This window comes from Lepus europaeus, chromosome 7 (genome assembly GCF_033115175.1).
Source record: "Lepus europaeus isolate LE1 chromosome 7, mLepTim1.pri, whole genome shotgun sequence".
Lineage (NCBI taxonomy): Eukaryota > Metazoa > Chordata > Mammalia > Lagomorpha > Leporidae > Lepus > Lepus europaeus.
Window position 1 is genome coordinate 126448708 of NC_084833.1, and position 72089 is coordinate 126520796.

A 72089-nucleotide genomic window follows, 5' to 3' on the forward strand; every position below is an offset into this window, starting at 1 on the left:
GTTGCCAGGGCTCTTCACAAGCTGACTTCTGCTGAAGCCCAGGCTTACCACATTGAAAGCCACTGCAGTGGACTGGCCTGTTGGGTCTCCTTGAGGGCAGATCACTGCACAGATCAGCCATTAATAGGCCTGCCACCTATTGCTTCTGATGCCTAGCTTTCCTTTCCTCCTGGTTTGTGTTAAAGCAGACCAGAGGATGCAAGTCAAGGGAGTGCCCAAGTCCCATCTGTAATCTTCGGTGGCCTGAACTACAAGTCTATAGTCACAGGCATGTTCTGCAGTAGTTTTTCTAAGGTAGACAATGCCGATGAGGAAAACTATATTCTCACTTTAAAACTTTCTTTCCCTTTGGTTGTATGTGTCCAAGAATCTGTCCATTTCTGATAGATTTCCCTGTTTGCCGGCATACAAGTCCTTGTCGTAATTTCTGATGATTCTTTTTATTTCTGTGGTTTCTGTTGTTATGTTTCCATTTTTGTCTATGATCCTATTGATTTGGGTCTTTTCACTTCTCTTTTTAGTTAGTTGGGCCAATGGGGTGTCAATTTTGTTTATTTTTTTAAAAAACCAGTTCCTCGTTTGGCTGATTTTTTGTAATGTTTTTTTTTTCAATCCTGTTGATTTCTTCTTTGATTTTAATTATTTCTCTTCTCCTACTGGGTTTGGGTTTGGTTTGCTGCAGATTTTCTAGATCCTTGAGATGACTTGAAAGCTCATCGATTTGGTGCCTCTCCAATTTCTTGATGTAGGCACCTATTGATATAAACTTTCCTATTAACACTGCTTTTGTTGTATCCCATAAGTTTTGGTATGTTGTGCTTTTATCCTCATTGACTTCCAGAAAATTTTTGATTTCTCTTTTGATTTCTTCTATGACCCATTGTTCATTCAGGAGCATGTTGGTCAATCTCCATGTGTTTGCACAGGCTCTAGGGATTCACGAGTTGCTAATTTCCAACTTCATTCCTTTATGGTCTGAGAAGCTGCATGGTATGATTCTAATTCTTTTGAATTTGCTGAGACTTGCTTTATGGCCTAGTATGTGGTCAATCCTAGAGAAGGTTCCATGTACTGCTGAGAAGAATGTAAATGCTTTCTGGGTAGGATGAAAATTTCTGTAGATATCTGTTAGATCCATTTGAGCTATAGTGTCATTTAAATCTACTGTCTCCTTGTTGATCTTCTGTCTTGTTGATCTGTCTATCTCTGAGAGTGGAGTATTGAAGTCCCCCAGTACTATTATATTGGGGTCTAAGTCTCCCTTTAAGTCCCTTAACAAGTCTTTTAAATAAGCTGGTGCCCTGTGATTAGGTGCATATACATTGATAATCGTTATATCTTTCTGTTGAATGGATCCCTTAATCATTAAATAGTGCCCCTCTTTGTCTCTCCTAACAGTTTTTGTGGTAAAGTTTATGTTGTCCAATATTAAGATGGCTACGCCCGCTCTGTTTTCATTTCTGTTGGCATGGTATATATTTTTCCAGCCTTTCACTTTCTGTATGCATCATTGTTGGAAAGATGAGTTTCTTGTAAGCAGCAAAAAGATGGGTTTTGTTCCTTAACCCAATCAGCCAATCAGTGTCTTTTAACTGGACAGTTCAAGCCATTAACTTTCAACATGACTATTGAGAAGGAGTAACTTTGCCCTGTCATTTACCAAAGATTTTTTCTAATATATGGTTTGAGACTCCTGTGATCTTTTGCTGTGAGGTTTCCTTCCTTTACCTTCTTTCATATTGGTTACTGTGTTTCTCTGTTTCTGTATGTAACACATCTTTAAGCATCTTTTGCAGGACTGGATGAGTGGCAACAAATTCTTTCAATGTCTGTTTGCTGTGAAAAGTCTTTATTTCACCTTCATTCACAAATGAGAGCTTTGCAGGATATAATATTCTGGGTTGGCAGTTTTTCTCTCTTAGTACCTGGGCTATGTCTCGCCATTCTCTCCTAGCTTGTAGGGTTTCTGATGAGAAGTCAGCTGTGAGTCTAATTGGAGATCCTCTGAGAGTAATCTGGCATTTCTCTCTTCCACATTTTAGGATCTTTTCTTTGTGTTTCACTGTGGTGAGTTTGATTACAACGTGTCGTGGTGAAGATCTCTTTTGGTCATGCTTATTAGGGGTTCTATGAGCTTCCTGTACTAGGATGCCTCTGTCCTTCTCCAAACCTGGGAAATTTTCTGCTAGTATCTCACTGAAAAGGCCTTCTAATCCTTTCTCCTTCTCCATGCCTTCAGGAACTCCTAGGACCTGAATGTTGGGTTTTTTAATAGTATCCTGTAGATTCCCAACAATATTTTTTGTAGATTTCTAATTTCTTCTTCTTTTCTTTGGTTTGCCTCTTTCCTTTTCTGTTCTCTGTCTTCTAAGTCTGATATTTTCTCTTCTGCTTCACCCATTCTGTTTTTAAGGCTCTCTAATGTGTTTGTTATTTGATCTATTGAGTTCTTCATTTCATTGTGGTTTTTTGCACTATCACAGTTTCATGTTCTACTAGTTGTTTCATTTCATTTTGATTTCTCCTTAATATTTCATTTTCACGAGAGAGATTTTCTATCATGTCCATTAAGGATTTCTGTAGTTCAAGAATTTGTTTTTGAGAACTTCTTAATGTTCTTATCAATTTTTGAAATCTGCTTCCTGCATTTTCTCTATCTCTTCATCTTCATAATCTTGAATTGGGGTGTCTTGTTCATTTGGGGGCATCATAGTGTCTTCCTTGCTCTTGTTACCTTGGTTTTTATGTTTGTTGTTTGGCATGTTGGAGATAATTTATTTTTTTATTTTTTTGGCTGTTGGTTTTTTTTTTTTCGTTATACTCTGCCTCTAAGTGGGCTGTCTGCTTTGATGGATCCTTAGAGGCTGTGATTGGTATGGCCAGAGAGCTCTGCTTGATTCTTAAGGTTTAAGACTGTGCAAAAAGCGACTCACCCAGATTGTTCTCTCCCTTGCTCCTTGCTGGATCGCTCTCTCTCTCTCTCTCTTTTTTTTTGACTCCGTTGGGAAGGAATTTGGCACAGGTTATTGGAATTGAGGGTAGTTGAAATCTGGCCTCTGTGAGTATTCCTTTGATCTACCCCTAGGACCATACAAAGAGTTTATGCAGCCCTCAATGTGTTCTCAAGTTTCACCAAAGTTCCATAGTTACTGAGTTTGTGTACTAGTTGGTGGTGCTTTACATATGTAAAATGCCACCTGCTCTTTGTTTTGCTCCATGAGTGAAGAGAGAGGTTTCTGCTTCCCCCCCCCCCAATGTCTCGGGTTTCTCATGTCTTTGTCTTACCTTCTGTTCATTCCCGCACTGGCGAGATTCTGCAGCTCGTGTCCCGCGGTTGGGTTTCCATGCTGTGGGCTCCCTGTATGTCCTCTGTGTCACATCCACTAGATCTGGAAGCGTTTCCTCTGCAGTTTTTTTCTTGAGTCTTTTCCTGAGGTTACAGTAATTCCACTTTTATGAAACTTTATTTTCCCCAACTACGGTGCACGTCCTCACTATCCGCCATCTTGGCTCCGCCCCGATCTATTTTTTATTTTTAATTATTTTTATCTTTTATTTAATGAATATAAATTTCCAAAGTACAGCTTATGGATTACAATGGCTTCCCCCCCATAACTTCCCTCCCACCCGCAACCTTCCCCTTTCCCGCTCATTCTCCCCTTCCATTCACATCAAGATTCATTTTAAATTCTCTTTATATACAGAAAATCAGTTTAGTATATATAAAGTAAAGATTTCAACAGTTTCCCCTTAATAGCAACACAAAGTGAAAAATACTGTTGGAGTACTAGTTATAGCATTAAATAACAGTGTATAGCACATTAAGGACAGAAATTCTACATGATATTCTTATTAAAAAGTGATTAATTTTCTAAGTAATTTCCACTTTAACCCCAAGTTTTTTTTTTTATTTTCAGTTATCTTTATATACAGAATATTGATTCAGTACATACTAAGTAAAGATTTTATCAGTTTGCACCCAACAGAAACACAAAGTGTAATAATACTGTTTCAGTACTAGCCAAAGCATTACTTCACATTGGACAACCCATTAAAGACAGATCCCACATGGGACGTAAGTACACAGTGACTCTTGATGTTCATTTAACAATTTAGCACTCTTGTTTATGGTGTCAGTAAACTCCCTAGGCTCTAGTCATGAGTTACCAAGGCTATGGAAGCCTTTAGAGTTCGCCAACTTTGATCTTATTCCGACAGGGTCATAGTCAAAGTGGAAGTTCTCTCTTCCCTTCAGAGAAAGGTACCTCCTACCTTGATGGCCCTGTTCTTTCCACTGGGATCACACTCGCTGAGATCTTCCATTTAGGTCTTCTTCTTTTTTTTTTTGTTTCAGAGTGCCTTGGCTTTCCATGCCTACAATACTCTCATAGGCTCTTCAGCCATATCCAAATGCCTTAATGACTGATTCTGAGGCCAGAGTGCTATTTAAGACATCTGCCATTCTATGAGTCTGCTGAGTCTCCCACTTCCCATGTTGGATATTTCTCTCCTTTTTTGATTCTATCAGTTAGTATTAGCAGACACTTGTCTTGTTTGTGTGATCCCTTTGACTCTTAGACCTATCAGAGTCATCAATTGTGAACTGAAATTGATCACTTGGATTAGTGAGATGGCATTGGTACATGCCACCTTGATGGGATTGTATTGTAATCCCCTGGCACATTTCTAACTGCATCATTTGGGGCAAGTCTGATTGAGCATGTCCTCAATTGTACATCTCCTCCCTCTCTTTTTCTCATTCTTATATTTAACCAGGATCACTTTTCAGTTAAAATTTAAACACCTAAGAATAAGGGTGTGTTAATTACTGAGTTCAACCACTAGTAATAGAACAAAAAAATACTAAAATGGATAAAGTATTACATTGTACAACAACAGTCAGCACAAGAGCTGATCAAGTTACTGTTTCTCATAGTGTCCATTTCACTTCCACAGGTTTCCCCTTTGGTGCTCAGTTAGTTGTCACTGATCAGGGAAAACAAATGATATTTTTCTCTTTGGGACTGGCTTAATTCACTCAGCATGATGTTTTCCAGATTCCTCCATCTTGTTGCAAATGACCGGGTTTCATTGTTTCTTACTGCTGTATAGTATTCTATGGAGTACATGTCCCATAATTTCTTCATCCAGTCTACTGTGGATGGGCCTTTGGGTTGGTTCCAGGTCTTAGCTATTGTGAATTGAGCTGCAATATACATTAATGTGCAGGCGGCTTTTTGTTTGCCAATTTAATTTCGTTTGGGTAAATTCCAAGGAGTGGGATGGCCTGGTTGAATGTAGGGTTATATTCAGGTTTCTGAGGAATCTCCAGACTGACTTCCATAGTGGCTTAACCAGTTTGCATTCCCGCCAACAGTGGGTTAGTGTCCCTTTTTCCCCACATCCTCTCCAGCATCTATTGTTGGTAGATTTCTGAATGTGAGCCATTCTCACCGTGGTGAGGTGAAACCTCATTGTGGTTTTGATTTGCATTTCCCTGATTGCTAGTGATCTTGAACATTTTTTCATGTGTCTGTTGGCCATTTGGATTTCCTCTTTCAAAAATGTCTTTTGAGGTCCTTGGCCCATCTCTTCAGTGGGTTGTTTGCTCTGTTGTTGTGGAGTTTCTTGATTTCTTTGTAGATTCTGGTTATCAATCCTTAATCTGTTGCGTAGTTTGCAAATATTTTTTCCCATTCTGTCGGTTGCCTCTTCACTTTCCTGACTGTTTCTTTTGAAGTACAGAAACTTCTCAATTTGAAGAAATCCCAATAGTTAATTTTGTCTTTGACTGCCTGTGCTCCTGGGGTCTTTTTCAAGAAGTCTTTGCCTGTGGCTATATCTTGCAGGATTTCTCCAATGCTCTCTAATAATTTCATGGTGTTGGGTCTTAGATTTAAGTCTTTAATCCATGTTGAGTGAATTTTTGTGTAAGGTGAAAGGTAGGGATCTTGCTTCATGATTCTGCACGTGGAAATCCAATTTTCCCAGCACAATTTATTGAAAAGACTGTCCTTCCTCCAGGGATTGGTTTTGGATCCTTGATCAAATATGCATTGGCTGTAGATGCTTGGATTGATTTCTGGTGTTTCTATTCTGTTCCATTGGTCTATCCATCTATTTCTGCACCAGTACCATGCTGTTTTGATAACTACTGCCCTGTAGTATGTCCTGAAATCTGGTATTGTGATGCATCCGGCTTTGTTTTTGTTGTACAAGATTGTTTTAGCTATTCAAGGTCTTCTGTGTCTCCATATGAATTTCAGTATCATTTTTTCCAGATCTGAGAAGAATGCCTTTGGTATCTTGATTAGTATTGCATTGAATGTATAAATTGCTTTTGGGAGAATGGACATTTTAATGATGTAGATTCTTCCAATCCATGAGCATGGAAGATTCCTCCATTTTTTGGTATCCTCTTCCAGAACTATATTGAATAGCAGTGGTAAGAGTGGGCATCCCTGTCTGCTACCAGATCTCAGCGGAAATGCTTCCAACTTTTCCCCATTCAATAGGATGTTGGCCGTGGGTTTTTCATATATTGCTTTGATTGTATTGAGGAATGTGCCTTCTATGCCCTCCCTGTTTGCTTAGAATTTTCATCATGAAAGGGTGTTGAATTTTATCAAATGCTGTCTCTGCATCTGTTGAGAGATCATATGGTTTTTCTTCTGAAGTCTGTTAATGTGGTGTATCATGTTGATTGTTTTGCGAACATTGAACCATCCCTGCATACCAGGGATAAATCCCACTTGGTCTGGGAGGATGATCTTTCTGATGTGATGTTGCATTCTATTGGCCAGAATTTTATTGACTATTTTTGCATCTATGTTCATCAGCGATATTTTTCTGTAATTCTCTTTCAATGCTGCATCTTTTCCGGCTGAGGAATTAAGGTGATGCTGGCTTCATTGAAAGAATTTGGGAGGATTCCCTCTTTTTCGTTTGCTCTGAATAGTTTGAGGAGAATTGGAGTTTTCTTCTCTAAATGTCTGGTAGAACTCAGCAGTGAATCCATCTGGTCCTGGGCTTTTCTTTGTTGGGAGGGCCTTTATCACTGTTTCAATTTCTCTCAGTTATGGGTCTGTTTAGGTTTTCTATGTCTTCCTGGCTCAATTTAGGTAGGTTGTATATGTCCAGGAATCTATCCATTTCTGATAGATTTCCCTGTTTGTTGGCAAACAATTCCCTGTAGTAATTTCTGATGATTCTTTTTATTTCTGTGGTGTCTGTTGTTATGTTTCCTTTTTCATCTCTGATTGTATTCATTTGGGTCTTTCTCTTCTTTTTTTAATTAGTTGGGCCAATGGGGTGTCAATTTTGTTTATTTTTTCAAAAAACCAGCTCCTCGTTTGGCTGATTTTTTGTAATTTTTTTTTCAATCATGTTGATTTCTTCTCTAATTTTAATTATTTCTCTTCCGCTACTAGCTTTCGGTCTGATTTACTGCTGATTTTTTAGATCCTTGAGATGAACTGAGAGCTCATCTATTTGGTGCCTTTCAAATTTCTTGATGTAGGCACCTATTGATATAAAGTTTCCTCTTAACACTGTTTTTGCTGTATCCCATAGGTTTTGGTATATTGTGCTTTTATCCTCATTGACTTCCAGAAAAATTTTGATTTCTCTTTTAATTTCTTCTATGACCCATTGTTCATTCAGGAGCATGTTGTTCAATCTCCATGTGTTTGCACGTGCTCTAGGGATTCCTAAGTTGCTAATTTCCAACTTCATTCCTTTATGGTCTGAGAAGCTGCATGGTTTGATTCTAATTCTTTTGAATTTCCTGAGACTTGCTTTATGGCCTAGTATGTGGTCAATCCTAGAGAAGGTTCCATGTACTGCTGAGAAGAATGTAAATGCTTTCTGGGTAGGATGAAAATTTCTGTAGATATCTGTTAGGTCCATTTGAGCTATAGTGTCATTTAAATCTACTGTCTCCTTGTTGATCTTCTGTCTTGTTGATCTGTCTATCTCTGAGGGTGGATGATTTAAATCCCCTAGTACTATTGTATTGGAGACTATGTCTCCCTTTAAATCCCTTGACAAGTCTTTTAAATAAACTGGTGCCCTGTAATTAGGTGCATACACATTGATAATCGTTATATCTTCCTGTTGAATGGGTCCTTTAATCATTAAATAGTGCCCCTCTTTGTCTCTCTCCTAACAGTTTTTTGGTAAAGTTTATGTTGTCCGATATTAAGATGGCTATACCCGCTCTTTTTTCATTTCTGTTGGCATGGTATATATTTTTCCAGCCTTTCACTTTCAGTCTGTATGCATCATTGTTGGAAAGATGAGTTTCTTGTAAGCCGCAAAAGGATTGGTTTTGTTCTTTAACCCAAACAGCCACTAGGTGTCTTTTAACTGGATTGTTCAGGCCTTTAACGTTTAATGTGACTATCAATAAGGAGTAACTTTACCCTACCATTTTTGGGTTTCCTGTGATCTTTTGCTGTGAGGTTTCCTTCCTTTACCTTCTTTCATATTGATGACTGTGTTTCTGTGTTTCTTTGTGCAACACATCTTTAAGCATCTTTTGCAGGGCTGGACGAGTGGCGGCAAATTCTTTCAATTTCTGTTTGCTGTGAAAGGTCTTTATTTCACCTTCATTCACAAATGGGAGCTTTGCAGGATATAATATTCTGGGCTGGCTGTTTTTCTCTTTAGTACCTGGGCTATATCTCGCCATTCCCTCCTCGCTTGTAGGGTTTCTGATGAGAAGTAAGCTGCAAGTCTAATTGGGCATCCTTTGAGAGTAATCTGGCGTTTCTCTTTTGCACATTTTAAGATCTGTTCTTTATGTTTCACTGTTGTGAGTTTAATTACAATGTGTTGTGGTGAGGATCTCTTTTGGTCATGTTTATTAGGGGTTCTATGAGCTTCCTGTACTAAGATGTCCCTGTCCTTCTCCAAACCTGGGAAATTTTCTGCTAGTATCTCACTGAAAAGGCCTTCTAATCCTTTCTCCTTCTCCATGCCTTCAGGAACTCCTAGGACCCGAATGTTGGTTTTTTTAATAGTATCCTGTAGATTCCCAACATTTTTTTTTTAGATTTCTAATTTCGTCTTCTTTTCTTTGGTTTGCCTCTTTCCTTTCCTGTTCTCGGTCTTCTAAGTCTGATATTTTCTCTTCTGCTTCACCATTCTGTTTTTAAAGCTCTCTAATGTGTTTGTCATTTGATCTATTGAGTTCTTCATTTCATTATGGTTTCTCATCACTATCACAGTTTCTTGTTCTACTAGTTGTTTCATTTCATTTTGATTCCTCCTTAATATTTCTTTTTCACGAGAGAGATTTTCTATCTTGTCCATTAAGGATTTCTGTAGTTCAAGAATTTGTTTTTGAGAGCTTCTTAATGATCATACCAATTTCTTGAGATCCACTTCTTGCATTTCTTCTATGTCATCATCTTCATAATTTTGAATTGGGGTGTCTTTTTCATTTGGGGGCATCATAGTGTCTTCCTTGCTCTTGTTACCTTGGTTTCTATGTTTTTTTGGCATCATGGAGGCGTTCTTTGTTTCCTTCGCTGTGGTGTTTGTTCTCGTTATAGTATGACTCTAGATTATGTGGACTGTCTGCTTTGATGGATCCTTAGCGGCTGTGATGGGAGTGGCCAGATAGCTCTGTTTGGTTCTTCAGGGTTAAGGGTGTGCCCAAGGTCGCTCACCCAGATTGTTCTCTGGCTTGCTCTCTTGATCTCTCTCTTTTTCTTTTTTTTCTAGACTCAGTTGGGAAGAAATTCCACAGAGCTCACCGGGTTGCCTAGGTTACGGAGGTTTTTTTTACACATGTAAAATGGTGCCTGCTCTTTGTCTTTTTTGGCTTTGTATGGTGTGTGGAGAGAGAGGCTAGTGACCCTGCTGGTTCCCCCTATTTATTCGCTTTTTTTTCCTCTGCTCCAGTCAGCCTGGTGCACTTTCCCCAGTGGGATCTCAGACCACGTTCTGACCTTCCCTGCCAATGTCTCGGGTTAACTCTCCTTCCAGCGCTGGGGCTCAAATTCTGCAGCTGGGCTTCTGTGGCTGGCCTCCCTCGGTTCCCCACTCTCGCGGCTCTGCTCTCAAGGCTCCTCTCTCTGGCTCCACTCCCATGGCGTGGCTAGGTGCGGCAATGGGCAACCTTGCTCTCCCCGTAGGTCTTCTGTGTCACATCCACTAGATCCGGAAGAGTTTCCTGTGCAGTTTTCTTTTTCTGGGTCTCTTCCTGAGGGTACGGTAACTCCACTTCTGTTAAACTATCTTTTCCCGGACTGTTGGTGCACGCCCTCACACTTCCGCCATCTTAAAGATTATTTATTTTAAATGCAGAGTTATAAAGAGGGAGAGAGAGAGAGAGAGAGAGAGAGAGAGAGAGAGAGAGTTCTTCCATCTTCTGCTTCACTCCCCAAATGGCCACAAGGGCTGGAGCTGGGTTGATCCAAAACCGGGAGCCTGGAGTTTCTTCTGGGTCTCCTGCATGGGTGCAGGGGCCCAAGGACTAAAACCACCTTCTACTGCTTTCTCAGGCCATTATCAGAGAGCTGGATTTGAAGTGGAGTTGTCGGGACTCAAAGCAGCACACATATTGGATGCTGGCACTGCAGGTGATGGCCCTACCCACTATACTACTACATGGGCCCCTACAACTACCTTTAAATTTAAGAAGTTTAGCTAAAGAAATACAGAAAGATCCCAATATTTTATCTATTGCACAAAAATAACTAAATCACAAGTTGAAAATAAAATGAAGGATTCTTAATTCCTCTCTTGTCTCTGGCTGTTCCTCCTCTGTTTTTTTCATCATTCCATATGTTTCTTTTTGATTATATTACCTGTTATCATATATTCTATTGTAATATACATGAAAGAGTGTCTTAAACATATATCCTCTATCCTCCTGAATCTCTAACCTGAGCTACAGACTCATCATAATCCTTTGAAATAACATAGAGGCAACCATATCCAAAATTGAAGTGAAAATAATTTGGTGGAACAGAGCTAGTCTGTTCAGCAATTTGTATTTACACAAGTTGATATCCATATGCAAGGGAGGAAGGAAGAAAGTAATAAAGGGGAATGGAGGCAAGGAAGCAGGGAAAGCAAAGTGTTTCTTTTATGTTATGAAAAATTAACTTAAATGGATCATGAACTTTAAATGTATCTAAAATAGTATCCAAAATTGTAAGGCTTGTAGAAAAGAAGATAAGTGAGTATCTGTGTGACCTTGGGTGAAGCAAAGATTCCTAGGGTATAACATGAAGAATAAAAAAAACATAATTTTGTGTTCATCAAAATTGAAATCATCTACTGTGTAAAACACAATAAGAGAATGAAAGGACATGTCACAGACTGGGAGAACAACCTTTTGAATCGTAAATATGTTAAATAACTTATATCTATAATATACATAGATCATTCAAAATTTAGTCACAAAAAATCAAACAACCCAATAAAACTGAATGAAATATTTGAACAGACACTATCAAATCAAGAAGATATATGAATGGAAAGCACTAGAAAAAACATTCAGCATTATTACTCCTTAGGAAAATGAAAACTAAAAGCAAAATGAGATGCTATTATGACCTTACTAGAAAGACATACAATTGAAAACATGACCACAACATGTGATGGCAAAACTGCTGAGAAATTAGAACTCTTAAATATTGCTGATAGGGGTATAAGTGGTAAAATAGTATTGGAAAATAATTGGTAGTTTCTTATAAGTTATACATATACTACTATTTAGTATAGTCACTCTACTCCTGGGTATTTGCCCAAGGGAAAGAAATATATATCCACATAAAAGCTCATATAAGAATATTTATAGCAACACTAATGAGTCTTCTGCTAAGAGAAAGAAGTTGCCTAAGAAGAGTTCCTATTGTATGCTACATTTACATAAAAGTCAAGAAACAGCAAACAAATCTAAAAATGCACAGCACAACAAGAGTTATCTGGGTACATGAATATGGAAAAGGTAAAAGGGACAGAATTCAAGGAAATATTACAAAGGGGATGAAGGGACCCTTGATGGTGATAAATACTTTTCATAGTTTGTAATATCACAATGTGCTCTTTAAATGTGTGGCTTAATATGTGTCAAACATAATAAAAAGAGAATGATAATGAGAAAAGTATGAAATATGTGTGGAAATAGAATACATTTGTATATAAATAAGAAACAGGACAAATTTTGTTTTCAGCATCACTGTATCTTTTGTATCCCAGGAAGAAAATAGAATATACTGGTGAATGCAAGTGCAGGCAATTCTGTGGGTTTTATGATGGCTAGCTAATAGAATTTCTTCTCTTATATGTTATATTTTTTTCTGTAAGGCATTACGTGAGGTTGCCTACTAAGGAGAATAATGTAAAATAAGGGAAGAAGTTTGAGATGGCCATAATGAATAAAGGAAAACTCTAGTGGTGATTCTCCATGGTAGTCTCCCTGACCTCAATGCTTATGATGATTCCTCTCATGGCAAGTTCTCACATAACCTTGACCACCATTCATAATTTGTGTCCCTCTCATTTTTCATGTATATCCCTATGGTTACATGTTTATATGTTTATCACCTATTAGACCAGCTGCAATTCTTTTTGAAAGTAAATTCTATTTTTGCTAACTTCTGTGTCCCCAATAGCATTACAGTGGAGTGAATGAAGTACTTGAGTCCCTGCCACCAACATGGCAGAACCAGATTGGGCTCAGGTTCCTGGCTTTGGCCTCGGCCAGCACACAGCATTTCAGGATTTATCACATGAATGATATATCTCTCTGTTACTGTTTCTCTGTGTATGTCTGTGTGTCTTTCAAATAAATACATAACTAATAGAAATCTTTAAAATATATTCTATCAGTAATTCAAATATGCTATATGAACCCTGAAATTAAGTTCTATTTTTAATTAGAAAAGCAAAAATTTGGGATGTATTTCTGAACTACATTTGTGCCATGAAGCAACACAAACTAGAAAATCATAATCATTGTTTCAACTGTGTAAAATATAGCATAATACAAATGGTCCAGATGGTAATAGAATAATTAAGAGTTTGTCACCTGTTACAAAGCACAACTGAAGCCTCTATGAGTATGTGTATGCTAGATGGGATTCCTGGTTCTTGGCTTTGGAGTGGCCCAACCCTTGTCATTGTGGTCATCTCAGGAGTGAAACAAATGGATGATCTCTTTCTTTGTCTCTTCCTCTGCTTTTCTCTGTTACTCTGCCTTTCAGATAATTAAACAAATCTTTAAAAATAAATCTACAAGCATATTAATATATTTTCAAATGTACATCATTACAAATTTCACTTAATAAATATTTCTCAGGCTAAATGATACAAAAAAAAAATCTACCTAAAATATTCTGTAATCCAACTGGAAAAGGTTGTTGTATCATTTATGGTACTGGGAATGAGCTAAGGTGCAGATATTTTAAGTGCTGGTAATTCCCTACAGTTTTATATCTGTTTTATATCACTAGCATATACAGAAGATATGTTAGCAACATGTGGTTTAACTTTCCCCTGTAGGAAGGGGGGATATTGAAATAATTTGTAATAACAGGCCCACTTTTTATAGTTAACAGATAATTGGTACATACTAATTAGTAGTTATATCATAGCTAAGAATAAAATCTTCTAACATGAAATCATTGAGCATTCTCAATCCACATTCTTCTATAGTTTTGTGTCTTGATCAGTTCTCAAGCCCGAATCCTTCACTGTAACTTGATCATGGTGAGCTTCAAAATATTTTTTAAAAGTTTGTATTTTACATTTCTGTTTACCCAAATAGTAAACAAAGATATCATGAATAAAAGTTGTATAACTAAGATATGAAGTGATAATTTAAAAACCAATGTCCATGACTTTAGTATAAAATAAAATGGAACCGCTGTATAAGTCATTTAATTTACTGTGTATATAATTAAAGTATTCTGGGTAAAATTAAATAATACTAGTACATCAACAGAGAACTTAAGACTAAAGCTATTATAATAGATAAAGGAAGTTATTAGAATTGTATTTTCAAGGTCAGGACAGTTCCTTTCACTATTGCAAGATACTCTCCAAATGCCTCCAATTTCCCTTTAAATCTCAATTGTTTCCTATAATAAGAATTATCCTAAACTTCTACCTGATTGTTTAAAAAAATAAACTTGAAGTTTAGAAGATTATAAGAAGAAAAAGTATATTTCTATTGTTTCATGAATTTCCAATAGTTTTAATATGTCAAAAAGACATGCTGGGACAGAGAAGAAATGCATTATTAGCCTGTCTCTTAAGTTAGACATTTTCTATCCTTTATAGGTGAACAATTATGGAGTAAAATGTTAAGGGATATCTACAAAATGCAATGCAAGAGCTGACAAGATTAAAAACTTTGCAGTTTAATGTTAGTTTTGCTAGAGAAAGAAAAAAAAATTAGTCATTCCAGGCTATCTTACTCCAACTAAAAGTACTATGGAGGAAAGAGACTATGTAGATTTTAAAATTCTTTATGAGCAAAATCATTTTTAGATTACCAATTTTTATCTAGTGTACAACTTAAATTTCATAAAACATATTTCCATAATTTCTCGATAACTAAATTTTATTTAATATTTTTCTATCGTGAGGTTGACATTGTGCCATAATGGCTTAAAGTGCCACCTGACATGTTGGCATCCCATATAGCTGTCTGTTTGTGTTCTGTCTGTTCCAATTCCAATCCAGCTCCCTGCGAATGTGCCTGGAAATGATGCCCCAAATGTTTCAGCCCCTGCCACCTATAGGAAGACCCAGGACAAACTCATGGCTCCAGGCTTCAGTCTGTCAGAACCAGGGCTATTGTAGTAATTTGGGGATTGAACCACTGAATGGGAGATCTGTCTGTGTCTCTGTCTTTGTCTCTCTCTGCAAGTCTGCTTTTCAAATCAATCTTTTTTTAAAAAAAAGTGTGTATAGTGTCACAATATTTTACACCATTTATTCTTGTATAGCTTCTTTCACAGTCAGATGCCAATAGTTCCATAAGAGATTCCACATAAATGACTAACAAAAAATATGCCAACAAACTGGAAAATCTAGAAGAAATGGATAGCTGTCTGGAAACATACCATCTACCCAAACTGAGTCTTAAAGACATAGAAAATTTAAACAGACCAATAATTAAGATGAAGATTAAATCAGTAATAAAAACCCTCCCAACAAGAAAAGCCCAACACCAAATGACTTCACTGTTCAATTCTACCAGATTTCTTTCTTTTTTTTATTAAACTTTTATTTAATGAATATAAATTTCCAAAGTATAGCTTATGGGTTACAATGGCTTCCCCCCTCCCATAACTTCCCTCCCGCCCGCAACCCTCCCCTTTCCCGCTCCCTCTCCCCTTCCATTCATGTAAAGATCCATTTTCAATTCTCTTTATATACAGAAGATCAGTTTAGTATATATTAGGTAAAGATTTCAACATTTTGCCCACATAGCAACGTAAAGTGAATAAACTACCATTGGATTACTAATTATAGCATTAAATAGCAATGTACAGCACATTAAAGACAGAGATCCTACATAATTTTTTTTCAAATTAATTAATTTTCTATGCCATTTCCATTTTAACACCAGGTTGTTTTTTTTTTTTCATTTCCAATTCTCTTTATGTACAGAAGAACAATTCAGTATATAATTAGTAAAGACCTCATCAGTTTGTGCCCACACAGAAACACATAGTATAAAAATACTGTTTCAGTACTAGTTATAGCATCACTTCGCTTTAGACGACACATTAGGGACAGATCCCACATGGGGTGTAAGTACACAGTGACTCCTGTTGCTGATTTAACAATTTGACACTCCTGTTCATGGCGTCAGTAATCTCCCTAGGCTCTAGTCATGAGTTGCCAGGGCTATGGAAGCCTTTAGGGTTCGCTGACTTTGATCTTATTCCGATAGGGTCATAGTCAAAGTGGAGGTTCTCTCCTCCCTTCGGAGAAGGGTACCTCCTTCTTTGATGGCCCCGTTCTTTCCACTGGGATCTCACTCACAGAGATCTTTCATTTAGGTCTTTTTTTTTTCCATGATATCTTGGTTTCCATGCCTGCTATACTCTCATGGGCTCTTCCGCCAGATCCAAATGCCTTGAGGGCTGATTCTGAGGCCAGAGTGTTGTTTAGGACATCTGCCATTCTATGAGTCTGCTGTGTATCCCGGTTCCCATGTTGGATCTTTCTCTCCCTTTTGGATTCTATCAGTTAGTATTAGCAGTTACTTGTCTTGTTTGTGTGATCTCTTTGACTCTTAGACCTATCAGAGCTATCAATTGTGAGCTGATATTGATCACTTGGACTAGTGCGATGGCATTGGTACATGCCACCTGGGTGGGATGGTGTTGGAATCCCCTGGCACATTTCTGACTACACCATTTGAGGCCAGTCCGATTGAGCATGTTCCAAATTATTCATCTCCTCCCTCTCTTTTCCACTCTTAGATTTAACAGGGATCACTTTTCTGTTAAAATTTAAACACCTAAGGATAATTGTGTGTTAATTACTGAGTTCAATCAATAGTACTAGAACAACAACAACAACAACAAATACTAAAAAGGATAAAGTATTACATTGTACATCTAAAGTCAGGACAGGAGCTGATCAGTTCATTGTTGCTTCTAGTGTCCATTTCACTTAACAGGTTTCCCCTTTGGCGCTCAGTTGTCACCGATCAGGGAAAACAAATGATATTTGTCTCTTTGGGACTGGCTTAATTCACTCAGCATGATGTCTTCCAGATTGCTCCATCTTGTTGCAAATGACTGGGTTTCGTTGTTTCTTACTGCTGTATAGTATTCTATGGAGTACATGTCCCATAATTTCTTTATCCAGTCTACTGTCGATGGACATTTAGGTTGATTCCAGGTCTTTGCTATTGTGAATTGAGCTGCAATAAACATTATTGTGCAGATGGCTTTTTTATTTGCCAAATTAATTTCCTTTGGGTAAATTGCAAGGAGTGGGATGGCTGGGTTGTATGGTAGGGTTATGTTCAGGTTTCTGAGGAATCTCCAGACAGACTTCCATAGTGGCTTAACCAGTTTGCATTCCCACCAACAATGGGTTACTGTCCCTTTTTCCCCACATCCTCTCCAGCATCTGGTGTTGGTAGATTTCTGAATGTGAGCCATTCTTGCCAGGGTGAGATGGAACCTCATTGTGGTTTTGATTTGCATTTCTCTGATTGCTAGTGATCTTGAACATTTTTTCATGTGTCTGTTGGCCATTTGGATTTCCTCTTTTGAAAAATGTCTATTGAGGTCCTTGGCCCATCTCTTAAGTGGGTTGTTTGTTTTGTTGTTGTGGATTTTCTTGATTTCTTTGTAGATTCTGGTTATGAACCCTTTATCTGTGGTATAGTTTGCGAACATTTTTTCCCATTCTGTCGGTTGCCTCTTCACTTTCCTGACGGTTTCTTTTGAAGTGCAGAAACTTCTCAATTTGATGCAATCCCAAATGTTAATTTTGGTTTTGACTGCCTGTGCTGTTGGAGTATTTTCCAGGAAGTCTTTGCCTGTGCCTATATCTTGCAGGGTTTCTCCTATGCTCTCTAATAATTTGATGGTTTCGGGTCGTAGATTTAAGTCTTTAATCCATGTTGAGTGAATTTTTGTGTAAGGTGAAAGGTAGGGGTTTTGCTTCAAGCTTCTTCACATGGAAATCCAATTTTCCCAGCACCATTTATTGAATAGACTGTCCTTATTCCAGGCATTAGATTTGGATCTTTGGTCAAATATAAGTTGGCTGTAGATGTTTGGATTGATTTCTGGTGTTTCTATTCTGTTCCATTGGTCTATCCATCTGTTTCTGTACCAGTACCATGCTGTTTTGATAACAACTGCCCTGTAGTATGTCCTGAAATCAGGTATTGTGATGCCTCCGGCTTTGTTTTTGTTCTACAGGATTGCTTTGGCTATTCGAGGTCTTTTTTGTCTCAATATGAATTTCAGCATCATTTTTCCAGATCTGAGAAGAAGGTCTTCGGGATCTTGTTGGGTATTGCATTGAATGTATAAATTGCTTTTAGGAGAATAGACATTTTGATGATATTGATTCTTCCAATCCATGAGCATTGAAGATTTCTCCATTTTTTGGTATCCTCTTCTATTTCTTTCTGTAAGGTTTTGTAGTTTTCATCGTAGAGATCTTTAACGTCTTTGGTTAAGTTTATTCCAAGGTATTTGATTGTTTTTGTAGCTATTGTGAATGGGATTGATTTCAGAAGTTCTTCTTCAGCTGTGGCATTGCCTGTGTATACAAAGGCTGTTGATTTTTGTGCATTGATTTTATATCCTGCTACTTTTCCAAACTCTTCGATGAGTTCCAGCAGTCTCTTAGTAGACTTCTTTGGGTCCCCTAAATAAAGAATCATATCATCTGCAAAGAGGGATAGTTTGAGTTCGTCCTTCCCGATTTGTATCCCTTTAATTTCTTTTTCTTGCCTAATAGCTCTGGCCAAAACTTCCAGAACTATATTGAATAGCAGTGGTGAGAGAGGGCATCCCTGTCTGGTACCAGATTTCAGTGGAAATGCTTCCAACTTTTCCCCATTCACTAGGATGTTGGCCGTGGGTTTTTCATATATTGCTTTGATTGTATTGAGGAATGTTCCTTCCATACCCAGTTTGCTTAGAGATTTCATCATGCAAGGGTGTTGTATTTTATCAAATGCTTTCTCTGCGTCTATTGAGAGAATCATATGGTTTTTCTTCTGCAGTCTGTTAATGTAGTGTATTACGTTGATTGTTTTGCGAATGTTGAACCATCCCTGCATACCGGGGATGAATCCCACTTGGTCTGGGTGGATGATCTTTCTGATGTGTTGTTGCATTCTATTGGCCAGAATTTTATTGAGTATTTTTGCATTTATGTTCATCAGAGATATTGGTCTGTAATTCTCTTTCAATGTTGCGTTTCTTTCTGCCTTAGGAATTAAGGCGATGGTGGCTTCATAGAAAGAATTTGGGAGGACTCCCTCTTTTTCGATTTCTCCGAATAGTTTGAGAAGAATTGGAGTTAGTTCTTCTCTAAATGTCTGGTAGAACTCAGCAGTGAATCCATCTGTCCCTGGGCTTTTCGTTGTTGGGAGGGTCTTTATTACTGTTTCAATTTCTGTGTCAGTTATTGGTCTGTTTAGGTTTTCTATGTCTTCCTGGCTCAATTTAGGGAGGTTGTATGTGTCCAAGAATCTGTCCATTTCTGATAGATTTCCCTCTTTGCTGGCATACAATTCCTTGTAGTAATTTCTGATGATTCTTTTTATTTCTGCGGCCTCTGTTGTTACGTTTCCCTTTTCATCTCTGATCCTATTGATTTGGGTCTTTTCTCCTCTTTTTTTAGTGAGTTGGGCCAATGGGGTGTCAATTTTGTTTATTTTTTCAAAAAACCAGCTCCTCGTTTGGCTGATTTTTTGTAATGTTTGTTTGGATTCAATCCTGTTGATTTCTTCTTTGATTTTAATTATTTCTCTTCTCCTACTGGGTTTGGGTTTGGTTTGCTGCAGATTTTCTAGATCCTTGAGATGACTTGAAAGCTCATCTATTTGGTGCCTTTCCAATTTCTTGATGTAGGCACCTATTGATATAAACTTTCCTCTTAACACTGCTTTTGTTGTATCCCATAGGTTTTGGTATGTTGTGCTGTTATCCTCATTTACTTCCAGAAAATTTTTGATTTCTCTTTTAATTTCTTCTATGACCCATTGTTCATTCAGGAGCATGTTGTTCAATCTCCATGTGTTTGCACGTGCTCTAGGGATTCCTGAGTTGCCAATTTCCAATTTCATTCCTTTGTGGTCTGAGAAGCTGCATGGTATGATTCTAATTCTTTTGAATTTGCTGAGACTTGCTTTATGGCCTAGTATGTGGTCAATCCTAGAGAAGGTTCCATGTACTGCTGAGAAGAATGTAAAGTCCTTAGATGTAGGATGAAATGTTCTGTAGATATCTGTTAGATCCATTTGGGCTATAGTGTCATTTAAATCTACTGTATCCTTGTTGATCTTCTGTTCTGTTGATCTGTCTATCTCTGAGAGTGGAGTATTGAAGTCCCCCAGTACTATTGTGTTGGGGTCTGAGTCTCCCTTTAAGTCCCTTAACAAGTCTTTTAAATAAGCTGGTGCCCTGTGATTAGGTGCATATACATTGATAATCGTTATATCTTTCTGTTGAATGGATCCCTTAATCATTATATAGTGCCCCTCTTTGTCTCTCCTAACATTTTTTGTGGTAAAGTTTATGTTGTCCGATATTAAGATGGCTACTCCCGCTCTCTTTTCATTTCTGTTTGCATGGTATAACTTTTTCCAGCCTTTCACTCTCAGCCTATATGGATCATTGTTGGATAGATGGGTTTCTTGTAAGCAGACAAAGGATAGGTTTTGTTCCTTAACCCAATCAGCCAATCGGTGTCTTTTGACTGGACAGTTCAAGCCATTAACATTCAATGAGACTATTGAGAAGGAGTAACTTGCCCTGACATTAGCCAAAGATACTTTCTAATATGTGGCTTGAGATTCCTGTGATCTTTTGGTGTGAGGTTTCCTTCCTTTACCTTCTTTCATATTGGTGACCGTGTTTCTGTGTTTCTGTATGTAACACATCTTTAAGCATCTTTTGCAGGGCTGGACAAGTGGTGACAAATTCTTTCAATTTCTGTTTGCTGTGAAAGGACTTTATTTCACCTTCATTCACAAATGAGAGCTTTGCAGGATATAATATTCTGGGCTGGCAGTTTTTCTCTCTTAGCACCTGGGCTATGTCTCGCCATTCTCTCCTAGCTTGTAGGGTTTCTGAAGAGAAGTCAGCTGTGAGTCTAATTGGAGATCCTCTGAGAGTAATCTGGCGTTTCTCTCTTGCACATTTTAGGATCTTTTCTTTGTGTTTCACTGTGGTGAGTTTGATTACAACATGTCGTGGTGAGGATCTCTTTTGGTCATGTTTATTAGGGGTTCTATGAGCTTCCTGTGTTAGGATCGTTCTGTCTTTCTGCAAACCTGGGAAATTTTCTGCAAGTATCTCACTAAAAAGGCCTTCTAATCCTTTCTCTCTCTCCATGCCTTCAGGTACTCCTAGAACCCGAATGTTGGGTTTTTTGAGAGTATCCTGTAGATTCCTGACATTTTTTTTTAGATTTCTGATTTCTTCTTCTTTTCTTTGATTTGATTGTTTCCTTTCCTGTTCTCTGTCTTCTAATTCCGATATTCTCTCTTCTGTTTCACCCATTCTGTTTTTAAGGCTCTCTAATGTGTTTGTCATTTGATCTATTGAGTTCTTCATTTCATTGTGGTTTTTTGCACTATCACAGTTTCATGTTCTACTAGTTGTTTCATTTCATTTTGATTTCTCCTTAATATTTCATTTTCACGTGAGAGATTTTCTATCTTGTCCATTAAGGATTTCTGTAGTTCAAGAATTTGTTTTTGAGAACTTCTTAATGTTCTTATCTGTTTTTTGAGATCTGCTTCTTGCATTTCCTCTATCTCTTCATCTTCATAATCTTGCATTGGCGTGTCTTGTTCATTTGGAGGCATCATAGTATCTTCCTTGCTCTTGTTAACTCTGCTTCTACGTTTGTTGTTTGGCATGTTGGAGATAATTTATGGTTTTTTTGTTTGTTTGTTTGTTTTTGTTTTTTTTTTTTTTGCGCTGTGGTGTTTTTTTCTCATTATACTATGCCTCTAGGTGGGTTATCTGTTTTGATGGATCCTTAGGGGCTCTGGTGGGTGTGGCCAGTGAGTTCTGCTTGATTCTTCAGGTTTGAGGCTTTGCAAAAAGTGACTCTCCTTTCTCCTTGCTGGATCTCTCTCTCTCTCTATTTTTTTTTTTTTTTTACTCAGTTGGGAAGTAGTTCCGAATGGTTCCCGTTGGTTTCTGCGCTGGGTAGATTTTGCGGCTCGTCTCCCGAAGTTGGTTTTCCACGTGGTGGGCTCTTTGTAGGTCCTCTGTGTCCTCTCTAGGCGCTGTCGCCTAGGGCAAGCTGGGCCACACGATCACCGCCGCCGCCGCTGCTGTAGTGCCTGCGCGCTCTCCCCGGGACTGGGACCGTGGAGAGAGGCGCTCGGGACGCCGCCGCCGACGCCGCTGCCGCTGTAGTACCTGTTCGCGCTCCCGGGGACTGGGATCTCGGTGAGAGGCGCTTGGCACACCGCCGCCGCCGCCGCTGCCGCCGCTGTATTGTCCGCGAGCGCTCCCTGGGATTGGGACCGCGGAAAGAGGCACTCGGGACGCCACCGCTGCTGCCGCCACCGCCGCCGCGGCAGAGCTGCAGGCGGAGGCGGGAGGAGGAGAGTTTCTGAGGCTTTTGTCTTACCTCTCGTTCCCGTGCTGGCGAGACTCTGCGGCTCGGCTCCCGCGGCTGGGTTTCCACGCAGTGAGCTCTCTGTGTCACATCCACTAGATCCGGAAGCGTTTCCTCTGCAGTTTTTTTCTTGAGTCTTTTCCCAAGGCCACAGTAATTCCACTTTTATGAAACTTTATTTTCGCAGACTAATGGCGCACGTCCTCACTATCCGCCATCTTGGCTCCGCCTCAGATTTCTTTTTTTTTTAACTTTTATTTAATGAATATAAATTTCCAAAGTATAGCTTATGGGTTACAATGGCTTCTCCCCTCCCATAACTTCCCTCCCGCCCGCAACCCTCCCCTTTCCCGCTCCCTTTCCCCTTCCATTCATGTAAAGATTCATTTTCAATTCTCTTTATATACAGAAGATCAGTTTAGTATATATTAGGTAAAGATTTCAGCATTTTGCCCATATAGCAACATAAAGTGAAAAAACTACCATTGGGTTACTAATTATAGCATTAAATAGCAATGTACAGCACATTAAAGACAGAGATCCTACATAATTTTTTTCAAATTAAACAAATTTTCTATGCCATTTCCTTTTTAACACCGGGTTGTTTTTTTTTTCATTTCCAATTCTCTTTATATACAGAAGATCAATTCAGTATATAATTAGTAAAGACCTCATCAGTTTGTGCCCACACAGAAACACAAAGTATAAAAATACTGTTTCAGTACTAGTTATAGCATCACTTCGCTTTAGACGACACATTAGGGACAGATCCCACATGGGGTGCAAGTACACAGTGACTCCTGTTGTGCTGATTTAACAATTTGACACTCCTGTTCATGGCGTCAGTAATCTCCCTAGGCTCTAGTCATGAGTTGCCAGGGCTATGGAAGCCTTTAGAGTTCGCTGACTTTGATCTTATTCCGATAGGGTCATAGTCAAAGTGGAAGTTCTCTCCTCCCTTCGGAGAAGGGTACCTCCTTCTCTGGCCGCAAATGGTGGAGTTAGAAATGTGCCCGGGGATTCCAACACAATCCCACCAAGATGACATGTACCAATGCCATCGCACTTGTCCAAGTGATCAATTTCAGTTCACAATTGATAGCTCTGATAGGTCTAAGAGTCAAAGGGATCACACAAACAAGACAAGTATCTGCTAATACCAACTGATAGAATCAAAAAGGGAGAGAAAGATCCAACATGGGAAGTGGGATACACAGCAGACTCATAGAATGGCAGATGTCCTAAACAACACTCTGGCCTCAGAATTAGCCCTTAAGGCATTCGGATCTGGCGGAAGAGCCCATGAGAGTATAGCAGGCATGGAAAGCCAAGATATCATGGAAAAAAAAAGACCTAAATGAATGATCTCTGTGAGTGAGATCCCAATTCTACCAGATTTCTAAAAAATTAATTCCATTCTTCTCAGACTATTCAAAACAATTGAAAGGGAAGGAATCTTCCCCAACTCCTTCTGAAAGGCTAGCATCATCTTAATTTAAAGTAATTCAACAACAAAACACAATAAAAAAAACAGTTATTAAATGTGTTTCCTTCGCCGTGGCTCACTAGGCTAAACCTCTGCGTGTGCTGCTAGTACACCAGGTTCTAGTCCCATCTGGGGTGCCGGATTCTGTCCCAGTTGCTCCTCTTCCAGTCCAGCTCTCTGCTGTGGCCTGGGATGGCAGTGGAGGATGGCCCAAGTGCTTGGCCCCTGCACCTATATGGGATACCAGAAGGAGGCACCTTGCTCCTGGCTTTGGATTGCTGCAGAGCACCAGCCATAGCAGCCATTTGTGTGGTGAACCAACGGAAGGAAGACCTTTCTCTCTGTCTCTCTCTCACTGTCTAACTCTGCCTGTCAAAAAATTTGTAAAGAACTTGAACAGACTTTTTTTAAAAGAGGAAATTCAAATGGCCAACATGAAAAAATGCTCAGAATCACTAGCCATCATGGAAACGTGAATTAAAAACCATGAGGTTTCCCCTATCCCAGCTAGAATAGCAATCACATAGAAATCAATAAAACAAATGCTGGTGAGGGTACTGTGAAAATGTTCCCTAATACACTATTTGGGGGAATGTAGACTAGTATGGACATTGTGGATTACAGTATGGTGATTCCTCAGAATCTGAAAATAGATCTACCATATGACTCAGCAATCCCACTTATGGGAATTTATCCAAATGAAATGAAATCAGCTCCAAGTTTATTGCTGCTCAGTTCACAATAGCTTAGTTATGGAATTAACCCTGATGTCCATCAACCAATGCCTGGATAAACAAATCATTGTATATATACACAATGGGATACTACTCAGCAATAAAAAGGAATGAAATCCTATCTTTTATGAAAGATTGGGAACAGTTTTTTATCACTTTTATTTTTAAGGATTTATTTATTTATGAGAAAGAAAGAGCTATAGAGAGAGAAAGAAGGAGAGACACATGGAGAGATCCTCCATCTACAGTTTCACTTTCCAAATGGCAACATATCTGAGACTAGGACAGTCTGAAGCTAGGAGCCAAAAGATTCTTATGGTTCTCCCACAGGAGTAGCATGGGCCCAGAGACATAGGCCATTTTCCATTATTTTGGAAACATATTTTAAAAATAATTACATAATATTTAAGTAGCTTCACACAATACCTAGATATAAAATGCATTGTGTTCTTCCATCAGATTGTAACTTCCTTACACACACAAAGAGCACCTTGCATATAGCATGGGATTAAGGAAATCACAGGATCTCTGGCATGATTTGCAAAACTTCGATCTCCAACCTTCAGTGCCCCTGCTCTTGCTCTTTCTAAAAAGGTAAATCTTATCCAGTCACATACTGCTTTGTAATTCTATCAATAGCATTTAGAATAAAATGCAAATTCCTGAGTTTGGTATACTAGATCCTCTAATATTTTACTTTCTAATCTATCTCCTATTTTCATAGATCTATGTGTCTTGAGCCATGCTGAGCTATATGTAAATGAATTGTGCACTTCATTCTGCTGTCCCTAGGTATGGGGCTATATGGCTCACTTGGCACAGTGTGCCCAGTTTTTCTTAGTGAGTTTCATTTCATTTCATTCTGAAAGACCAGTCCAGCTATCACTTTCTTCTAAGTTTTTCCTGACCTGAGACTAGTTGGGGTGACTCTTTTGTACTCTAAGAGATAAAAGATGTTAGAAAACTTATCATAATATATCATCAGTTTTTGAAGCCTCCAAGAGGATTGCTTTCTTGCTCAGTGGCCTCACCAGATGACATATGGCAATCATTAGCCATGTTAAATAAATCATATAAAGAATTGGGATATCAAGGATTAGAACTGCAAGGACATGATAAAACAATTTCCACTAACGCTTATATGGTGGACTATGGAAATATCTGAAAGGAAATAACCTACAGAACTCTCTGAATGTTTATATGAATTTCCTTTAACTTTTTTTTTCTTCGTCTTGAACATAGGTTCCTTAGGTAAAAACAAACATAAGGAATCTCCAGACTGACTTCCATAGTGGCTTAAGCAGTTTGCATTCCCACCAACAGTGGGTTAGTGTCCCTTCTTCCCCACATCCTCTCCAGCATCTATTGTTGGTAGATTTCTGAATGTGAACCATTCTCACCGGGGTGAGGTGAAACCTCATTGTGGTTTTGATTTGCATTTCTCTGATGGCTAGTGATCTTGAACATTTTTTCATGTGTCTGTTGGCCATTTGGATTTCCTCTTTCGTAAAATGTCTATCGAGGTCCTTGGCCCATCTCTTAAGTGGGTTGTTTGTTCTGTTGTTGTGGATTTTCTTGATTTCTTTGTAGATTCTGGTTATCAATCCTTTATCTGTAGTATAGTTTTCAAATATTTTTCCCATTCTGTCGGTTGCCTCTTCACTTTCCTGACTGTTTCTTTTGAAGTACAGAAACTTCTCAATTTAATGCAATCCCAAATGTTAATTTTGGTTTTGACTGCCTGTGCTCCTGGGGTCTTTTCCAATAAGTCTTTGCCTGTACCTATATCTTGCAGGGTTTCTCCAATGCTCTCTAATAATTTGATGGTTTCGGGTCGTAGATTTAAGTCTTTAATCCATGTTGAGTGAATTTTTGTGTAAGCTGAAAGGTAGGGGTCTTGCTTCAAGCTTCTGCACATGGAAATCCAATTTTCCCAGCACCATTTATTGAATGGACTGTCCTTATTCCAGGGATTAGTTTTGGATCTTTGATCAAATATAAGTTGGCTGTAGATCTTTGGATTGATTTCTAGTGTTTCTATTCTGTTCCATTGGTCTATCCTTCTGTTTCTGTACCAGTGCCATGCTGTTTTGATAACAATTGCCCTGTAGTATGTCCTGAAAGCTGGTATGGTGATGCCTCCGGCTTTGTTTTTGTTGTACAAGAATGCTTTGGCTATTCGAGGTCTTCTGTGTCTCCATATGAATTTCAGCATCATTTTTTCCAGATCTGAGAAGAATGCCTTTGGTATCTTGATTGGTATTGCATTGAATGTATAAATTGCTTTTGGGAGAATAGACATTTTGATGATATTGATTCTTCCAATCCATGAGCATGGAAGATTTCTCCATTTTTTGGTATCCTGTTCTATTTCTTTCTGTAAGGTTTTGTAGTTTTCATTGTAGAGATCTTTAACGTCTTTGGTTAAGTTTATTCCAAGGTATTTGATTGTTTTTGTAGCTATTGTGAATGGGATTGATCTTAGGAGTTCTTCCTCAGCCATGGCATTGGCTGCGTATACAAAGGCTGTTGATTTTTGTGCATTGATTTTATATCCTGCTACTTTGCCAAACTCTTCGATGAGTTCCAGCAGTCTTTTAGTAGAGTTCTTTGGGTCCCCTAAATAAAGAATCATATCATCTGCAAAGAGGGATAGTTTGAGTTCTTCCTTCCCAATTTGTATCCCTTTAATTTCTTTTTCTTGCCTAATAGCTCTGGCCAAAACTTCCAGAACTATATTGAAGAGCAGTGGTGAGAGTGGGCATCCCTGTCTGGTACCAGATTCAGTGGAAATGCTTCCAACTTTTCCCCATTCAATAGGATGTTGGCCGTGGGTTTTTCATATATTGCTTTGAATGTATTGAGGAATGTTCCTTCCATACCCAGTTTGCTTAGAGTTTTCATCATGAAAGGGTATTGTATTTTATCAAATGCTTTCTCTGCATCTATTGAGAGAATCATATGGCATGGAAAGCCAAGACACCATGGAAAAGAAAAAAAAAGAAGACCTAAATCAAAGATCTCTGTGAGTGAGATCCCAGAGGAAAGAACGGGGCCATCAAAGAGGGAAGTACCTTTCTCTGAAGGGAGGAGAGAACTTCCACTTTGACTATGACCCTATCTGAATAAGATCAAAGTCAGCGAACTCTAAAGGCTTCCATAGCCCTGGCAGCTCATGACTAGAGCCTAGGGAGATTACTGACGCCATGAACAGGAGTGTCAAATTGTTAAGTCAGCAACAAAAGTCACTGTGTACTTACATCCCATGTGGGATCTGTCCCTAATGTGTTGTCTAATGTGCAGTGATGCTATAACTAGTACTGAAACAGTATTTTTACACTTTGTGTTTCTGTGTGGGTACAAACTGATGAGATCTTTACTAATTATATACTGAATCGATCTTCTGTATAAAAAGATAATTGGAAATGAAAAAAAAAACCTGGTGTTAAATTGGAAATGGCATAGAAAATTATTTTTTTAAAAAAATATTATGTAGGATCTCTGTCTTTAATGTGCTGTACACTCTTATTTAATGCTATAACTAGTACTCCAACAGTATTTTTTTTCAATATGTGTTGCTATATGGCAGCAAACTGTTGAAATCATTACCTAATATATACTAAACTGATCTTCTGTATATAAAGAGAATTGAAAATGAATCTTGATGTGATTGGAAGGGGAGAGGGAGCGGGAAAGGGGAGGGTTGTGGGTGGAAGGGAAGTTTTGGGAGGGGGATGCCATTGTAACCCATAAGCTGTACTTTGGAAATTTATATTCATTAAATAAAAGTTTAATTAAAAAAATAAGGTGATTTTTTTGAAAATTAACAAATTAGAGATAAAAAAGAGAATAACTACACATTTTAATAAACAGAATACAGCATGTTGATCAAACAGAATCCATATAAAATATATGCACTCAGGACTCATACTTATGCACATGACATGAAGCAAATTGCTTAAATTCACTACTTCTCAGTTAGGCACTATTTTTCTAGTCCCAACTTTTCTGTGAAAGTAACAAATGAGTAGGAGACTAGTTTGAATAGTAAAATATTACAAATTTATACACACATGGTATTATGAACTATAATCTTAGGCAAGAAATATTTGGTGCCAATTTTTAAAAGCAGTTCAGAAAATGTTTAATTTCCAGAACTAATACTATTACTCAGAAAGGGAAACATTTATAAGAAACACAACTATGTGATTCTACCTGAAAATCATCATATTATAGTTGGGTATCTATAAATTTCAAATGGTGAAAATATTAGGAAGGGGGTTACAAAAAAGAACACCTCGGGCTCTCAAGAGCACTTTTCAATGATGTGCAGAGTTGACTAGATATAGTAAATAAGATTAATGCCCCAAATGTCACTTTAATAGGTTATTTTCCAAGCAGAAAGAGATTCTGCAAACAGTTAAAAGTGAGCACAGTACACTGTTTATAAATTCTATACAGGGTTGTCAAATGGCCAGCCCACTGTAGGGGATTATTTAGAACCTGAGATTCTTTGTTGGAGGATGTCCAAATGTCAGTCAGTATAGGTCATATCCTCTATTGAAACCAATTCTCTGGAGAGAAATGTGTCGAAAATAGTGCCTCATCTTTGATAGTGCAGTTCTGAAGACTTTCTTTGTCTATCTCTCCTGAGTGCAAATCCCTAAGTCTTCTGTTGGAATGAAGAAACAGCAATTGTGTTGCTGACTAGGGTTGTCTTTATGCCCCTTAAATCCAAGCACTCACCATAGCCTTCACAAATTTGGATCCCAAATTCTATGTGAGCTACATAATTCTGTTGTAGCTTTGTTGTTCCTCCCAACATCCAAAACTATTAACATCTCCTGACTTCTGTCTGTTCCTTCCCTCTTCTCTCTTCTCCAGCACAATATGTTTTCTTAAATGTCCTAACACCAATCTCTACAGGTATAGGGGAGGTAGAGAGGAAATGCACTTATTTATCCCAATTCATTTAACTTGAAGGGCACATTATTTTTATTTTTATATTTATTATAACTGAAAATATAAATTATACATTTAGTGTTATACCAAAGCTAATGAAGTTAAATATAGACTTCTGTTAGAAATTTCCCATCTATTCTTCCAGCATCAATAAAATGGAGTCAAGTATCAAAGATGGAGGAGGGGTGAAGAAGGGGAAGGAAAGCAGAAAAAAGAAAGGAAGCAGAGTTTGAATAATTTGTTTCAGATTTATTTCTTCTTTTAAAAAGATACCTACATCTTCTGCTTCGGAATAGCTAATATATGGCACAACGTGATATGGTATAATGGTTATTCTATCCATTGCTGGAATCTTTATAATTAAATATGCCTTTTAAGAAAACTTGCAAAAATTATTTTTGTTTTCTTTAGGCTTAAAGATCTATTTATTTGAAAACAGAGTTACAGGAGAAGCAGAAAGATGGGGGGGAGAAAGATAAAGAGAAAGAGAGAGAGAGAATGATCTTCCACCTGCCAATTCAATTCCTAAATGACTGTAACACCCAAGGCTGGGCCAGGCTTAAGCTAAGAGCCAGGAACTTCTCCTGGGTACCACATGGGTGGCAGGGTACCAAGAACTTGGGTCATCTGCTACTTCTTAGATGCATTATCAGGGATCTGGATCAGAAGTGGAGCAGCTGAGGCACAAACCGGCATCCATATGGGATGTTGCATTGCAGGTGGTGGCTTAACTAGCTATAACAAATGCTAGCTCCTCAATTTTATTTAAAAATAGTTAAATATCCCATTAGTTCTAATGTATGGTAATATTAAGGAGAAACACTATAGAATAACTAATGGTTTCCAGGATTTACAAGGCTGAGAAAATTTTGAGTAATGTAATTAAAATTTTTTCTGTGAGACTTCCAAAAAACCATGGGAAAAGCTCCATTTTATTACACACCAATTTTTCCATATTTTAGTTAATTTTTGCATTTTCCTAAATTTTGTAAATAATTAAATACTTTCTCTGAGGCTTTGAGTAAGGAAATTAAAATATATTTTATCATTAAATACATTCAATTCAAAAAACTGTAATATTATACAAATTACTATCATTTAGTTTGTCAAATAGAACAAAGTGATAAAACAGTGTAAATAACTTCAATTTTGATTATAACTTATCTATGAGATCTGAGAGAAATCCTATTTTTTCAATTTAGTATATGTGCTGCCAAAGCAAGCACTATTTATTCAATTTAATAAGATCCTAGTATACTATAATTCACTAGGAAATTATTCTGTTGAGAAGTCTTACCTAATATGCTACTTTAAATGGTAATACTATAGCCACTGGAAAAAAAAAATAAACCATTACCATTATTGATAGAATTCAGAAAAAGCCTTTGAAATATCATAACTTAAAACATTATGAGACCTAAAATATGATATGACATCTTATCTTAAAACCCAAGTGACTTAATACCATTCACAATTTTCAAATATGCAGGCATTTCGTATTTCCAAGTAAATAACCAAAGTAATTGGCATACTAGCATCACAGGCAGTGGCTGAACATGTCACAATGCCATCTCCAAACTGCAAAGAATTTTCTTTAAATTGAACCCTGGGAATGATTAAGAAGAACAGATTCTCACTCTGTCTCTCCCTCTCTGTCAGCTTCCTTTCAATTCAATAAATCTCTAAGGAAAATGAGACCAGTGCTGTGGTACAGTGTGATGACCCACAACCTCCAAGTCCCAGCTGCTCCTTCTATTCCAGCTCCATGCTAATGCACTTGGGAGAGCAGTGGAAGATGACTTAAATCCTTTGAGCCCTGTCAACCCATGAGTGACACAGGTCATTGAGTTTCTGAATCCTGGTTTCAGCCTGACCCAGCCAAACTGTTGCAGCCATTTGAGGATGGATGGATGATCAGTTTATCTCTCTCCCTTCCTCCCTCCCTGACATTCTGCTTTTAAAATAGCTAGAATAAAACTTTTTACTTTTACTTTTATTATTTGAAAGAGTTAGAGAGAGAGAGAGAGAGACAGACAGACAGACAGGGAGACAGAGACAGAGAGATTGATTTCATCTACTGGTTCATTTCCCAAATAGCTGCAATGGACAGAGCTGGAGCTGTCTGAAGCTAGGAGCCAGCAATTTCTTGTTGGCACAGGGGCCCAAGTACATTATATAGCACATAGAATAATACTAGGTATTATTAGTAGTATTGCAAGAAACTACAGAAATAAACTGGGCAATAAGCCCTAAAATGCAAATTGACATCAAGAAATCTAATCAAATTTCTATGTTCAGGAAAATAGTCTAAATTTGTTCAACACTAAATTTATACTGAATAAAATATTTAGGCTTTATATTAAAAATAAATGTACAAGTGTTCTCATAAAAATCAATTGTTGTATTATAATAAGATCCTTCTGATTCTAAATGTCTATGACTCTTAAATCATTAGCATTTATTGACTTCTTTTCACCTAGGTAAACATCATAATTCACATTTACTTGACTATTATATATAATACTTGATTTTGTGAGAGTCATATAATGTATGTAGGGTATATACCTTGCTTCCAGTAAAGTTGCCATGCTCAGCCCTGTAACTGTGAAAAAGACAGTTTCAATTCTTCAGCATTACACACAGCTGTAAATTCCCATAGCATAGCAGAAGTATTATCAGTATATACAAAGGAAGATAGAGGTTTACAAAATTTTGGGAAAGGCATCAGTATTGTAAATAAATATATTTATTTCTAAAGTTATGCCATTTGACTATTTAGAATGGGAAAACTGAGCATTTCCTTGCCAATAATAATTTATATTGGGGCCAATTAGAACTCATTTTTCATCCTATTATACCAAAAGAATTGGGGTTATAAGGAAAAAATAAATTCACACATGCAGAAATTTTAAGCGAAGCAGAATATAGAAGGTATATTTGTGTCATCTATAATCAAACGCATAAGAACATACAATATTCCAGTAAATAATTTCTGAATACTTTTAAATTTCATTGATGAATAAATTTTCTTTTCACTGTACAGCTGTTATTCCTCTTTCCATAAAAGTAAAAATGATGAGTCTTTGAACTAAAAGAAATGATGAAGTAATTTGTAAAATGAGAGAGGTGTTGAAATTTGGAATCCATGGATTAAGCAAAATTCAGCATGAGGGAAGATGGTCCTTTCACAGGGAAACCCCCGGGAAAGAATCATCTCAACCAAGAACGTGACACCCACACATATCCTTCGGTGTTGGTAGAGATGCTCACTCAGATAACAACTGGAGTTCATGCTGCACATTTTCATCTTCGTGTGTCATCACCGTGTAAAACCACAACTATAGGAAAACAAAGCTGTTTGCTGCTCTTCTGTCTCAACTGACATTTCCACCCAGCTCACAATTTGTTCTTTGGAGCCAGAGGAGTGTTTAAATCTGTCACTGAGATAGCTCTACTTGGGGAAGTGTAAGTAAAATCCAACCCACCCCTACCCTGAGATCAGTTCTCCCCTGTTGCCTCAAATTCCTGGCCCTCCAATCCCTTTCAGAGTTTAAATAGGCAAAATGGATAGGGAAGTGGGCATTGGGAAGAATATGTGCTGGTCCTCAGCATTACATGGAAGATGAGATGCGCTTCCTGGAAAAGCTGATACGTCCTTGGATCACCCAGATGTCATCTGAAGTGCCTTGCAAGTGTTTTCGGTCTAGTGTCCACTCCCTGAAATGAACCAAGCGCATGCAGAGAGAGTGTGCCACACTCCACTCTGGCCACTGGCCTGGATTTCTAAGTGCTGGGAGCAAAATCTCCTAAGGGAAAGCGCACATTGCTTTGGGTTGCCAATCAGAGAAGTGGAAAAGTCCATCCGCTCTGGTGCATTCCTGAAGAACCACTTTGAAAAGTCAAGAGTTAAGCAGTGCCTCTGTTGGGGATTCATCAAGAGACCTTAGAGAGGCAAACTACCCATCAAGGTTGCTGGCATGGTTCCCAGGCCATCCTCTTGGCTGCTGTTTAATAGGGCCATCAGGCCCTTATTCTGATCGATCTAGAAGTTTCTTTTGATTTTTCTCATCCATCTATTACCTCTGTTCCAGACAAGATGATAGAGGAGAAAAGGTTCTGCTTTAAAATGAATCGATCCATTGTTATCATGCTGGAGGGAAAATGTGAATTCAGGGTTGTGGTCAGTTAACGCTGGCCACACAATTGTATAGCTAGAATGTGGTGTGAGGTCTGGCAGGTGAAGTCATGAAGTTTGGGTTTCATTTTGTTTGGAACTTGAGTTGCAAGTTACTAGTATCTTTTCACAGAGCTAGGTTCCGTTATATTTATCAGCATAACAAAGGAGTGCTTGTTGAACAGAATCATTTAATGGCCAATATTTTATCCATCTTGTCTCTTCTGGTTAATTAGTCTTAATTGAACTACTCATGAATGACCAGCTGAGTTCAGTCTTTCTTGGAGTCATAGGAAACATGTAAACTCATCCTTTTCGAGTTGTAGTTACCTTTATTAAGTGTAATGAGATCCATTATAACAACACAAAAAAGTCAGTTGGGCATTGAATTCATTGCATGCCTATTTGACTCCAGGCCACCCTCAAAGTAAAACTGACAACAAATGAAATAGAAACTGCTACACAAATTATCAGTGCAGCTCTTGTGTCTGTTGTTCAAAGGCCCTCCCCTACCCACAGAGGATAGCAGTGAGCATATGTCTACTATGTCTGATTTGAGTTTTCAGCTTGCTCCAAATGTCAAAAATTTGGTTTGTTGTTTTTGTTTTAAACTATTGCAAGTTACTAGAGTGCTCAATTATGACATGAGCATGACAGATGAACCTGAAGTTTTCTGTCCCCACTATTCCCATGTTTTTCAGCCAGTTTTGAATCAGAGTCAGGCAAGGTGTTTATAAAATTCATTGGGTAAAATCACTCCCTAGAAAAGAGCTGCAGTAACATAGGATGGGATTTCAACTACAAAGGAAACATTTTTCAGAAGTCTTAATCTACAGAAATGTCTAAGACCAAGTCAGTACTCCATTAAGAGGGAATTTTGGGACCTCAGTGGAAAGTTAGCTTACTCCTGACTGTGGCTTATTTGGCAAGATTTTTAGTTTGTTTCTAAGTATTGGTTTTCCTCACTGCACAAATATTCCTAAAATGTAAGTGAACATTGGATTTTCTTAAAGCAAATTGAAAAAAAATATATGAACATTAATTAAGCTACCAGAATTTATTTACATACAGACACACAGAAAATGAGTGCCTTTATATCTTACCACACTTATCATGATAGTACAGTACCTGATATACTGTGCAAAAGATTCTATAGTTACTTACGATCCCAATAACTTTACATATGGAATATTCTGCTTGGTTAGAGAATTTCCCAGAATGTTTTACTACATAACATTTCACATTAGATTCTTGAACCCCTTCACTTTTCTTCTTACTGAGTCCTAACTGATACAGGAATATGGCTGTGGAATCACTCTTTTGCTGAGTTCTGGGAATATAGAAGAATTAATGAGGAAAGAGAATTATACAGCAAAGACAAAGACTAATCACAGGAGGTCAGAAAAGTCAACTGACCAAGTGAACTAAATGCTCTGTCTTTTAATGCTTTTCTTTCCTTGCTTAAAAAATATCAGGGCTATTGCTATCTTTGATAACTAAGGAGAAGATATCCACAATGCTCAAGAAAAGTGAGTCAATAAGACACCAGAGCTAAAACATAATCTCAGAAAATAAAAATTAGAAAAGAATTCCATGGAATCCCTTCACAGTTCCTGAAATAACAATGAAATAGAGCAAATATATAAAATTAGAGAATAAGAAAAACCTCAGTTCAAGGAATTTTAACCTTTGTATAACATAAATGATTAAAAATATCTAAACAAAGAAGACAGAGTTAATTATTTTAGAAATCAGAAGAGAGAAACACTATTTAAAGATTACTGTGACAACACACAAAAGGGATGGAAAATTGTTACCTCAACTAGCATAGTGACACTGAGAGTATAAAAGTGGGGGAAATACGAACTACAGAGTACAGATGGATCAGTTTTGACAGTGAAAAAAATGGATCATAAAGAACAGGCATGAAATTAACTGAAACAATGAGTAGAGAAAACTTTGGGAGAAAAAAAGCATGGCCTGTTGAGATATATTAATGAAAGAATTGCATATAAGATGCAGCAAACTATAGGACATAGATAATTAAAACCAGAGTTATAGCCAAACTCAGAGCAAGCAAAACATTCCACTTTCAAACACTCATGCTTAAAATCCCCATAAATGTTACATCATTCTTATTATTCAATGTTCATAACATCTCAATATAGGTTAACATATTTCCAGTCTAAGATGTGTACTTTTCATATATTTTTAGATTATGATTTGCTAGCAAATGATGACATGCCATCATTGAAAGGCTTTTCATTTTTTGCATTTCAAAAATTAATTGTATATTTCACTATGATAACATTGTGAAATCAATAAAGCAGCTATCCCTGAATCATACTAATCTGTTAGTTTAAAAACATTCACATTTTTTATTTAATGCCAATTCTGATATTTCTTTCAACCGAGATATAGGAAGATGGTCAGCTACCACAAGAATCTGACAAACAAAATTTACCTTTTGAAATCCTAAAAAGAATGAAAGCAAGCATCATCATATTACTTTGTAACATTATAACCAGTAAAAAAAGGTCAAAGTAATGACAAATTAAGAGATTTATGATTATATCCTAAAGGCTGGAATGGCAACTTTGATAAGTTGTAATTACATGAAAAAATTTTAAAAAATATTTATTTTATTTACTTGAAAGAGTTACAGAGACAAGTAGAGACCGAGAGAGAGGTCTTCCATCTGCTGGTTCAAAACCCAAATGGCTGCAATGGCTGGATCTGCACCTATTTGAAGCCAGGAGCCAGGAGCTTCTTCTGGGTCTCCCACATGAGTGCAGGGGCCCAAAGACTTGAGCCATCGTCCACTGCTATCCCAGGCCATAGCAGAAAACTGGATTGGAAGAGGAGCAGCCAGGACTTGAGCCGGCACTCATATGGGATGCCGGCACTCATATGGGATGCCGGCACTTCAGACCAGGGCTTTAGCCTGCTGTGCCACAGTGCCAGCCCCTATAGGAAAATATTTCTACCTCTTAGGTAAAAAGCTGACAAAATACACGGAAATTTCTTGGTTCACACTGAAACTATCAAATGTCAACACTATTGGTAATCATTTTTGTCTGGAAGGCTATTAGAGTGAATGATTTTTTTTTGCAATTTTCGATTATTAGAGAAACACATCTCAAACTAGAGTGAGAAGTCAAATATCAGCATACGTGCACAGACATACACACATGATGTGTATATTTGGGGGAAGGCTTTTGGCTTTCTTACCTAAAATTCATTATCTAATAGTATTTTGAAAATTCTTAAATAATATTTTTTATTTATAATCAAAAGTCCTGGTTCTAAATGTTATTAATAGCCTTAAAATATGTTCCAGATACAAGGTCAAAATAATAACATACATAGGAAAATAATAAAACCAAAAAAGGCAGAAAAAATTAGGGAAATATTTCAAGATAAAACAAAAAATGAAGTAGAAAATGATTTTTTTAAATGAGGAAGAGAGGGATAACCAGAAATTACTAGCCAGAATTATCTGAAAAACCATTTCCTCTACAAAAACATAAGAAGTCTGTCAAAAACTGTTAATATATATATGTTTATAGAAATATGGAAAATACCTTAAAACTTGCAATAACCTTCAGAATATTTACTTAAAAATGGCATCTGAATTTTGGTAAAAGTGAGAGTGGGGACACTAAATACTTTTCCATTCATATCTTCATTCCCCTTTCTGCATAGTAGAATAAGATTGAACTTCTCTAAAGCAAAAATCCAAAACCCCAAACCTCCAAAGTCTGAACCCTTCTGAGTGCTCACCATAAGAGATAAATTCCAGACCTGACATCCTATGAGATATTTGGTCAAATTGCAAGCACACTAAAAATATTATATAAACCTATGCACAGTCCATGTTTAAATGAGTTTCATGATTAAACTTGAGTCCCATCTCCATTATTTCTCACTATGAAATCTATAAATATTACAAAATAAAAAACCCTATTTCCAAAATTTTCATATAAGAACACTCAATTTCTGTTGAAAATCAACAAGTCCAGACTAACAGGAAAAATGAGCAGCTGAGCAGTCTCTAGAGGAGACACAATTAAGAGAGGGCTACCTTTTCTTAACCAGAATGATTTTTCTCTAGAAATCCCACTACGAGGGCCTGTCTTAATTTGAATTAATTCATGGCTAACCTGGTAAGAAGAGGTTTCTTCCCCTCAGAGAGACTTTATTGCAAACAAGAAGTAGCAGTAGTTGAACACTGAGGATACTGGAAATTATGAAAACAACTGGAGCAAATACATAGGATGTGAAAAACAATATAACAGAAAAACTGGAAATGGGATGATATGGATTGAATTTCTGTATCCACCTCAAATTTCACATGTTGAAGCCTTTATCTTCTTTGGAGATGGGACCTCTAAGGAAGTAATTAAATGCTTCACATCAGCACAGTTAGAATGGCTGTCATCCAAAAATCAAAAAAACAAAAGATGAGGAGGAAGGTGTGAGGAAAAAAATACCCTACTACACTGTTGATGGGAATGTAAACTACTACACCATTATGAAGGAGAACATGGATATTCCTCAGAGATTTGAAGATAGTTCTACCACAAAACCCAGCCATCCCACTCCTGGGAATTCACCCAGAGTAACTGAAATGAGCATATAGAAGATGTATTTGTACTCCCATGTTTATCACAGCTCAACTGACACAAGCTAAGATATAGAATTAACGAAGATGTCCATTAGCTGATGACTGGACACAGAAAATATAGCATACATACACAATGGAATACTACTCAGCCAGAAAAAGTGAAAACCTGTTTTTTGCAATAAAATGGATGCAAAAAGAAATGACTATACTTAGTGAAATAATCCAGTCCCATAAGAAAATTTCATATATTTTATCTGATATGTGGCAGTTAATATAGAACATAAAAATCATGTAAGAATGAAAAGGACATCTTGTGATATAGTCATTGTTTTAGCACTTGTTTATACTCCTCTGGAATTGCAGCCTTTCTATATTTTACTTGTTGAATGTTATGGTTTCTGGTGAAATAAGCCTATGATTACAGAGTGGACTGAAATTTTTATCTTTACAAATATTAAAGAAAAAAGGAAGGAAAGAAAGTGGAGTATTAAGGAAGGAAGAGTCATAGGGAAGGAAGTATAGTTATCTTCTTAGAATTGTACCAGTGAAATACATAAAATTTGTTCTCAATATATTAATAAAAATTCAAATGTAAACTTTTTTATTTTTCATTTAAAAACATTTTATTTAAAGCCATGAACTTCATAAATACGAATTTAGCAAAATAATGATTCCCCCCACCCTCCCTCCTACCCACATTCATACCCTTCTTCCTCCTCCCTTGCCTATTCCCATTCTTAAAAAATAAGGTACTTTTTTAAAAAGCTGAAATAAAAGACTAAATGAGTCATAAGAGTGGGTGCACAATCCATGAGAATTAGTGACCTTTTAAAAGAGACAGAACAGAGTTTACTTGTTCTGTTTCCATACATGCATGGAAGAAATGCCATGTGAGGACACAACAAAAAAGACCCATGTGCAAGCCAGTAAAAGACCCCTCACCAGAATCTGACTCTGCCAGAACATTATGTGGGATGTATGGCCACTGGGACTATGAGAAAATAAACTTGTGTTGTCTAATCCACTTACTCTAGGACAATCTTGTTACGGCAGCCTGAGAAGGCTTTACAAATGTCTACAGAGGACTCTGAAAAGTTTTAATGCATTCCTGTGAATCTAGCCACACATAGCTGGAGGGCTATGCACATATCCAGGATGGACTTTAGAAGACCTCAACTCTTACTTCTGGCTTCTGATGAGGCTCTGAACACTGGAAATAAAATCTAAGGCAGAGTTGTAAATTTCCTAACTGAGTAGGGATAGTGTGTCCCTCACCCTGCCCTAGAAAACCTCTAGGGAAAATCTGGGCAATTCTCTGGTTCAAGACACTTCGGGGAATTACTTTTTTTATTGTTAGCTCATCACTAAATTAACCAAGAAGAAGGTTTAGTGGTCCTACATATGAAAGATCACAGAATTCGTTCAGGAAAGTCATTAATGTAAATAACAAGAAAATACCCTAGTGATGGGGTAGAATCTGACTTCCCATTTTGACATTGTATTACTTATTGTCCAATTCTGAACAGAAGTTCTATAAAAAATACAGAGGTGTAATAAGAGGTGTAAGTGTGGCCCCCACACAGAAATAAAAGGCAGTCAATAGAAATGATTCCTGAGGAAATCAAGATGCTAAACTTGTTAGAGAAATATTTTAATTCAATTATTTAAGATAGATACAAATAACTAAATAAAACCATTCTGAAAAATAAAAATAAAGTGTGCTATTAATACTTCATGCTACACAAAATATCAATGAAAAGATGCAAACTAAAGCACAATTGACATTACATAATCTAAGGAACAGGACAAAGGGATAAGGAAAAATGAACAAAATATAGGAGATTTGTGGAACAACACTAAGCATGCCATGATACACATGTGCATCCCAGAAGCAGCAAAGAAAGAAGTAGAATGTTTGAAGGAATAATGGCTGAAAATTTCTGAAATTTGTTGGGAAAACATGAATCTAAACACCTAGGAAACAAATCAGCCTCCAAATGAAGTAGTCAAGGAAGTCCACATATAGACAAATTATAATCCAACTGTTAAAATGTATAGAGAAAAGTAGAATGTTCAAAGCACTAAGAAACTAATCATATGAAAGTGATCCTAAGTAAGATTAAGAGCTGATTATTCATCCCTAACCATGGAGGCCAGAAAGCAAAGAGATGAATATTCATAGCAGTGAAAGAAGAAGACAGCCAGCCAAGAACACTATATCTATAAAAATTATACTATAAGAATACAGAAATTAAGAAATGATTGGATTTGACAAACTTGAAGGAATTTTCCCGTAATAAAATGGTCATACATGAAATACTAAAAGAAATACTTTAGAGTAACTTTAGAGTACAGTGAAAGAGCACTTGGAGGAACTAAAATCCACATAAAGAACAGAACACAATTAAACAACACTGCAAGGATAAACAAACATATTACATGTTAATGTATTTTTAGTGAAAATCTTTTTTGCAGCTGCATAAAACATAACATATATTTGTTGAATACTTGAAGAATAAATGATTCTTTGCATACTCTTCTAAAGTAGGTGAGGAATACTTCAACTCAGTGTGGCCAATATTGTCCTCATACTGAAATCAAACAAGTACATCAAGGAAAAGTAAGATATTATCCCTTATATTTAGAGATAAAAAACATCATCGAAAATGCTAGCAAACTGAATTCAGTAACTAAAAGGAAATTATATATATATATATATATGTATATGTATATATATACACACACATAACTCTATCTATATCTGTATCTGTATCTGTATCTATGGATCTATCCAAGTGGAATATCCTTGGAACTAAAGGATGATTCAACATGAGAAAATCCACCAATGTAATATGTAAAAATATTGAAAAGAATAAAAAATTATCTCAAAAGACTTAAAAACAGCTTCCTGCTCTAATGTAGAAGATAGTTTAAAAAAACTGGAGAGTGCAGCCTCAGGGGAGTGTTAGGGAAAAAGCGGCAGAGGAAACTGTATGTATATATATATATATATATATATATATATATATGTATATATATATTTCAAATAAACAACTTTAAAAATTATGCTATAAAACTATAGCAGTTAAAGTGGTATGACAATGTCATAAAAGCAAAAACAAATAGAGCAAAAGTTAAATAGAAATCCTACAAGCAGACCTATCAGGATACAATAAGCTGCTCTATAATAAAGTTGCTAAGAAACCTAGTTGAAGAAAAAATAAAGTCTTTTAAAAATAGTGTTAGAAAAATTTGTATCATTAGAATGGAATGAATCTGAGAGCTTCATTTTATATTCAAAGAATGCCAAGAAATAATTTTTTAGTAGATGATAGGAAAGAAGTACAAGACAAAAATGGATGAATACAAATACTGTTGACAGCAAGAAGATTAAAATGTTGAAAAATATAAAAAACTGTAAGAAGTCGGTACCAGCATAAACTAACAATCAGAGTAACATTACTATTAAAGTAAAAAATTACTGAGCTTATAATTTGATAAATGTGTAAAGTATGTCATTACTATATTTTGTTTTTAATAACCAATTTAACAAATATAATAATCATGAAGAGAATTAGAGTTTGGAAAAAAATTAGAGAAACACACTGAAAATACAAAGAAACAACAGACAAGAAATCTATAAAATCAAATAAAAACAGGCCGCAAAAAGAATTAAAACAATCCAAGATATAAAAATAAATATGCTTACAATCATGAATGTATTAAGCTATGCATTAAGAAAATGTAATTTTCATGGGTTTGGACATGGTAATGTAGCTTCCAGTATCAGAGGGCTTGGTTTGGTGCAGATCCACCATTAATCTGATTCAGTTTCCTGCAACTGCACATGAAAGGCAGCAGACAGTGCTCAAATTCTTGGGTTTCTACAACCCGCTCAGGAGAACTGAATGGAGTTTCCTCCTCCTAGCCTGGCACATCGCAGGCTGTCATAGGCATTTCAGGGGGTGAAGCAGCAGACATATGTCTTTTCCTGCCTCTCCCTCTCTGTCACTTTGCTTTTTAAAAAAAAATAAGTAGTTCTCAGATATATTTAAATGTAGATATAGTCATACAAATTCCATGAGATACAAAAATATCACATTTTGAAAGATTAAGTACCCATTTTAATTTTTATGACTCACTCATTGAAAATAATGAACAAAATTTCTTCCATCATTCTGTTAGCAAAAAAAGAGTTACAAAAAGACATCTATATCCAACTCTTGTGTAATCAATCAAAAATTCTAAGTATCTAAGACTAAACATCACAGTAATTAAATTGCGTTGATTTAATCAAATAGGGCCCCATACTAGGAAGAAAGGAAACATTCTTTACTTCTATCAACAGCCATAGTAGATTGGTATTAGGTCAAAGTTCCCAAAGACGGGTGGTGCAATTCCTGGACAGAGGATGTCACAGATTGCAGGCGTTCTGGGAACCACAGGCCCCTCCCTTTGTGGTCTGCTTCAGACAAAATGTAGCAAGGTCAGAGGTCAGATCCCCATGACACTCTCAGGGGCTCACCAAGGAGCCTGGATCCTGCTGGCCTTGGCCTGCAGGAAGTGAGAGCCTCTCCCTTGTGGGGCCTGGGGCTCAGGAAGGGACACTGCCTGAGAGGCCAGGTGTGGGGAACTCTAAGTTTACTGTCACGAAGAGCGCAGTCCCTGCACCCCATTCCTTACTCTTCATTCCAAGTGCTCCTCCAGCTTTCTCCCTGGGGTGCTTTGGCAGGGTTTCCTCCAGACAGTAGCAGCCTTTCTGCTCCTCCTTGGGCTCCTGCAGCTTTTCCATCAGAAAACCATTCAGTGAGGTGTTGATGATCATGAGCCATATTACACCCTGGGTGATGAGGGGCCCCCACACCGGGGTGATCCCCAGCTTGGGAAGTGAAGAGAGCAGCCAGCACCACCGCTTGGGGTGGGGAAAAGGAAAACAGAGGACAACATGCAGACTGTGAATGCTTTCTCCTTGAGTCCTTGGCTGATGCACGGAAGAACACCCAGAAGCCCCACTGCTGGCGGCGCTGCACTCAGGCTGGCAGCCCTCGGCCTCCGGAGCCTGACACATTCACCACCATTTTCAGCCTGGGAAGTGGGGCCCAGAGCTCCAATTATGGAATTCTGTTCACATATCTCTGAGGTCTGCGAACAGTAACTCGTACAGCTGTCCCGTGGCCATGTCCAGTGCATAACCAACAGGGTGCAGGAGAGCTACTCTTTCCTCCACCCCTCCCGAAGTCATGGCACCCAGTGGCTGCCCAGTTCCACTGTAGCCTGGGTAGCTTGGGCAGTGTGGCCAGCAGCACTCAGATGTTCCTCTCCTCACCCTCGACAGGGCTCCAGAGCTTGAGTCAGAGTGCATTTGTCTCTGGTCAGGTCTGTGGTTTCCGGCCACTGCCCGTGGGTCTTGGCAGCAAAGCCACAATTAGAGGAGGTGGATCTGCAAAGTGATTTTTGCCTTGTGGGAAGTGCTGGGTGCATGGATGCCTCTCCACTTGGCCGTATCAAAGTGAAGCCTGATGCAGTGTTGGGCTTCAGTGGTGCCTTGGCTTTGGGAGGTGGATTGGCCTGGGGAACACAGGAAGTGCTCTGGACCGTCAGCCACCCTGTGGGCCAGCCACCTCAGGGGCTGGAGCTGAGGGGACGAAGGTCAGCAGTCAGGTCCAGGCTCTGAGAATAGATTCAACAAATCTCAGGGCTGGCCTAGGTATCTGGGCCTCCCAGCAGGTCCCCGTTGCTGGGAGATGCTGCATCTTGCCTGGCTCTGCCTACAGATTCCCCCAGGTACAGAAATCTGTGCTACAAGACAGGGTCCTCATGCCTCCCTGCTCCACTCCTGGACGGCTCCCACTGCTTGCGTCTCAGCAAGCAGCTCCATTTCCTTTGTTTGTTTGTTTGTTTGTTTACTGTAAATATGTATAATTTTTGTTAGTTACTTTTTAACTTTATTTAATAAATATAAATTTCCAAAATACAACCTTGGATTATAGTGGCTTTTTCCCCCATAACCTCCCTCCCACCCATAACCATCCCATCTCCCACTCCCTCTCCCATCCCATTCACATCAAGATTCATTTTCAATTATCTTTATATAGAGAAGATCAATTTACTAAGTAAATATTTCAACAGTTTGCACCCACACAGAAACAATGGATTCACTGATATGTACATGGCTGTTTAATTTTCTGCTTTTGCATAGACTCTGAAACTGTGTGCTATAGAATTTCAGGGATTTATTATACTTGCCCAGAGTAACTGAAATGCAGTTTGTAAAAACTCACCTGAGTATTTGTTTTAAACACATAATTCACGATTTTAGACGGTTTCATTTTTAGATGTTTAAGTACAATTTTGATAGCAACTTGTTTTGAAAAAAATACATTTTGAAATTTCTGTTTCATATTAATTGATATAATATAAATGTGTGTTGTCACTGATGTTCTCATTTGTTTGCTGCTGACGTTGTAAGTTCATGAAAACTGAGCAATTTACGTGGTAAAACCCGCTGGATTCAGTAAGAGATGGAACTCACTTGTGCTTTTCATTCTTTTCCAGCTGATGTCTCCCAGACTTGTTTCCATTACAGAAAAGATTCCTTTCTTGCTTCATTTTATGTTTTCAGGTGGGAATGCAGCTTCTGTTTATAAATACATTGCTCCTGGCAAGGGAGAAATGGATAAATGCTGAGATCCCTTTCCATGCCAGCTTAGTAAAATAGAAATCAACAGGAAATTGAATGTCACTTAAGAAAATTTTCCCAATAAAATATTGGGAAATTTATATATATTATATACATTTCTCTATATTTTATATAGAGAAATAAACATTTATAACTAAATATATATTTTAATTTAACATGAATTATATATATTTATGTATGTATATACATATATACATATTATATATAATAAAAGAACAAGTGGTTAGCACAAGCAATTATAGTGCCAATCTCAAGTGATGGGTTCAGAGTGCTAATTTGTTGTGTTTTATATCTAAACATATCAACTGTACTCTTTTGAATGCATCAAAAGTTACATAAAAATGTAAAATTAAATCAACAAGATGACAGCTCATGTATTTGGTGTTTACAAAACAGAAGTAAATATAAGAAAAGTAAGCATTAGCCGGCGCCGTGGCTTAACAGGCTAATCCTCCGCCTTGCGACGCCAGCACACCGGGTTCTAGTCCCGGTCGGGGTGCCGGATTCTATCCCGGTCGCCCCTCTTCCATGCCAGCTCTCTGCTATGGCCCGGGAAGGCAGTGGAGGATGGCCCAAGTCCTTGGGCCCTGCACCCGCACGGGAGAACAGGAGAAGCAACCGGCTCCTGGCTTCAGATCGGCGAGATGCACCGGCTGCAGCGGCCATTGGAGGGTGAACCAACGGCAAAAAGGAAGACCTTTCTCTCTGTCTCTCTCTCACTATCCACTCTGCCTGTCAAAAAAAAAAAAAAGAAGAAGAAAAGTAAGCATTATCAATATGGAGTCAAAGCAGGAAGCATGGAGCTGTACAAGTTTGAATACACATAACACACAGAAATATCTCAAGCATAAAAACTGTACTTAATTTGCCATAATAAAGGTTCTTTTTCCAAATATTGGTTTTTTTCATTTATTAAACTTTTATTTAATGAATATAAATTTCCAATGTACAGCTTATGTGTAACAATGGCTTCCCCCATCCCATAATTTCCCTCCCACCCGCAACCCTCCCCTTTCCCGCTCCCTCTCCCCTTCCCTTCACATCAAGATTCATTTTCATTTCTCTTTATATACAGAAGATCAGTTTAGTATATATTAGGTAAAGATTTCAACAGTTTGCCCCCATATAGCAACGCAAAGTGAAAAATACTGTTAGAGTACTAGTTATATTATTAAATAACAGTGTACAGCACATTAAAGACAGAGATCCTACATAATATTTTTTAAAAAAATTAATTAATTTTCTATGCCATTTCCAATTTAGCACCAGGTTTTTTTTTTTTATTTCTTTGTAGATTCTGGTTATCAACCCATTATCTGTAGTATAGTTTTCAAATATTTTTTCCCATTCTGTCGGTTGCCTCTTCACTTTCCTGACTGTTTCTTTTGAAGTACAGAAACTTCTCAATTTGATGCAATCCCAAATGTTAATTTTGGTTTTGACTGCCTGTGCTCCTGGGGTCTTTTCCAAGAAGTCTTTGCCTGTACCTATATCTTGCAGGGTTTCTCCAATGCTCTCTAATAATTTGATGGTTTTGGGTCGTAGATTTAAGTCTTTAATCCATGTTGAGTGAATTTTTGTGTAAGGTGAAAGGTAGGGGTCTTGCTGCATACTTCTGCACGTGGAAATCCAATTTTCCCAGCACCATTTATTGAATAGACTGTCCTTATTCCAGGGATTAGTTATGGATCTTTGATCAAATATAAGTTGGCTGTAGATGTTTGGATTGATTTCTGGTGCTTCTATTCTGTTCCATTGGTCTATCCATCTGTTTCTGTACCAGTACCATGCTGTTTTGATAACAACTGCCCTGTAGTATGTCCTGAAATCTGGTATTGTGATGCTTCCAGCTTTGTTTTTGTTGTACAAGATTGCTTTGGCTATTCGAGGTCTTCTGTGTCTCCATATGAATTTCAGCATCATTTTTTCCAGATCTGAGAAGAAGGTCTTTAGTATATTGATTGGTATTGCATTGAATGTATATATTGCTTTTGGGAGAATAGACATTTTGATGATATTGATTCTACCAATCCATGAGCATGGAAGATTTCTCCATTTTTTGGTATCCTCTTCTATTTCTTTCTATAAGGTTTTGTAGTTTTCATCGTAGAGAGCTTTAACATGCTTGGTTAAGTTCATTCCAAGGTATTTTATTTTTTTTGTAACTATTGTGAATGGGATTGATCTTAGGAGTTCTTCCTCAGCCGTGGCAGTGCCTGTGTATACAAAGGCTGTTGATTTTTGTGCATTGATTTTATATCCTGCTACTTTGCCAAACTCTTCGATGAGTTCCAGTAGTCTCTTAGTAGAGTTCTTTGGGTCCCCTAAATAAAGAATCATATCATCTTCAAAGAGGGATAGTTTGAGTTCTTCCTTCCCAATTTGTATCCCTTTAATTTCTTTTTCTTGCCTAATAGCTCTGGATAAAACTTTCAGAAGGATATTGAATAGCAGTGGAGAGAGTGGGCATCCCTGTCTGGTACCAGAACTCAGTGGAAATGCTTCCAACTTTTCCCCATTCAATAGGATGTTGGCCGTGGGTTTTTCATATATTGCTTTGAATGTATTGAGGAATGTTCCTTCCATACCCAGTTTGCTTAGAGTTTTCATCATGAAAGGGTGTTGAATTTTATCAAATGCTTTCTCTGCGTCTATTGAGAAAATCCACAACAACAAAACAAACAACCCACTTAAGAGATGGGCCAAGGACCTCAATAGTCATTTTTCAAAAGAGGAAATCCAAATGGCCAACATACACATGAAAAAATATTCAAGATCACTAGCAATCAGGGAAATGCAAATCAAAACCACAATGAGGTTTCACCTCACCCCGGTGAGAATGGCTCACATTCAGAAATCTACCAACAACAGATGCTGGAGAGGATGTGGGGAAAAAGGGACACTAACCCACTGTTGGTGGGAATGCAAACTGGTTAAGCCACTATGGAAGTCTGTCTGGAGATTCCTCAGAAACCTGAACATAACCCTACCATTCAACCCAGCCATTCCACTCCTTGCAATTTACCCAAAGGAAATTAATTTGGCAAATAAAAAAGCCATCTGCACAATAATGTTTATTGCAGCTCAATTCACAATAGCTAAGATCTGGAACCAACCCAAATGCCCATCGACAGTAGACTGGATAAAGAAATTATGGGATATGTACTCTATAGAATACTATATAGCAGTAAGAAACAATGAAACCCAGTCATTTGCAACAAGATGGAGGAGTCTGGAAAACATCATGCTGAGTGAATTAAGACAGTCCCAAAGAGACAAATATCATGTGTTTTCCCTGATCGGTGACAACTGAGCACCAAAGGGGAAACCTGTTGAAGTGAAATGGACACTATAAGAAACAATGACCTGATCAGCTCTTGTCCTGACTCTAGATGTACAATGTACTACTTTATGCTTTTTAGTATTTGTTGTTGTTGTTTTTGTTTTTGTTGTTGTTCTAGTACTGGTGGTTGAACTCTGTAAATAACACACAATTATTCTTAGATGTTTAAATTTTAACTGAAAAGTGATCCCTGTTAAATTTAAGAGTGGAAAAAGAGAGGGAGGTGATGTACATTTTGCGACATGCTCAATCGGACTTGCCCCAAATGGTGGAGTTAGAAATGTGCCGGGGAATTCTAATACAATCCCATCAAGGTGGCATGTTCCAATGCCATCTCACTAGTCCAAGTGATCAATTTCAGTTCACCATTGATGGCTCTGATAGGTCTAAGAGTCAAAGGGATCACACAAACAAGACTAATGTCTGCTAATACTAACTGATAAAATCAAAAAGGGAGAGAAGGATCCAACATGGGAAGTGGGATACACAGCAGACTCACAGGATGGCAGATGTCTGAAATAACACTCTGGCCTCAGAGTCAGCCCTTAAGGCATTCGGATCTGGCTGAAGAGCCCATGAGAGTATTGTAGGCATGGAAAGCCAAGATTCCATGGAAAAGAAAAAAAAGAAGAAGACCTAAATGAAAGATCTCTGTGAGTGAGATCCCAGTGAAAAGAACAGGGCCATCAAAGAAGGAGGTACCTTTCTCTGAAGGGAGGAGAGAACTTCCATTTTGACTATGACCCTATCGGAATAAGATCAAAGTCAGCACACTCTAAAGGCTTCCATAGCCCTGGCAACTCATGACTAGAGCCTAGGGAGATTACTGACGCCATGAACAGGAGTGTCAAATTGTTAAGTCAGCCACAGGAGTCACTGTGTACTTACATTCCATGTGGGATCTCTCCTTAATGTATTGTCTAATGTGCAGTGATGCTATAACTAGTATTGAAACAGTATTTTTACACTTTGTGTTTCTCTGAGAGTGGAGTATTGAAGTCTCCCAGTACTATTGTATTGGGGTCTAAGTCTCCCTTTAAGTCCCTTAACAAGTCTTTTAAATTAACTGCTGCCCTGTGATTAGGTGCATATACACTGATAATCGTTATATCTTCCTGTTGAATGGATCCCTTAATCATTAAATAGTGCCTCTCTTTGTCTCTCCTAACAGTTTTTGTGGTAAAGTTTATGTTGTCCGATATTAAGATGGCAACGCCAGCTCTTTTTTAATTTCTGTTGGCATGGTATATATTTTTCCAGCCTTTCGCTTTCAGTCTTTCTGCATCATTGTTGGAAAGATGAGTTTCTTGTAAGCAGCAAAAAGATGGGTTTTGTTCCTTAACCCAATCAGCCAATCGGTGTCTTTTAACTGGACAGTTCAGGCCATTAACATTCAATGTGACTATTGAGAAGGAGTAACTTTGCCCTGTCATTTGCCAAAGATATTTTCTAATATATGGTTTGAGACTCCTGTGATCTTTTGCTGTGAGGTTTCCTTCCTTTACCTTCTTTCATATCGGTGACCGTGTTTCTATGTTTCTGCGTGCAATGCATCTTTAAGCATCTTTTGCAGGGCTGGATGAGTGGCGACAAATTCTTTCAATTTCTGTTTGCTGTGAAAGGTCTTTATTTCACCTTCATTCACAAATGAGAGCTTTGCAGGATATAATATTCTGGGCTGGCAGTTTTTCTCTCTTAGTACCTGGGCTATATCTCGCCATTCTCTCCTAGCTTGTAGGGTTTCTGATGAGAAGTCAGCTGCGAGTCTAATTGGGTATTCTCGGAGAGTAATCTGGTGTTTCTCTCTTGCACATTTTAGGATCTTTTCTTTGTGTTTCACTGTGGTCAGTTTGATTACAACATGTCGTGGTGAGGATCTCTTTTGGTCATGTTTATTAGGGGTTCTATGAGCTTCCTGTACTAGGATGTCTCTGTCCTTCTCCAAACCTGGGGAACTTTCTGCTAGTATCTCACTAAAAAGGCCTTCTAATCCTTTCTCCCTCTCCATGCCTTCAGGAACTCCTAGAACCCGAATGTTGGGTTTTTCAATAGTATCCTGTAGATTCCCAACGGTATTTTTTAGATTTCTGATTTCTTCTTCTTTTCTTTGATTTGCCTGTTTCCTTTCCTGTTCTCTATCTTCTAATTCCGATATTCTCTCTTCTGCTTCACCCATTCTGTTTTTAAGGCTCTCTAATGTGTTTGTCATTTGATCTATTGAGTTCTTCATTTCATTATTTTTTCTTGTCACTATCAGTTTCATGTTCTACTAGTTGTTTCATTTCATTTTGATTCCTCCTTAATTTTTCATTTTCACGAGAGAGATTTTCTATCTTGTCCATTAAGGGTTTCTGTAGTCCAAGAATTTTTTTTTGAGAACTTCTTAATGTTCTTATCAATTTTTTGAGATCTGCTTCTTGCATTTCCTCTTTCTCTTCATCTTCATAATCTTGCATTGGCGTGTCTTGTTCATTTGGAGGCATCATAGTGTCTTCCTTGCTCTTGTTACCTTGGTTTCTACGTTTGTTGTTTGTCATGTTGGAGATAATTTATGTGTTTTTTTGCTGTGGTTTTTTTTTCTCGTTATACTCTGCCTCTAAGTGGGCTGTCTGCTTTGATGGATCCTTAGAGGCTGTGATGGGTGTGGCCAGAGAGCTCTGCTTGATTCTTCAGGTTTAAGGCTGTGCAAAAAGTGACTCACCCAGATTGTTCTCTCCCTTTATCCTTGCTGCATCTCTCTCTCTCTCTCTCTCTCTCTCTCTCTCTCTCTCTCTCTCTCTCTCTGATTCAGTTGGGAAGTCATTCAGCACAGGTGAGTGAAATTGAGGGTAGTTGAAATCTGGCCTCTGTGAGCATTTGTTTGATCTACCCCTGGGACCACACAAAGTGTTTATGCAGCCCTCAATGTGTTCTCAAGTTTAGCCATAGTCCCAGAGTTACTGAGTTTCTGTACTCCTTGAAGTTTTACATATGTAAAATGGCTCCTGCTCCTTGCTTTCTCGGCTTTGTTAGGTGAGTGGAGAGAGAGGCCTCTGCCTTTCCCAAGCAATGTCTCGGGTTTCTGAGGTTTTTGTCTTACCTCCCGTTCCGCTGGCAAGATTCTGCAGCTCAGCTCCCGCGGCTGGGCTTCCACGTGGTGGGCTCCCTGTAGGTCCTCTGCGTCACATCCACTAGATCCGGAAGCTGCAGCCACTTAAGCCATTTGGGGAGTGGGCTAAATGATGGAAGAATCTCTCTCTCTCTCTCTCTCTCTCTCTCTCTCTCTATATATATATATATATATATATATATATATATATACATACCTCTCCAATAAATAAATAGTTAAAATTATGCTATAAAACTATCATAACATGGTATGACATTGTCATAAACGCTAAAACAAATAGAGAAAAAGGCAGAAAAGAGATCCTACAAGCAGACTTATGAGGCTACAATAATCTGATCTATGATAAAGTTGCTAATAATCCAAGTTGAAGAACAAATAGGTCTTTTAAAAATGGTGTTAGAAAATTGGATATCATGAGAATGGAATGAATCTGAGAGCCTCATTTTATATTCAATGAATTCCAAGAAATAATTTTTTGTAGTAGAAGATAGGTAAGAAATATAAGATAAATATGGATGAATACAAATATGGTTGATAGGCAAGAAGATTAAATTGTTGAATAACAAAAATCTTGTAAGAAATTGGTACCAGTGTAAACTAACAATCAGAGCAACTTTAATATTCAAGTATAAAATTCTTGAGCTTATAACTTGATAAATGTGTAATATTTATCATTACTATATTTTGTTTTTAATAACCAGTTTAACAAATACAATAATTTTAAAGAGAATTGGTTTTGAAAAAAATTGGAGAAACAAACTGAAAATACAAAGAAACAACAGTAAAGAAATTTATAAAATCAAATAAAAATGGGGGGGGGTCAACAGGTCAGAGCCACAGATCTTATTGGCTGTAAGCTAAAAAGCCCTTCACTCATCCCAACTTCCAAAGTGACCACTGCAGCTGAGGGGACGGCCAAGTAGGGTTAGCAACATTGCAGGCAGAACTGTAAATTTCTTATTAGAGATGGTCCTCTTCCCCACTTAATGCTGTATAATTGTTCAGACCTCATTAATGCCACTCTTAGGATCATTGGTTACTATCCTCACCCTGTCTTTTATGAACTTGTTTAAATATGATCAGAATCACTGAACCTGGAAGGCTTCCATAGCCTTGGCAACTCATGATGAGAGCCTAGGGTGGTTACTGGCGCCATAAACTAGAGTGTCAAATTGTTTGGTCAACAACAGGAGTCACTGTGCACTTGCTCCTCATGTGGGATCTCTGTCCTTAATGTGCTGTACATTGTGATTTAATGCTATAACTAGTACTCAAACAGTATGTTTCACTTTGTGTTTCTATGTGGGTGCAAACTGTTTAAATCTTTACTTAATATAAACTAAATTGATCTTCTGTATATAAAGAGAATTGAAAATGAACCTTAATGTGAATGGAAGGGGAGAGGGAGCGGGAGATGGGAAGGTTGCAGGTGGGAGGGAAGTTATGGGAGGGGGAAGCCATTGTAATCCATAAGCTGTACACTGGAAATTTATATTCATTAAATAAAAGCTAAAAATAGGGGGCAAAAGGAATTAAAATAAAGGAAGATATAAAAATAAATATGCTTACAATCATGAATGTATTAAGCTCTGCATTAAGAAAATGTAATTTTCATGGGTTTGGACATGGTGATACAGCTTCCTGTATCAGAGGGCCTGGTTTGGTGCAGATCCACCATTTCTCTGATTCAGTTTCCTGCAACTGCACATGAAAGGCAGCACACAGTGCTCAAATTCTTGGGTTCCTACAACCCACTCAGGAGAAATGAATGAAGTTCCTTCATCCTTGCTTCAGCCTGGCACATCGCAAGCTGTCGTAGGCATTTCAGGGGGTGAAGCAGCAGACATATATCTTTTCCTGCCTTTCCTCTCTGTCACTTTTTTTAAAAGATAACTTATCATCAGATATATTTAAATCTAAATATAGTTATACAAATTCCATAAGAGATACAAAATAATCACACTTTTAGTATATGTGCTGCCAAAGCGAGCACAATAATCCCACTTTTTTTTTTCCACAGGCAGAGTGGACAGTGAGAGAGAGACAGAGAGAAAGGTCTTCCTTTGCTGTTGGTTCACCCTCCAATGGCCACTGCGGTAGGCGCGCTGTGGCCGGCGCACCACGCTGATCCGATGGCAGGAGCCAGGTGCTTATCCTGGTCTCCCATGGGGTGCAGGGCCCAAGCACTTGGGCCATCCTCCACTGCACTCCCTGGCCACAGCAGAGAGCTGGCCTGGAAGAGAGGCAACCGGGACAGGATCAGTGCCCTGAATGGGAATAGAACCCGGTGTGCCGGCACCGCAAGGCAGAGGATTAGCCTAGTGAGCTGCAGCACCGGCCTAATAATCACACTTTTAAAGATTAAAAGTGCCCATTTTAATTTTTATGACTCATTTATTGAAAATAATGAACAAAATTTCTGTCATTCTGTTAAAAAAAAAGAGTTACAAAAAGACATCTATATCCAATTCTTGTGTAATCAATCAAAAATTCTAAGTATCTAAGACCAAATATTATAGTAATTAAATGGCTTCACAGAAGGAGTTTATGAAGATTCCCTGCATTTTAATTATTTTGAATGGCTTGAGCAGAATTAGAATTAGTACTTTAAATGTCTGGTAGATTTCAGGGGTGAAGCTATTCAATCATGGTCTTTTCTTTGTTGGGATAGTCTTTATTATAGATTCAATCTCTGTCTTGGTTACCAGCCACAGCCCAGTCACTTGACATTTGGGCTGGTGTCATACAAGAGTCCATGAAAGGGGTTACAAGATGGTGGAATAGGGAGGGAACTTACTAATCTAGTTCAGGAGAATATAGTTTAATAAAGTGGAGATAGTGTAGTCTCAGGGAAGAGTTAGGGAAAAAACAGCAGAGGAAACTTTTCCATAATTGGAGGGACATGGTGACCTACATTGAGGGTGTGGGTACCCATGGCTCAGGATTTCAGCAGCCAAGAGCATCCGCACCTCTGTGCTAGGAAGTGAGGTGAGATGAGACTGCAATACCCCATCACTGGTGGAAAAGTGGCAGGAAGAGCCTAGAGGGAATGAGGTTTGAAGCCCATGGAGGAATGTACATCAGCCTAACTAGAGGAGAGGAAAAATAAAAGGGACAGTATAGACATGATTCTCTCTCTCTCCAATCATCTTACAAAAATGTATGAGCCAATAGAGCAGGCATAATTTTTGACATACTTAGAAGTAATCAAAAGCAAATGCACGAAATCCATGCAGGGCATGAAAGAAAATCTCTCTCATGAAAATGAAATCTTAAGGAGGAATCAAAATGAAATTAATAATTTAATAGAACAAATGCCATCACACTAGCCCAAGTGATCAATTTCATTTCACAATTGATCACACTGATATGTCTAAGAGTCAAAGGGATCACACAAACAAGACTAGTGTCTGCTAGTATTAACTGATAGAACCAAAAAGGGAGAGAACGATCCAACATGGGAAGTGGGAGACACAGCAGACACATAGAATGGCAGATGTCCTGGATGGTACTCTGGCCTCAAAATCAGCTCTTGGGGCATTCGGATCTGGCTCAAAAGCCCAAGGGAGTGTTTTGGGCATGGAAAGCCAAGACACTCTGGAGAAAAAAAAAAGAAGACCTAAATGAGGGATCTCTGAGAGTGGGATCCCAGTGGAAAGAATAGGGCCATCAGAGAAGGGAGGTGCCTTTCTCTGAAGGGAGGAGAGAACTTCCACTTTGACTATGAACCTGTAGGAATGGGATCAAAGTCAGCGAACTCAAAAGGCTTCCGTAGCCTCGGCAACTCATGACTAGAGCCTAGGGAGTTTACTGACCCCATAAACGAGTGTCAAATTGTTAAATCAACAACAGGGGTCACTGTGTACTTATGTCTCATGTGGGATCTGCCCTTAATGTGTTGTCCAATGTGAAGTGATGCTATAACTAGTACTGAAACAGTATTTTTACACCTGGTGTTTTTGTGTGGGTGCAAACTGATGAAATCTTTACTTAGTATATACTGAATTGATCTTCTGTATATAAAGATAATTGAAAATGAATCTTGATGTGAATGGAAGGGGAGAGGGAGTGGGAAAGGGGAGGGTTGCAGGTGGGAGGGAAGATATGGAAGGGGGAAGCCATTGTAATCCTTTAGCTGTACTCTGGAAATTCATATTCATTAAATAAAAGTTTAAAAAAAAGAAATTGAGATATTGCAGAAATCGAAATGAAATGAAGAAATCAATAGAAAAAATAAGAAACACAGTTGAGAGCCTTAAAAACAGAATCAGTGAGGCAGAAGAGAGAATATCAGACTTAGAAGACAGAGCACAGGAAGGTATACAGTCAAACCAAAGATAAGAAGAGGACATTAGAAATCTAAAAAATATTTTGGGGAATCTACAGGATACTATTAAAAAAACCAACATTTGGGTTATAGGAGTTCCTGAAGGAATGGGGAGAAATAAAGGATTAGAAGGCCTTTTCTGTGAGATACTAGCAGAAAACTTCCCAGGTTTGGAGAAGGACAGAGATATCCAAGTACAGGAAGCACACAGAACTCTCAATACACATGACCAGAAAAGACACATTGTAGTCAAACTCACCACAGTGCAGCATAAAGAAAAGATTCTAAAATGTGCAAGAGAGAAATGCCAGTTTACTCTCAGAGGATCTCCAATTAGACTCACAGCAGACTTCTCATCAGAAACCCTACATGCAGTGGATTTGTAAGATTAATCAATGAGGTTCCACAGACATACCAAAATGGCTCAAATGCCTTACCATCAGCATGAGTTCACACAGTCTGGGCACTTGTTGTTTTTCAATGTTTTTGTGATCATGTTTCAGGAATTGAGAGCCAGTCATATTAGACCTGGAAGCAACAGCAGGACTGAGGAAACCCTGACACTTAGCTGTGATTTCTTTCTCTCATGGAAGAGATCCCCCCTTTCTGTTTCCTCTCCCTCCCCATTCTCAGCATGTTTTCTCTGTGTGTCTCAGTGCTGTGATCCTCTCTTATTGGCTGCTTTTCCTATCTGACTCACAGCAGCTTCCTCCTGCAAAACACACCATGACATGGTCTTATGCTCCTCACTTCTAGTCCCCACACTCCTTTTTGAGGTCTCACTGCATATTTTCATTTCTTCCCTAGGCAGCCCCTTGATCATTGAGTGCAAATAACATAAAGAAAATCAATTATTGGATATGCTCAGGTCAAGTGTCCAGAGCCAAGCAAGTAAAATAAACAGACTAATAGGCTCTGGACCTTGCTTGTTTTTACTTGATTTGTATCATGTGGGATACAACAAGCCTTATTGCTTGCCTTCTTACTTTTTTCTAGCTGCACTTCTTCCCTGGGGAATCTCACTCAGTCTCACAACATTAAAGGACATTTGAAGAACTGGTGCAGTGGTGCAGCAGGTCTAAGCCCTGGCCTGCTGAACTGACATCCCGTATGGATGCCAGTTTGAATCCCAGCTGCTCCACTTCTGATCTAGCTCTCTGTTATGGCCTGGGAAAGCAGTGGAAGATGGCCCAAGTCCTTGGGCCCCTGCACTTGTGTGGGAGACCTGGAAGAAGCTCCTGGCTCCTGGTTTTGGATCTGCTCAGCTCTGGCTATTGTAATCATTTGTGGAGTAAACCAACGGCTGGAAGACCTCTCTTTCTGTCTCTGTCTCTGCCTCTATCTCTCTCTGGTTCTACCTCTCTTTGTAAATCTGCCTTTCAAATAAATACAGTAAAAACATTTAAAAAATACAGGGTATTTGAATTCTGATGGCATCTGAGTGTCTATCTATAGCCAAGCTCTAGTTTCAGCTTCTTTCCTATATTCAGCATAATCTCTTATATTCACTTCTTCACATGACACATTCATGTCTATTAGAAAGATCCAAATTTACCTGTCCTGACCCTTGATTTTTCTCTCCCCATTCTATTTTTCTCTTTCTCTACACATCTCTCTCTCTCTCTCTCTCCCCCTCCCTCTATCCCTCCCTCCCTCCCTCAATCTCTCAACAGGAAACTGCTAAAGGTTAATTTTGGTAACAGAAAAGCAAATTCCCAAAGCCTGTTGCAGTCACAGTATCATTTTCCTTTTTGCTGTCTGTATCTCCCTGTTCTTATCTTTGACTTTGAGGCAGGAGATGCAGGAGGGCTAACTTAGAAAGCTGAGTAAAAAATGCAATTTTGACCTTCACCTAGAATCTGTGTATAAATATGATAATGGCCAGATGGCCTACGTGGCAGATGTCTTCAGAAACACATGAGGGTTGCCACACAACAAATAGCCAGCCCTATAAAAGTATAGGCCTTTTGTGCATTCAGTGCCTTGGGTTCCAGCCTGTTGGCCAGCTCATATTCTCATAAGGAGTGTACTTTATTTTGTTAACAATAAGCATTTGCTCTCATGAGAGTATTGTAGGCATGGAAAGCCAAGATACCATGGAAAAGAAAAAAAGAAGAAGACCTAAATGAAAGATCTCTGTGAGTGAGATCCCAGTGGAAAGAACAGGGCCATCAAAGAAGGAGGTACCTTTCTCTGAAGGGAGGAGAGAACTTCCACTTTGACTGTGACCCTATCGGAATAAGATCAAAGTCAGCGAACTCTAAAGGCTTCCATAGCCCTGGCAACTCATGACTAGAGCCTAGGGAGATTACTGACGCCATGAACAGGAGTGTCAAATTGTTAAGTCAGCAACAGGAGTCACTGTGTACTTACATCCCATGTGGGATCTGTCCCTAATGTGTTGTCTAATGTGCAGTGATGCTATAACTAGTACTGAAACAGTATTTTTACACTTTGTGTTTCTGCGTGGGTACAAACTGATGAGATCTTTACTAATTATATACTGAATTGATCTTCTGTATATAAAGATAATTGGAAATGAAAAAAGGAAAAACCTGGTGTTAAACTGGAAACGGCATAGAAAATTAATTTTTTAAAAAAATATATTATGTAAGATCTCTGTCTTTAATGTACTGTACACTCTTATTTAATGCTATAACTAGTACTCCAACAGTATTTTTTTTCACTTTGTGTTACTATATGGGGGCAAACTGTTGAAATCGTTACCTAATATATACTAAATTGATCTTCTGTATATAAAGAGAATTGAAAATAAACCATGATGTGATTGGAAGGGGAGAGGGAGCGGGAAAGGGGAGGGTTGTGGGTGTGAGGGAAGATATGGAAGGTGGAAGCCATTGTAACCCATAAGCTGTACTTTGGAAATTTATATTCATTAAATAAAATAAAAAAAAGAAAAATAAAAAAAATAATAAGCATTTGCTGTTATACATACTGCCTGGGTGAGCTTCAGACATTTCACTTTCTGAAGTTCAAAAGAACCTGGTCCTCACCTTTCTACTCCAAATTCCAGCAAGACTAAATGCTCAACCACTAAATAGTTTTCTTGAATTTTTTTTCAAAACATTTTTTAAAACAATTCCATTTACTTTCCTCACCAGCACTTTTCATTCTGCTCCTACATGGTTCCCTCTCTTGGACTGCTGGGGGAACAATAATTAATTTTCTAAACATATAAATAACCTATGAATGCTCAGTGGCCAAATGAAATCATTGACAAAGCATTAAGGAAAGCTGGGGAAAGATGTATGAACCAACAGAGAATGTAAATAAAAAGTAATATTGCAGTGAAGGTGTGACTGCAGAATGTCTTCTATATGCTGATTTGATTGCCATTGCAGGTAAACCCACAAGTTAGAAAGAGGTGTGTATAGGCTCCAAACACCAAAAATAGCTAAGAAAATGGAAAGGCTGATTACTCTGTGTACATGTGTTCAAATATTATAGTGTCCCAGAAAACTGTGCAAGTGTTACTTATTAATCAAAATATTTAAATATAAATTAATGAAAACTTTTTAAACATATATTATCATGAAGAAGTAACCAAAACAATATTTTTATTTGCTTTTTTCCCCAAAAACGTTTATTTAAGGTATACAAACATCATGTGATTCATGAAGTTTGGAAACACAGTGATTTTTCCCAATGTACCTCCCCTCACACCCACTCTTCCACCCTTTTTCTTCCTCCCTCTCCTATTCCCTTTCTTTATTTTTTTATTATAATCTATTTTCAATTAACTTTATACACAGAAGATTAACTATACTAAGTAAGGAGTTCAACAAATAGAATAAAAAACTGTTCTTCAACAGTTTTCTGATTTCTTCTATAATTCGCTGTTCATTTCAGGAGCATGTTATTCAGTCTCATGTGTTTGCATTTGTTCTAGAGATCCTTGAGTTGTTGACTTACAGCTTCATCCCATAGTGATCAGAGAAGATGCATGGTATGAAAATTCGATGTTTTTGAAATTTCTGAGACTTGCTTCATGGCCTATCCTAGAGAAAGTTCCATGGACTGGTGAGAAGAATGTGTATTTTGAAACTGTAAGATGAAAAGTTCTGTAGATATTCATTAGGTCCATTTGGTATATAGTATTAATTAACTGTTCTTTCCTTGCTGATTTCTATCTGGTTGATCTGCGCATTGCTGAGGGTGGGGTATTGAATTCCACCATTATTATTGTGCTAGACTCTATGTCTCCCCTTATATCCATTAACATTAGCTTAAATAGAGAAGTGTCCTGTCATTAGGCTTGTATACATTTATTATAGCCACATCTACCTACTGAATTGATGTCTTAATAACTGCATAGTTCCCTTATTTGTGTCTTTTAACAGTTTTTGTGTTAAAATCTATTTTGTCTGATATTAGGATGGGTATACCAAAAAGGTTTCTGTTAGTAGGGAATATCTCCATCCTTTCACTTTCAATCTGTGTATGTCTTTATTGGTGAGATGTGTTTCTTGCAGGCAGTTAATAGATAATTTTTAAAGCCATTCATCCAGTCTGTATCTTTTAACTGGAGAGTTGAGGCTATTTACATTCAAGGTGATTACTGATAACTAATGACTTGGCCCTGCCATTTTTCCATAAATATTCCTATTGTTTACTTTGGAATTCTTTTGTTCTTTTATTTGACATTTTCTGCTTTCACCTTCCTTCATAGTGATGACCATATTTGTCTAACACATCCTGAAGCATCTTCTGTAGGATTGGACAGGTGGTGACAAATTCTTTCAATTTCTGTTTGTTCGTGAAAGGTTTAATTCACCTTCATTCACAAACGACACCTTTGCAGGTTACAGTATTCTGGGTTGACAGCTTTTCTTTTCTTTTAAGTCTTGAAATATATCTCACCATTCTCTCTGAGCCTATTGGGTTTCAGATGAGAAGTCAACTGTAAGTCTAATTGGAGATCCTCTGAAAGTTATCTGGCATTTCTCTGATGCATATTTTAGAATCTTTTATTTGTGTCTTACTGTGGAGAGTTTGATTACATGTGTCAGGGTGAGGATCTTTTCGGTGCATGTCTATTAGGAGTTCTATGTGTTTCCTGTACTTGGCATCAATTTCTTTCTCCAAATTAGTGAAGTTTTTTGCAATTATTTCACTAAAAAGGCCTTCCAATTCTTTCTGCATTTCCACATCTTTAGGAAATCCTAAGATCTATATGTTGGGTTCTTTTATAGTATCCCATAAATCTCCAAAACTGTGGGTTTTTTTTGTTTTTGTTTTTCTTTTTTTTATTAAACTTTTATTTAATGAATATAGATTACCAAAGTATAGCTTATGGGTTACAATGCCTTCCCCCTCCCAAAACTTTCCTCCCACCCACAACCCTCCCCCCTCCCGCTCCCTCTCCCCTTCCTATCACATCATGATTCATTTTCAATTCTCTTTGTATACAAAAGATCAGTCTAGTATATATTAGGTAACGGTTTCAGCAGTTTGCCCCCCATATAGTAACACAAAGTGAAAAGAAAAGAAAAAAAATACTGTTGGAGTACTAGTTATAGCATTAAATAAGGGTGTACAGCACATTAAAGACAGAGATCCTACATAATATATATATATTTTTAAATTAATTAATTTTCTATGCCGTTTCCAATTTAACACCAGGTTTGTTTTTTTTTTTTTTTCATTTCCAATTATCTTTATATACAGAAGATCGATTCAGTATGTAATTAGTAAAGATCTCATCAGTTTGTACCCACGCAGAAACACAAAGTGTAAAAATACTGTTTCAGTACTAGTTATAGCATCACTGCACATTAGACAACACATTAAGGACAGATCCCACAGGGGATGTAAGTACACAGTGACTCCTGTTGCTGACTTAACAATTTGACACTCCTGTTCATGGCGTCAGTAATCTCCCTAGGCTCTAGTCATGAGCTGCCAGGGCTATGGAAGCCTTTAGAGTTCGCTGACTTTGATCTTATTCAGATAGGGTCATAGTCAAAGTGGAAGTTCTCTCCTCCCTTCAGAGAAAGGTACCTCCTTCTTTGATGGCCCTGTTCTTTCCACTGGGATCTCACTCACAGAGATCTTTCATTTAGGTCTTCTTCTTTTTTTCTTTTCCATGATGTCTTGGCTTTCCATGCCTACAATACTTTCATGGGCTCTTCAGCCAGATGCGAATGCCTTAAGGGCTGATTCTGAGGCCGGAGTGTTGTTTAGGACATCTGCCATTCTATGAGTCTGCTGTGTATCCCACTTCCCATGCTGGATCTTTCTCTCCTTTTTTGATTATATCAGTTAGTATTAGCAGACACTTGTCTTGTTTGTGTGATCCCTTTGATTTTTAGACTTGTCTAAGCCATCGACTGTGAACTGAAATTGATCACTTGGAATAGCGAGGTGGCATTGGTACATGCCGCCTTGATGGGATTGTATTGGAATCCCCTGGCACATTTCTAACTCCTTCATTTGGGGCAAGACTGATTGTGCATGTCCCAAACTGTGCATCTCCTCCCTCTCTTTTTCCACTCTTAAATTTAGTAGGGATCACTTTTCAGTTAAAATTTAAACACCTAAGAATAATTGTGTGTTATTTACAGAGTTTAACCACTAGTACTAGAACTACTACAACAACAAATACTAAAAAGGGTAAAGTATTACATTGTACATCTAGAGTCAGGACAAAAGCTGATTAGGTCATTGTTTCTTATAGTGTCCATTTCACTTCAACAGGTTTCCCCTTTGGTGCTCAGTTAGTTGTCGCCGATCAGGGAAAACAAATGATATTTGTCTCTTTGGGACTGGCTTAATTCACTCAGCATGATGTTTTCCAGATCCCTCCATCTTGTTTCAAATGACTGGGTTTCATTGTTCCTTACTGCTGTATAGTATTCTATGGAGTACATGTCCCATGATTTCTTTATCCAGTCTGCTGATGATGGGCATTTGGGTTGGTACCAGGTCTTAGCTATTGTGAATTGAGCTGCAATAAACATTAATGTGCAGATGGCTTTTTTGTTTGCCAAATCAATTTCCTTTGGGTAAATTCCAAGGAGTGGGATGGCTGGGTTGTATGGTAGGGTTATGTTCAGGTTTCTGAGGAATCTCCAGACTGACTTCCACAGTGGCTTAACCAGTTTGCATTCCCACCAACAGTGGGTTAGTGTCCCTTTTTCCCCACATCCTCTCCAGCATCTATTGTTGGTAGATTTCTGGATGTGAGCCATTCTCACCGGGGTGAGGTGGAACCTCATTGTGGTTTTGATTTGCATTTCTCTGATTGCTAGTGATCTTGAACATTTTTTCATGTGTCTGTTGGCCATTGGGATTTCCTCTTTTGAAAAATGTCTATTGAGGTCCTTGGCCCATCTCTTCAGTGGGTTGTTTGTTCTGTTGTTGTGGATTTTCTTGATTTCTTTGTAGATTCTGGTTATCAACCCTTTATCTGTAGTATAGTTTGCAAATATTTTTTCCCATTCTGTCGGTTGCCTCTTCACTTTCCTGACTGTTTCTTTTGAAGTACAGAAACTTCTCAATTTGATGCAATCCCAAATGTTAATTTTGGTTTTGACTGCCTGTGCTCCTGAGGTCTTTTCCAAGAAATCTTTGCCTGTACCTATATCTTGCAGGGTTTCTCCAATGCTCTCTAATAATTTGATGGTTTCGGGTCGTAGATTTAAGTCTTTAATCCACGTTGAGTGAATTTTTGTGTAAGGTGAAAGGTATGGGTCTTGCTTCAAGCTTCTGCACATGGAAATCCAATTTTCCCAGCACCATTTATTGAATAGACTGTCCTTATTCCAGGGATTAGTTTTGGATCTTTGATCAAATATAAGTTGGCTGTAGATGTTTGGATTGTTTTCTGGTGTTTCTATTCTGTTCCATTGGTCTATCCATCTATTTCTGTACCAGTACCATGCTGTTTTGATAACAACTGCCCTGTAGTATGCCCTGAAATCTGGGATTGTGATGCCTCCGGCTTTGTTTTTGTTGTACAAGATAGCTTTGGCTATTCGAGGTCTTCTGTGTCTCCATATGAATTTCAGCATCATTTTTTCCAGATCTGAGAAGAAGGTCTTTGGTATCTTGATGGGTATTGCATTGAATGTATAAATTGCTTTTGGGAGAATAGACATTTTGATGATATTGATTCTTCCAATCCATGAGCATGGAAGATTTCTCCATTTTTTGGTATCCTCCTCTATTTCTTTCTTTAAGGTTTTGTAGTTTTCATCATAGAGATCTTTAACATCCTTGGTTGAGTTTATTCCAAGGTATTTGATTGTTTTTGTAGCTATTGTGAATGGGATTGATCTTAGAAGTTCTTCCTGAGCCATGGAATTGGCTGCGTATACAAAGGCTGTTGATTTTTGTGCATTGATTTTATATCCTGCTACTTTGCCAAACTCTTCGATGAGTTCCAGCAGTCTCTTAGTAGAGTTCTTTGGGTCCCCTAAATAAAGAATCATATCATCTGCAAAGAGGGATAGTTTGAGTTCTTCCTTCCCGATTTGTATCCCTTTAATTTCTTTTTCTAGCCTAATAGCTCTGGCTAAAACTTCCAGAACTATATTGAATAGCAGTGGTGAGAGTGGGCATCCCTGACTGGTACCAGATCTCAGCGGAAATGCTTCCAACTTTTCCCCATTCAATAGGATGTTGGCCATGGGTTTTTCATATATTGCTTTGATTGTATTGAGGAATGTTCCTTCCATACCCAGTTTGCTTAGAATTTTCATCATGAAAGGGTGTTGTATTTTATCAAATGCTTTCTCTGCGTCTATTTGAGAATTATATGGTTTTTCTTCTGCAGCTGGTTAATGTAGTGTATTACGTTGATTGTTTTGCGGACGTTGAAACATCCTTGCATACCAAGGATAAATCCCACTTGGTCTGGGTGGATGATCTTTCTGATGTGTTGTTGCATTCTGTTGGCCAGTATTTTATTGAGGATTTTTGCATCTATGTTCATCAGGGATATTGGTCTGTAATTTTCTTTCAATGCTGCATCTTTTCCCGGCTTAGGAATTAAGGTGATGCTGGCTTCATAGAAAGAATTTGGGAGGATTCCCTCTTTTTCGATTGCTCTGAATAGTTTGAGAAGAATTGGAGTTAGTTCTTCTCTAAATGTCTGCTAGAACTCGGCAGTGAATCCATCTGGCCCTGGGCTTTTCTTTGTTGGGAGGGCCTTTATTACTGTTTCAATTTCTGTGTCAGTTATGGGTCTGTTTAGGTTTCCTATGTCTTCCTGGCTCAATTTAGGGAGGTTGTATGTGTCCAAGAATCTGTCCATTTCTGATAGATTTCCCTGTTTGCTCGCATACAGGTCCTTGTAGTAATTTCTGATGATTCTTTTTATTTCTGTGGTGTCTGTTGTTATGTTTCCTTTTTCATCTCTGATCCTATTGATTTGGGTCTTTTCTCTTCTTTTTTTAGTTAGTTGGGCCAATGGGGTGTCAATTTTGTTTATTTTTTCAAAAAACCAGCTCCTCGTTTGGCTGATTTTTTGTAATGTTTTTTTGGATTCAATCCTGTTGATTTCTTCTCTGATTTTAATTATTTCCCTTCTTCTATTGGGTTTGGGTTTTTTGCTGCATATTTTCTAGATCCTTGAGATGACTTGAGAGCTCATCTATTTGGTGCCTCTCCAATTTCTTGATGTAGGCACCTATTGATATAAATTTTCCTCTTAACACTGCTTTTGTTGTATCCCATAGGTTTTGGTATGTTGTGCTGTTATCCTCATTTACTTCCAGAAAATTTTTGATTTCTCTTTTAATTTCTTCTATGACCCGTTGTTCATTCAGGAGCATGTTGTTCAATCTCCATGTGTTTGCACATGCTCTTGGGATTCCTGAGTTGCTAATTTCCAATTTCATTCCTTTGTGGTCTGAGAAGCTGCATGGTATGATTCTAATTCTTTTGAATTTGCTGAGACTTGCTTTATGGCCTAGTATGTGGTCAATCCTAGAGAAGGTTCCATATACTGCTGAGAAGAATGTGAAGTCCTTAGATGTAGGATGAAATGTTCTGTAGATATCTGTTAGATCCATTTGGGCTATAGTGTCATTTAAATCTGCTGTCTCCTTGTTGATCTTCTGTCCTGTTGATCTGTCTATCTCTGAGAGTGGAGTATTGAAGTCCCCCAGTACTATTGTATTGGGGTCTAAGTCTCCCTTTAAGTCCCTTAACAAGTCTTTTAAATAAGCTGGAGCCCTGTGATTCGGTGCATATACATTGATAATCGTTATATCTTCCTGTTGAATGGATCCCTTAATCATTAAATAGTGTCCCTCTTTGTCTCTCCTGACAGTTTTTGTGGTAAAGTTTATGTTGTCCGATATTAAGATGGCTACGCCTGCTCTTTTTTCATTTCTGTTGGCATGGTATATCTTTTTCCAGCCTTTCACTTTCAGTCTGTATGGATCATTGTTGGAAAGATGAGTTTCTTGTAAGCAGCAAAAGGATGGGTTTTGTTCCTTAACCCAATCAGCCAAACGGTGTCTTTTAACTGGACAGTTCAAGCCATTAACATTCAATGTGACTATTGAGAAGGAGTAACTTTGCCCTGTCATTTGCCAAAGATATTTTCTAATATCTGGTTTGAGATTCCTGTGATCTTTTGCTGTGAGGTTTCCTTCCTTTACCTTCCTTCATATTGGCTACCGTGTTTCTGTGTTTCTGTATGTAATGCTTCTTTAAGCATCTTTTGCAGGGCTGGACGAGTGGCGACAAATTCTTTCAATTTCTGTTTGCTGTGAAAGGTCTTAATTTCACCTTCATTCACAAATGAGAGCTTTGCAGGATATAATATTCTGGGCTGGCAGTTTTTCTCTCTTAGTACCTGGGCTATATCTCGCCATTCTCTCCTGGCTTGTAGGGTTTCTGATGAGAAGTCAGCTGTAAGTCTAATTGGAGATCCTCTGAGAGTAATCTGGCGTTTCTCTCTTGCACATTTTAGGATCTTTTCTTTGTGTTTCACTGTGGTGAGTTTGATTACAACATGTCGTGGTGAGGATCTTTTTTGGTCATGTTTATTTGGGGTTCTATGAGCTTCCTGTACTAGAATGCCTCTGTCCTTCTCCAAACCTGGGAAATTTTCTGCTAGTATCTCACTAAAAAGGCCTTCTAATCCTTTCTCCCTTTCCATGCCTTCAGGTACTCCTAGAACCCGAATGTTGGGTTTTTTAATAGTATCCTGTAGATTCCTGACAGTATTTTTTAGATTTCTGATTTCTTCTTCTTTTCTTTGATTTGATTGTTTCCTTTCCTGTTCTCTGTCTTCTAATTCCGATATTCTCTCTTCTGCTTCACTCATTCTGTTTTTAAGGCTCTCTAATGTGTTTGCCATTTGATCTCTTGAGTTCTTCATTTCATTGAGGTTTTTTTTCACTATCTCAGTTTCGTGTTCTACTAGTTGTTTCATTTCTTTTTGATTTCTCCTTAATATTTCATTTTCATGGGAGAGATTTTCTATCTTGTCCATTAAGGATTTCTGTAATTCAAGAATTTGTTTTTGAGAACTTCTTAATGTTCTTATCAATTTTTTGCAATCTGCTTCTTGCATTTCCTCTAACTCTTCATCTTCATAATCTTGCTTTGGCGTGTCTTTCTCATTTGGGGGCGTCATAGTGTCTTCCTTGCTCTTGTTGCCTCGGCTTCTATGTTTGTTATTTGGCATGTTGGAGATAATTTATGTTTTTTTTTTTTTGACTCAGTTGGGAGTGGAGTTGAGGGTAGTTGAAATCTGGCCTCTGTAAGTATTCCTTTGATCTACCTCTGGGACCACACAAAGAGTTTATTCAGCCCTCAATGTGTTCTCCAGTTTTGCTAAAGTTACTGAGTTTGGCTGCGCTTTAGATATGTAAAATCGCGGTGCTCTTTGTTTTGCTTGGTGAGTTAAGGGAGAGGCCTCTGTTTCCCCCTCCCCCCCAATGTCTTGGGTTTCTGAGGTCTTACCCTCCTCCATTGGTTCCCGCGCTGGCGAGATTCTGTGGCCCGTCTCCCGCCACCGGGGCCGCTGGCGAGATTCTGTAGCCCGGCTCCCGCCGCCTGGCTCCCGCCGCCCGGCTCCGCTTCCGCCGCCTGGCTCCCGCCACCTGGCTCCGCTTCCGCCGCCCGGCTCCCCTGTGTTTTTAGTTTTCTAATTTCTTCTTATGTTCTTTATTTGTTCTAATTGCAAAACTTGCAGAAATATGTCTTCTAACTTGGATATTGTTTCTTCTGCCTCACTGAATTCATGGTTATAGCTTTCCACTGCGTTTTTAATTTGATCTATTGAATTTTCATTTCCAGCATTTCATCTTGATTTCTCTTTACAATCTCAATTTTATAAGAAAACTTTCCGCCGGCGCCGTGGCTTAACAGGTTAATCCTCTGCCTTGTGGCGCCGGCACACCGGGTTCTAGTCCCGGTCGGGGTGCCAGATTCTATCATGGTTGCCCCTCTTCCAGGCCAGCTCTCTGCTATGGCCCAGGAAAGCAGTGGAGGATGTCCCAAGTCCTTGGGCCCTGCACCTGCATGGGAGACCAGGAGAAGCACCTGGCTCCTGGCTTTGGATCAGCACAATGCGCTGGCCGCAGTGGCCATTGGAGGGTGAACCAACGGCAAAAAGGAAGACCTTTCTCTCTGTCTCTCTCTCTCACTATCCACTCTGCCTGTCAAAAAAAAAGAGAAAACTTTCCATTCATGTCAAGTATGGATTTCTTTAATTCATTGATTTGCTTCTGATTATTTCTAAGTAATCCTACAATTTTTTTTTTAAAATTCTGCTTCTGGCATTTTTTAATCTCTTCATTTCCATATTCTAGTATTGAAGTGTTGTTGTGTTCCTATGAAGGCATCATGCTGTCTTCCTTATTCTTGTTTCTTGAATCATTGCATTTATTCTTAGGAATTTGTGGAGATACTTGTTGGTTTTTTCCCTCTGATGGTTTTTATCTTTGGACTCTGCCTCTATGGATTAGTGGAGTTCCTGCTCTTTCAGTGAGTACCCTGAGGTGTGAGCTGGGGTGCCAGGGAGCTCTGGACAGTGCTCCAGGGAGAGGGGAGTTTCCAAGGTGACACCAGAATTGGGCACAGTGAATCTTCTTTTTTTTTTATCAGAGGAAAGGTTTAATCAGTTCAGTTGGTGTAGTCTCAAGACCAGTGGGTATTAAAGTCATCCCTGCTGCCACAAGAACCACACAAAGAATCTGTGCAGTCCTAAGTGTGAGTATAGATCCTATAGCAATGACCCTGATCAGGGAATCAGGGAGTCCTGAGCATGTGGATCTGCCCACAGTGACTATCAATGACTCTGTCACACCCTGTGCCATCATATGCAGCCACAGTGTTTTCATACTCCAAGACCCAAGGCTCCCACAGTCATGAGTACCCAGCCCTCTTCCAATTCTCCCAGCAAGACTCAGGCATCTCCTCTCAGCTGGGTGTTGGGAATGCAGACGCAAGCTGGTGCAGCTGTTATATATATATGTCCAAAGTGGTGCCAGCCCTAGTTACAGGATGGTGGTGTTGGGTGGTTGGGGAAAGAGAAATGTGCCTCCCTGTTTTACCTCTAGGTTGACAGGTATAATTTTCCCCCATAGGGCTCCAAGCTGAACTCATGCCAGGGTCTTTCCATGGCTTTATTGGCAGTTGCTTTGGATGCTGCAGTCTGGTGTCACCTCACTCTTCAAAGTCGGTGCTAAAGCAGTGTCCCTCTAACATGCATGGAGTTTTCTCTGCCATTTTCTAACTCTTCCCTGAGATCGCACTCTCTCCATTTTTTTTAAACTATCTTCCCCTAGATTAGAGTGGTAAGCTCCCTTTCTGTTCTGTCATCTTGGTGTTTTTTCTGTTTGACTTTTTGTAACCTAAACTGAAACAATATTATGAAATTGACAAATGTAGAACTATTTATGAAATGGTTTCAATTTCAATTTTGAAGATGCACAGGGATCAGTAAACTTTAAGAGAAGGCAAAGGAAGTTGTCTAGTCTGAGTAGAGGACATAATAAATGAAAAATAAAGATATTTCCAGCTTTTTGTCGTATAACATTAATTGTACCAATATACACATCACAGTGGAGGAGCGACAGAATATTTGAAAAATTATGGATAGAAATATCCAAATAGGACAAAATACATTTATCTACACATGCAGGATTGTTAATGAACTCAAGGAAAATGAACAATAAAAATACACACTGAGAAGCATCCTACTTAATTATTGACCAAATGAGAATACATAATCTTAAAAGGAACAAAAGAGAAATGACTTTTGATATGCAAATGTTCTCAAGGAGAGTAGCAGCTGATCTTTGTGGAAAAAACCATGGCAGTCAGAAGTTATTGAGGTGGTAAATTTAAAGCACTGAAAGGAAACAACCACCAACATTGTCACATATGGATTCTGTATAAGACAAAATTAACACAACGTGAGATAAAATTGAAGGGGGTGTGTTAATAAAAGAGCAGCACTACAGTAAGTGACTATGTAATTTTTAGGCTAGAATGTGGAACACCATGCAGTAACTAAAACCCATGCAAATAAATAAAAATCAATGATATTGGTAACAACATAAAAACTATAATATCCTTTCAGTTGTTAATTATTTTTTCCATGTGATTTAAAGTCAAATGCACAAAACAATAACTATAAAGCCATGTTGAAGATACAAAATATTAATGACCTATTAAAGTTGTATTAATTGGTGGGGCCAGTGATGTGGTGTAGCAGGTAAAGCCACCACCTACAGTGCCAGCATCACATATGGGCACAGGTCCCAGCTGCACCATTTCTGATCCAGCTCTCTGCTATGGCCTAGGAAAAGCAGTAGAAGATGGTTCAAGTCCATGGGCCCCTGCACCCATGTGGGAGACCTGGAAGAAGCTCCTAACTCCTGGCTTCAGATCAGCACAGCTGCAGCTGTTCCAGCCAACTGGGGAGTGAGCCAGTGGATAGAAGAATTCTCTCTCTCTTTCTGCCTCTTCTTCTCTCACTATGTAACTCTGATTTTCAAATAAAATAAAAAAAATTAAAAAGATGTATTAATGGGTACATATTTATTTATTTATTTATTTAAAGATTTATTTATTTAAAGATTTATTTGAGAGAGTTACAGAGAGAAATAGAGACAGAGAAGAGAGGTCTTCCATCCACTGGCTCATTCCCCAGGTGACCACAACAGCCAGAGCTATATCCAACCACAGTCAGAAGCCAGGAGCTTCTTCTGGGTCTCCTACATGTGTGCAGGGGCCCAAGCACTTGGGCCTTCTTCCATTGTTATCCCAGGCCACAGCAGAGTGCTGGTGGGAAGAGGAGTAGCTGGGACTACAACTGGTGCCCATATGGGATGCCAGTGCTTCAGGCCAGGGCTTCAACCTGCTGTGCCACACTGCCACTCCAATCAGCACATATTTGGAGGCAGAACCTTGGGCTTTTCTATGTGGAAGGATTTTTAATTAATATTTTATTTTTACCTTTTAATGAATGTTCACATTTCATTTCTCTATCATTTCTATTTTGATTTTAATTAATTTTAACAGATTTAATATGATCTGTAGAAACAAGTCTACTTGATATACAAAGACAATTTGAAAATTCCATGGCTGAATGCAATTAAATACATTTATTTTGATGAGAAATTAGTTGAAATCCATGAATATATTTTTCATATTATGTATTTTCCACAAAAAATTTTGAAGATGATATCAATTTCTTCATTTTACCATTCATAATGTCTGCCTTTCAAGAACTTTTTGTAGTAATCCATGGAAATAGATTTTTTTTTGGGTTCTTGGCATTGAAAACAATTGTAATTCTGATAGAGAAGAATGCTGTATCTCAATGAATGAATGACTTGAAGTTTTCTCACTTGTAGGATATAAAATGAAAGATGACTTGAACTGTAATACTGTATACTCATATTTTTTGTTTGACATTGATGTTTTACTGATCTCAAGAAATTTAATGATTTTTTTTACTTTTAAATTAGCAAAGCAGATCAGATTAACACCATGGCTTATTTTTATCAACATCTAATTAAGGCACACTATATATATATATATATATATATATATATATATATATATACATTTTACTTTATATATAATACATATACATATATACATATATAAATACATTTTACTTTATAGATAATATATATGTATATATAGATTTTACTTATATATACATATATAAATAATGAATACAAAATAAAATATTTGAAGATGCTATAAACAAAAATAATTTGGTGATTTGGAGGGGTTAATTCTCTAATGTACAATGTTAGGCATCAAAACTTATGAACATTATTGTTAAAAGCTTCAAATTAATAATGTAA